We start from the raw sequence: 72089 nt of genomic DNA on the forward strand, positions 1-72089 counted from the left end.
GCACCTGGGGGAAGGGGTGGTTATGGGCGCAGCTTCAGCAGGCTTAAATGTTCCTGCCTGCCAGCTCTGAAGAGAGCAGCGGGTCTCCCAGCACAGTGCTCGAGATCTGCTAAGTGACAGACTGCCTCATCAAGTGGGTACCTGATCCCCATGACTCCTCACTGAGAGATACCTCCCAGCAAGGGTTGACAGACACCTCATACAGGACAGCCCTGGCTGGCATCTGGTGGGTGTCCCACTCTGATGAAGCTTCCAGAGGAAGGAACAGGCAGCAATCTTTGCTGTTCTCAGCCTCTGCTGGTGAAAACTAGGCAAACAGGGTCTGGAGTGGACCTCTAGCAAACTCCAGCAGACCTGCAGCAGAGGGGCCTAATTGTTAAAGGGAAAACTAGCAAACAGAAAGGAATGGAATCAACATCAACAAAAATGGCATCCATACAAAATCCCCTTCCAAAGGTTACCTACGTCAAAGATCAAAGGTAGATAAATCCATGAAGATGAGGAAAAACCAGTGCAAAAAGGCTGAAGATTACCAAAGCCAGAATGCTTCCTCTCCAAAGGATCACACCTCCTCACCAGCAAGGGAATAAAACTGGACAAAGAATGAGTTTGGCAAATTGACAGAAGAAGGCTTCAGAAGGTGGGTAATAACAAACTCTTCTGAGCTAAAGAAGTATGTCCTAATCCAATACAAGGATGCTAAGAACTTTGAAAAAAGGTTAAAGGAATTGCTAACTAGAATAATCAGTTTAGAGAAGAACATAAATGAGCTGAAAAACACAGCACGAGAACTTCATGAAGCACACACAAGTATCAATAGCCAAATCAATCAAGTGGAAGAAAGGATATCAGGGATTGAAAATCAGCTTAATGAAATAAACCATGAAGTAAGATTAGAGAAAAAAGAATCAAAAGGAATGAACAAAGCCTTCAAGAAATATGGGACTAGGTGAAAAGACCAAACCTACATTTGATTGGTGTACCTGAAAGTGACAGGGAGAATGGAACCAAGCTGGAAAACACTCTTCAGGATATTATCCAGGAGAACTTCACCAACCTAACAAGACAGGCCAACATTCAAATTCAAGAAATACAGAGAACACCACAAAGGCACTCCTCAAGAAGAGCAACCCCAAGATACATAATTGTAAGAGTCACCAAGCTTGAAATGAAGAAAAAATGTTAAGGGTAGCCAGAGAGAAAGGTCAGGTTACTCACAAGGCGAAGCCCCTCAGGCTAACAGCAGATCTCTCAGCAGAAACCCTACAAGCCAGAAGAGAGTGGGGGCCAATATTCAACATTCATAAAGAAAAGAATTTTCAACCCAGAATTTCATATCCAGCCAAACTAAGCTTTGTAAGTGAAGAAGAAATAAAATCCTTTAAGACAAGCAAATGCTGAGAGTTGTTGTCACCACTAGGCCTGCCTTACAAGAGCTCCTGAAGGAAGTACTAAATATGGAAAGGAAAAACTGGTTCCAGCTGCTGCAAAAACATACTAAATTGTAAAGACCATCGACACTTTGAAGAAACTGTATCAACTAACAGTCAAAATAACCAGCTAGCATCATAATGACAGGACAAAATTCACAGTAACAAAATTAACCTTAAATGTAAATGGGCAAAATGATCCAATTAAAAGACACAGACTAGCAAATTGGATAAAGAGTCAAGACCCATTGGTGTGCTGTATTCAGGAGACCCATCTCCCATGAAAAGACACACATAGGCTCAAAATAAAGGGGTGGAAGAATATTTACCAAGCAAATGGAAAGCAAAAAAATAAATAAAAAAAACCAGAGGCTGTAATCCTAGTCTCTGATAAAACAGACTTTAACACAACAAAGATCAAAAAAGACAAAGAAAGGCATTACAAAATGGTAAAGATAAATGCAACAAGAAGAGCTATTTTTGATATATGTGCACCTAATGCAGGAGCTCCCAGATTCATATAGCGAGCTCTTAGAGAACTACAAAGGGACTTAGACTCCCACACGATGATAGTGGGAGATTTTAACACCCCATTGTCAATATTAGACAGATCAATGAGACAGAAAATTAACAAGGATATTCAGGACTTGAACTCAGCTCTGGACCAAGCAGACCTAATAAACATCTATAGAACTCTCCAATCCAAATCAACAGAATATATGTTCTTTCAGCACCACATCCCACTTATTCTAAAATTGACCACATAAATGGAAGTAAAACACTCCTCAGCAAATGCAAAAAAAAGTTGATGATAACAGTCTCTCAGACTACAATGCAATCAAATTAGAACTCGAGATGAAGAAACTCACTCAAAACTGCACAACTACATGGAAACTGAACAACCTGCTCCTGAATGACTACTGGGTAAATAACTAAATGAAAGGCAGAAATAAATAAGTTATTTGAAACATTGAGAACAAAGACAACGTACCAAATCTCTGGGACACAGCTCATGCAGTGTTTAGAGGGACATTTATACCACTAAATGCCCACAGTAGAAAGTGGGAAAGATCTAAACTCAACTCCCTCACATCACAATTAAGAGAACTAGAGAAGCAAAAACAAATTCAAAAGCTAGTGGAAAACAAGAAATAACTAAGATCAGAGCACAGCTGAAGGAGATAGAGACATGAAAAACCCTTCAAAAAGTCAGTGAATCCAGGAGCTGGTTTTTGAAAAGATTAACAAAATAGATAGACTGCTAGCCAGACTAATAAAGACAAAAAGAGAGAAGAAACAAATAGAAACAATAAAAAATTACAAATGGGATATTACCACTGATCCCACAGAAATACAAACTACCATCAGAGAATATTATAAACACCCCTACACAATTAAACTAGAAAAGCTAGAAGAAATGGATAAATTCCTTGGCACATACACTCTCCCAAGACTAAACCAGGAAGAAGTTGAATCTTTGAATTGATCAATAACAAGTCCTGAAATTGAGGCAATAGTTAACAGCCTACCGACCAAAAAAAGCACAGGACCAGATGGATTCACAGCTGAATTCTACCAGAGGTACAAAGAGCAGCTGGTACCATTCCTTCTGAAACTATTCCAACAATAGAAAAAGAGGGAATCCTCCCTAATTCATTTTACGAAGCCAGCATCATCCTGATACCAAAACCTGGCAGAGACATAACAAAAAAAGAAAAATTCAGGCCAATATCCCTGATGAACATCGATGTGAAAATCCTCAATAAAATACTGGCAAACCAAATCCAGCAGCAGATCCAAAAGTTTATCCACCACGATCAAGTCGGCTTCATCCCTGGGATGAAAGTTTGGTTCAACATGTGCAAATCAGTAAACGTAATCTATCAGATAAATGGAAACAATTACAAAAACCACATGATTATCTAAATAGATGCAGAAAAGGCCCTTGATAAAATTCAACACCGCTTCATGCTAAAAACTCTCGATATACTAAGTATTGGTGGAACATATCTCAAAATAATAAGAGCTATTTATGACAAACCCACAGCCAATATTATACTTTATGGGAAAAAGCTGAAAGCATTCCCTTTGAAAACTGGCACAAGACAAGGATGCTCTCTCTCACCATTCCTATTAAACATACTATTGGAAGTTCTGGTCAGGGCAATCAGACAAGACAAAAAAGTAAAGGGTATTCAAATAGGAAGAGAGGAAGTAATTTATAGATTCAATGCTGTCCCCATCAAACTACCATTGACTTTCTTCACAGAATTAGAAAAATACTATAAATTTCTTATGGAACCAAAAAAGAGCCCATAGAGCCAAGACAATCCTAAGCAAAAAGAAAGCTGGAGGCATCATGCTACCTTACTTCAAAATATAATACAAGGCTACAGTAACCAAAATAGCATGGTACTGGTACCAAAACAGATACATAGACCAATGGAATAGAAAAGAGGCCTCAGAAATAATGCCACACGTCTACAGCTGTCTGATTTTTGACAAACCTGACAAAAACAAGCAATGGCAAAAGGATTCCCTATTTAATAAATGGTGTTGTGAAAACTGGCTAGTCATATGCACAAAATGGAACTGGACCTCTTCCTTACACCTGATAAAAAAATTAACTCAAGATGGATTAAAGACTTAAACATAAGACCTAAAACTATAAAAACTCTAGAAGAAAACCTAGGCAATACCATTCAGGACACAGGCATGGGCAAAGACTTCATGACTAAAACATCAAAAGCAATGGCAATAAAAGCCAACATTGACAAATGGGATCTAATTAAACTAAAGAGCTTCTGCACAGCAAAAGCAACTATCATCAGAGTGAACAGACAACCTACCGAGTGGGAGAAAATTTTTGCAATCTATCCATCTGACAATGGGCTAATATCCAGGATCTACAAGGAACTTAAACAAATTTACAAGAATAAAACTGACAACCCCATTAAAAAGTGGGCAAAGGATATGAACAGACACTTCTCAAAAGAAGACGTTTACGTGGCCAACAAACACATGAAAAAGAAGCTCATTATCAATGGTCATTAGAGAAATGCAAATCAAAACCACAGTGAGATACCATCTCACGATAGTTAGAATGGCAATCATTGAAAAGTCCAGAAACAACAGATACTGGAGAAGATGTAGAAAAATAAGAACACTTTTACACTGTTGGTGGGAGTGTGATTTAGTTAAACCATTGTGGAAGACAGTGTGGTGATTCCTCAAGGACCTAGAATCAGAAATACTGTCTGACTCAGCAATCCCATTTCTGGGTATATAACCAAAGGATTATAAATCACTCTACTATAAAGACATGCACATGTATGTTTATCGCAGCACTATTCACAATAGCAAAGACTTGGAACCAACCCAAATTTCCACCAGTGATAGACTGAATAAAGAAAATGTGGCATATATACACCATGGAACACTATGCAGCCATAAAAAGGATGAGTTTATGTCCTTTGCAGGGACATGGATGAAGCTGGAAACCATCATTCTCAGCAAACTAACACAGAAACAGAAAACCAACACCATACATTCTCACTCATAAGTGGGAGTTGAACAATGAGAACACATGGACACAGGGAGGGGAGCATCACACAATGGGGCCTGTTGGTGGTGTAGTGGGATAGGAGAGGGATTATTAGGAGAAATGCCTAATGTAGATGATGGGTTGATTGGTGCAGCAAACCACCATGGCACGTGTATACTTATGTAACAAACTGGCACATCCTGCACATGTATTTCAGAACTGAACATATAATAATAAAAAAATGCAATCCACATTCCAATCAATAAAGTGAATATTTAGATAGCCACCAACTGATGCTATGTAAAAATTACCAGAAAGACGATGCATAGAAAAGTGACTTTTAAAAATAAGCAAATTTATGGAGAAATAAATTTAAGCTAGTTAGATTAAATAAATTTTGAAAGATGTAATTTCACAGTCATGATACTGGCAAAAATGTAGTTTTAATATATGCACTACTGCCTACATGAAACCTTATAGAATGATGGTAGATGTGTCAAGTAGTACAAATGCTTGGGAAAAATTGGAAAATATTTAGTAAATGTAAGGCATACCCCAAGTTAGCTTTTTTTTTTTTTTTTTTTTTTTTTTTTGAGAGGGAGTCTTGCTCTTTTTGCCCAGGCTGGAGTGCAATGGCGTGATCTCAGCTTACTGCAACATCCATCTCCGGATTCATTCAAGTCTCCTACCTCAGCCTCCCTAGTAGCTAGGATTACAAGTGCCCACCACCACAGCCAGCTAATTTTTGTATGTTTAGTAGAGATGGGGTTTCACCATGTCGGCCAGGCTGGTCTCGAACTCCTGACCTCAGGTGATCCACCCGTCTCAGCCTCCCAAAGTGTTGAGATTACAGGTGTGAGCCACCACACCCGGCCAATTAGCTCTTGAATATACATACATTTGGCCATACACTATAGAATGACTTAATAAAAACACAAGAGTGGCAAAAACTTATTGTCTACAAGTAGGAATATGGATATATAAAGTGTGACTTCTCATACATTAAAATACTGTACATCATACTTAAGAATAAACTAAGCAAATCTACTTAATTCAATGTAAAACTGTCTTAAAACACGATATTGAATGTTAACAAAAATACATTGAATGGTGCAGGGCCTATAATACATTTATATAAATTTAAAAATGAACACATAAAAACTATTTTTAGCTGTGGAACTATGATAACTCTCTAAACCTTGGGCAGTAACTTCTAGTGAGAAGTAGAACAATTAGATAATGGTGTCTGGTAGAGATATAATGGAGCTGAAATGCTATCTGCAATATTTAATTCATTTAAAAAGATCTTAAGGATGCATAATATATTATGATTTTAATATAGGGTTTATGTGTGCATGTGTGTTCAGTATATTATTTTATGCTATTTTAGAAGTTGTAATAAAAATAAAAATAATGCTTAAATTTTCATCCACATTTCTGGGAAGATAGAGTCTCAAAGTGCTTTATGGAGATGTCTGTATAAAATACCCATTAAACTTAAATGGTGAATTTCAAATTAATTATTAAAAGCAAAAGTAGCTGACAAATGAGATGAATTTTAAATATTTTATAGTACCATGCAATTTTGTTACCTTGTGGTTCCAAGCTCTTTGATGAGTTGTGAAAGCTGTTCCTTGTACTAATATCAAATATTTAGTTATTTTTAAAAGATGATTTTCCAGACCTATAAAATGTTTTTATCATCTTAAATATCATAGGCTTCAATATCCTTGTGAAAAGTAGTGCAAACCTAAATTATAAATCTTTACAAGAAACTACCTTATTTGGCTTTTATTTTATTCTTTTTTGATATGCCTGCACTTCAATAATCCTCATTTCATTGTTTTGTAAAAATTTATTTATTTTATGGTATATACTAAAGTATACAACATGATGTTTTAATATACATAGTGAATTAGTTCCTATAGTCAAGCAAATTGACGTATCCATCATCTTACATAATTACCCATTTTTTTAAATCATAAGAGCACCTACAATCTACTTTCTTAACAAATTTCCAATTACAGTATAATATTACCAACTATAGTTCTTGTGCTGTACATTAGAGCTCTAAGAATTATTCTCCCTACATAACTTGCAACTTTGTACTCTTTGACTTGCATCTCCCCATTTCTTTTCTCCCCCCACCCCATCTATAGTAACCACTATTCTATCCTCTTGTTTCCATGTATTTGACTTATTATTTAAATTTCACATATGTATGAGAACATGCAGTAATTTTTTTCTGTCTGGCTTATTTCACTGAACATAAGTTCACCCTTGTTGTTGCAAATGGTAGAGTCTCCTCTTTTTTTTTCTTTTAAGCTGAATAATATTTCCTTGTAGGTATATATACCACATTTCTTCAACCATTCATCCATTGATGAATATTTATGTTGTTTCCCCATCTTTGCAATTGTGAGTAATACAATAATGACCATGAGAGGGCAGATATCCCTATGAGGTGCTGATTTTTATTTCTTTTGAGCAAAATTTTTATTTCCAGAGGGGTTGCTGGGTCACCTGGTAGCTCCATTTTTAATTTTTTGGTGGAACCTCCATACTGTTTTCATAATAGTTGTACCAATTTACATACCTACTAAAAATGTTCGAGGGTTTTCTTTTCTGCTGACTCTCAACAATTGATATTTCTTGTTTTTGAAGTAATAGCCATCCTAACGGATGTGTGATGATACATCATTGCAGTTTTGACTTGTATTTCTCCAATGATTCAGAGAATCTTTTCATATACCTATTGGTAATTGTATGTCTTCTTTCAGGAAATGTCTATTCAAGTCCTTTGCCCATTTTTAAATTGAGTTTTTTGTTTAATTAATCAATTAACTGCTATTGAATTGTACAACTTCTTTATATATTTTGAATATTAATCACTTATCAGACATATGGTTAGCAAATATTTTCTCCCAATACATAAACTTCATTTTCACTCTGTTTGTTTACTTTCTTGTGGGGAGCTTTGCAGTTTGATGTAATTCCATTTGTTTATTTTTTCTTCCGTTATCTGAGCTTTTGGTATCACATCCAAAAAAATCATTGACAAAGCCAATGTCAAGAAAATTTTCTCTGATGTTTACTTCTAGAAATTGTGTGGTTTCAGGCCTTATATATAGGTTTTCAATTTATTTTGAGTTGACATTTGTGGCATTAGATAAAGATCCAACTTTATTCTTTTGCATGTGGATATCCAGTATATTAATATCACTTACTGAAAAAGATTATCCTTTCCCCATGTGTCTTCTTGGTATCCTTGTCAAAAATTAGTTGACTGTACATGCATGGATTTATTTTGGGGCTCTCTATTCTGTTCCATTGGTCTATGTGTTTGTTTTTATGCCAATATTATACTGTTTTGATTATTATGGCTTTATAATACCATTTAAAATTCGGAAGTCTGATGCCTCCAACTATTTCTCTTTTTCAAGTTTGCTCTCTGGCTATTTGAAATCTCTTGAGGTTTTATACAAATTTTAGAATTTTGTCTATTTCACTGAACAAGGTCATTTGAATTTTGATTGGGATTCCATTGAATCTGTATATTGCTTTGGGTAATATAGATATTTTAACAATTATTTCAATCCATAAACATAGGAATCTTCTCATTTATTTGTGTCCATTTCAATTTCTGTCACTGGTATTTTATACTTTTCAATATACAGACATTTTACCTTTTGGATAAATTCATTTTTAAGAATTTTAGTCTTTTGATGACATTATAAGTGGCATTGTTGGTTGATTTCTTTTCAGTATATTACAGTGATGTATTTTTTCCATTATTGGTATAACAATAAATGCAACTGATTTTTGTATGTTGATTTTGCATACTGCAACTTTACTGAAATCATTTAATAATTATAAATGTTTTTGTGGATTCTTTAGGGTTTCTATATGTGAAATCATGTCACTGGCAAATAGAAATAATTTTATTTCTTCTTGTCTGATCTTTCTCTTTCTTTCTTTCTTTCTTTCTTTCTTTCTTTCTTTCTTTCTTTCTTTCTTTCTTTTTTTCTTCTCTCTATCTCTCTCTCTCTCTTTCTTTTTTTCTTCTGATTGCGCTTGCTATTACTTCCAGTACTATGCTGAATAGAACTGATGAGAATGTGCATCTTTGCCTCGTACTACTAAATATCAGAGAAAAGGTGTTCAGTTTTACCTTTGTGGGAATAAAAAGCTGTGAGATTTTTATAAATGTCATTTATCAAGGTTGAGAAAATTTACTTCTACACATACACTATTGAGAGTTTTTAACAAAAAAGCATGTTGACATTTGTCAAATGATTTTTTTGTACCTCTTAAGATGATCATGTGATTTGTATCTTTTATTCTGTTAATGTGGAGTATCACATTGATTCATTTACATGTTAATACAACCTTGTGTTACAGGAATAAATTTCAATTGGTCATAATATGTAATCACTTTAATGTTTTGTTGAATCATTTTGTTAGAATTTAATTGAAGGTTTTTATAAATCTTTTTTTCAGAGATATTGGGCTGTAATTTTTTTCCTTTGTGGTGTGTTTGTTTGGCTTTGATATCAAGTTGATGCTTGCTTCATAACATGAGTTTAGAAGTGATTCTTTCTCTTCTATTTATTTGGAAGAGTTTAAGCAGGACTAGTATTCATCTTGTAAATGTTTGGTAGAACTCACCTGTGAAGTCATCTGATACTAGATTTTTAAAATGTTGTTGGGAGGTTTATAATAACTGTTTCACAATCTTTGTTTGTTGTCTTTTCAGGCTTTCTACTTTTCCCTGCTTTAATCTTGTTAAGTTGTATGTTTCCAGAAATTTATCCATTTCCTCTAGTTTATTCAATTTGTTGGGATATAATTGTTTATATTAGTCCCTTATGTTCTTTTTTATTTCTGAGGCTTCCATTATAATGTGCCTTCTTTCATTTATGACTTTATTTATTTAATATTTTTTTCTCTCACTCTAGATAAGGGTTTGTCACATTTGTTTAGTCTTAAAAATAATTGAATTTTGTTGTTTTTTTCGCAGTTTTTCTATTATCTGGTTGATTTATTTCTACCCTAATCTTTGTTATTATCTTCATTCTCATAACTTTGAGTTTAATTTGTTTTGGTTTTTTAGCTTCTTGGGGTGTAATATTATGTTGTTTATTTCATATCTCTCTTCTTTTTTAATGCAGACATTTAGCACCATAAAATTCCCTCTTATAACTGCTTTTGCCGTATCCCATAGGATTTGAAATGCTGTGTTTCTATTTTCAGTTGTCTTCAGATATTTTGAGCTTCTTTTTTGATTTTTGACCCATTGACAATTCAGAAACATATTGTTTAATTTCTACATAGTTGTTCATTTCATAGTATTCCTTCTATCATTGATTTCTAATTTCATACCACTGTGGTTCAGAAAAGATACTTGGTATGACTTTAATCTTCTTAAATTGTAAGACATGTTTGGTGTCCTAATAAATGGTTTATCCTGAGGAAGTGAGTGTCTTGTAGGCAAGATATTGTTGGATCATGGCTTTTATTTATTCAGCCATTCTATCACATTTGAGTAGATAATTTAATTAATTTACATTCAAGGTAATTATCGATGAGAAATGATTAATACTGCCATTTTGTTTATTGTTTTCTGTTTGTTTTGTAGACACTTTCTTCTTTTCTCTTCTTTTTCTGTACTGGTATGCTTTGATTACTTTCTCTATTATTGTATTAGTCCATTTTCAGGCTACTGTTAAAGACATAAATGAGACTGGTCAATGTACAAAAGAAAGAGGTTTACTGGATTTACAGTTCCACATGGCTGGGGAGGCCTCACAATCATGGTGGAAGGCAAGGAGAAGCAAGTCACATCTTACATAGATGGCAGCAGGCAAAGAGAGAGACCATGCGGAGAGAAACTCCTGTTTTTAAAACCATCAGATCTCGTGAGTCCCGTTCACTATAATGAGAACAACATGGGAAAAAGCTGCCCCCATTATTCAATCATTTTTCACTGGGTCCCTCCCACAACACATGGGAATTAGGGGAGCTACAAGATAGATTTGGGTGGGAACACAGAGCCAAATCATATTAGTTATGATGATGATTACATAACATATGATGTAAATATAACAGTGTATTTCAACTGAATAGCAACTTTGATTTTATACTAAAATTCCACACTTCAAATGTTCCTTCCTTTCTTCCTTTACGTTATTACATTAAACTTAAAATCTTTTTTTGATGTAACAACTTAAAATCTTTTTATATTATGTACCCATTAAGGAAATGTATCTTTTGTTACTTGTAATGCGTTTGTCTTTTAGTCTTTATTCTATGGTTTAAAATGATCTGCACATCACTATTACAATATTATTCTAAACTTAAGAATATATTTTCCTCTACCAGTGAATTTCATACTGTCATATTTTTAAAGTTAGTAATTCACATTATTTCATTTCAACTTGAAGAACTACCTTTAATATTTCCTGTAAGGCAAGTCTAGTACGATTAACTCCTTTATCTTTTTGTTGTTGTTGTTGTTGTTTTCTAGGACAGTCTTTATTTCTCTTTTGTTTTGAAAGGACTACTTTGTCAGGTAAAGTATTCTTAATTCTTATTTGATATATACTTTTTTTTTTCTTTCATGACTTTGTATATACATTAGTCCCTCCTTATCTGTGGTTTCACTTTTTGTGGTTTCAGTTATCTGTAGTCAACTGTAGTCAGAAAATATTAAATGGAAAATTCCAGAAATAAACAATTCATAAATTTTAAATTGCACACCATTCTGAGTAATGTGATAAAATCTTGCCCTGTTGCACTCTGTCCCACCTTGAATGTGAATCATCCCTTTGTTCAGTGGATCCATCCTCTATACACTACCCATCTTTCAGTCACTTAGTAGCCATCTCAGTCAGCAAGACAGACTGTCACAATATTGCAGTGCTTGTATTTGAGTAACACTAATTTTACTTAATAATGGCCTAAAAGTGCAATAGTGGTAATGCTAGAAGTTGGATATGCCAAAGAGTAGCCATAAAATGCTGTTAAGTGAAAAGATGAAAGTTCTCCACTTCATAAAAAAAAAAAAAGTTATATTGGAAGTTGCAAAAATCTATGATAAAAAAATGAATGTTCTGTCTGTCAAATTTTGAAGAAGGAAAAAGTATTGTGCTAGTTTTGTTTTCCCACCTGAAACTGCAAAGTTGCAGCCACAGCAAACAAGTGCTTACTTAGTTAAGATGAAAAGGGCCTTAAATGTGTTAGCAGAATAAAAGGATATTTTGAGAGAGAGGGACCACATTTATGTAACTTTTCTTACAGTATTTTTTTCTATTTTATTATTATTGTTAATCTCTTGCTGTGCCTAATTTACAAGTTAAACTTTATTATAGGTATGGATGTATAGACAAAAGATAGTATATATACAGTTTCATACTATCTGGAGCTTTAGGTATTCACTGAATGGTCTTAGAACATATTCCCTGTAGATAAGGGGGGAGTACTGTATCATTCCCTTTGCTCTGAGCCTTCAAGTTTCTCCTTTGAAATCCACTGACTGCTTTATGGAGATTCCCAAGTATGTAAAATATTGATTTTCTCTTGTCTCATTTTCTTGATATTGGACAGTTTGATTACAATGTGCCTCAGAACAGAAATCTTGGATTGAAGTTGTTTAGAAATATTTGTATTTCATAGAATATTCATATGTCTCCTAAGATTTGGGAAGTTTTCAGCCATTATTTTTTGATAGATACTTTCTACTTCTTTCTCATGTCATTCTCCTTTTGGAACTTCCATAATGCATAATGGGCTCACTTACTGGTGTCCCATAAATCCTATAGGCTTTCTTCATTTGTTTTCTCTTTTCTCCTCTGAGTGGGTAATTTCAAAACTTGTTAAGTTTACAATTCTTTTCCTTCTGCTTGATCAAGTCTACTGTTGAAGATCTCTATTCCATTTTTTTTTCATTTTACTAATTATATTCTTCAGCTCTAGGATTCCCATTGGGTTCTTATTTATAACTTCCATCTCTTTGTTAAACTTCCCATTTTATTTAGGTAGTGTGTTTCTGATTTCATTTAGTTTATTTGTGTGCTCTTGTATCTGAGCGACTTTTTCAAAATAATTATTTTGGATTTCTTTTTAGGCAATTTGTAGATACACATTTTGAGGAGGTAAGTACTAGATAATTATTGTGTTACTTCAGTAATGTCGTAATTTCTTGATTTTTTGTTTCTTGTTGCTTTGTATCTGTCCATTTGATGAAGTAGTCACCCTTTTTAGACTACTGCAGCACCTGAGTCCTGGGATGTGGGCATACTCATTGACACGTGGACATGTACAGGTCATTCATGAATTCATGGTCTGAGACTCTGAGGCATACCCTGGTGTCTCAATCCCACTGGTTAGAGTCCAAAAAGGTATAGCTGTGGTCAGGCTTCAGGGAGCAGGATACAGCAGTGGCATGGCCCTAGGGGTTAAGGGATGGTTTGGTGGTTCAGGCTTCAGAGGAAGACAGCAGGGGCAACTTAGTTCCTAGGGATGTATGAGTGCACCTGTGACTGAGGCCCTGAAGGGCAGGAGGCAGCACTTCGATCCCTGTGGTGCTGCAGCACTCTGGTCATTCAGACTCTGGTGGGTACGATGCCTCAGCAGTGAGGCCCCAAGGTTGGTGGGCTATCATAGCATCTTGGGCCTTAGGGTTGATACGGCTCCACAGCAGCGCAGCCCTGGGATTGTGACTCAGTGGTAATTGGAGCCCCAGTAAGCAGGGCCCCGCACAATGGTGATTTCATTCCCTGGGATATCAGACACCACAGTAGCTTAGGCCACAGTGGGAGAATAAAGTGGCAGTATGGCCCTAGGAATGTTGAGGCACAGCTGTGGCTCAGTTTCCAGGATGTGAGGTACAGCATGATTAAGCCCCCAGTAATAGCAGGGCACAGCTGTGACTTTGCCTCTGAGGGGTGTGGCTCCAAGGTTAATGTGACTTTGTAGCAGCTCAGTTTCAGGGGTAAGGGTGAAACTGCAACACAGGCCCTGGAGGGTGGGGCACAGCTCAGCAGCAATTCTGGTCCCTGGGTAAGTGGGGCACTATAGACCTGAGTAGCAGGGTGCAGTGCAGCAATTATATCAGTTCCTGGGAATGCTGACGCTGCAGCAGCTTGGACCTCTCTGGATGAGGCAGGATAACACAGTGAGGACTCCTGTCCTGGGACTACAGGCTCCATCGAAACTCAGGCTCCAGAAAGGGAAGGACATGTATTGAACCAAGACCATAGGGGTGGGGTACGGCAGCCACTCATGCCAGGGATGAGGTACGGCAGCTACTCATGCACCGCAGGCAGGTAGGGAGGAGTGCAGTGGCAACGAGGCCCCAGGGATGGAAAGGTGCAAAAACTACCCTGGTCCAGGGAGTCGGGCACAGCACAGTACATCAGCAGTGCTAGTCTTTCCAGCATGCTCTGGAAAGCTCCCTCAGTTGGGCTCAGTGCTCTTGAAGGCTGCAGGAGTTCCCAGTGACAAAATGCTACAGGTATCCTCAGTGGGAGTTTGGATCATAATCTTGAAAGACATAATACCGAATGCCGTATTCTCCGATGTTGAAATCTGAAAAAACCATAGTCCCTAAAGAGCAAAGTATTTAAATTCTGAATCTCTAAAGTCTAATAGCTTGAAGATCATAATCACAAGATAGTTGCATCATGTTAGGCTGGACTAGTAGTACCTTGTAATTGTCTTTATGCAGAGGAAAGTAAATTTCAATTGAATCCCCAAAATATAACAAGATTTGGAATTAGGTGCTAGCAAGTCTTCTAAAAGTAAATTTCAAAGTGTTACTAATAAAGATCGTTTTTCCATTTATTCTGATGCATTTGGTAGAACATTCAGATAAATGGTTTAGCCATGTGATATGAAAACTTCAGATTAAAAATGCGTCATTTGCCTGCATTGACATTCCTCTCAGCTGATGACATTCCAGGAGCTCTTAATGAATTAAAGGTGCATTTGCCTGAAGAAGCGACTGAAGTTACTGTTTTGTAAATAATTGTGTACATGGTAGGATAAGAAGACACTTAAGCAATGGTGTTTGCTGTTAGATCACCGTATTGTTTCCACCAAATCTGTGGTCTACATATGCATGGAGTGTGGATTTTTGCATACCCCAAACAACAAGGAACCATGGCATATAAGATGGAAAAATTTGACAGGAAGGCTCATGTCAGTGTATATTAAATCATAGAAGAACTGCAAAAAGAGCAGTGTCACACGGAAAATGAATGTAAACATATGCTCTGAGGAGAGACATGCCTTAAGCAAATAAAGCAGCTATTCATCATGGTGAATGCAAGACTTCAAAATATAGTTAATGATCATGAAAGTTGTCCATTTCTTATGGATTATCTCTGTAATACACGTTTTTACATGACAAATTTTCTTTTTAGATATTTTCTGTTTTTTTAAAAATATTTTATATTGTCAGCATTATTTCTTGCCATTTACTATGCTCTGTGGTGTATATTTTTGTCATTTCTTATAGTAAAGGTATGAATCATGTAAAGACCTTTACAGAGTTCTAATACCTTTTATGTATTTTTTTAAAAGGAGATTTTATAAAATCGCATTATCACAATGTTTACTTTGTGACCATGTATTTTGCATGTACATAAAGACATTGAAACTTCCTCGATTAGCTCAAGGCTTTTTTGTTGTATATCTGCTTTTGTGAAATATAAAATTTTAATTTATATCACGAGATGTACTCGTGATGAGATCTGATGGTTTAAAACTGTGGCATTTCCCCCATTGCTCTCTCTCTCTCCTGCCACCAGGTAAGATGTGCGTTACTTCTCCTTTGCCTTCCGCCATGATTATAAGTTTCCTGAGGCCTTCTCAGCCTGCAGAACTGTGAGTCAATTAAACCTCTTTTCTTTTTAAATTACTCAGTCTAGGGTTGTTCTTTATAGCAGTGTGAAAATGGACTAACAGAATTGTGTAAAGTAGCATATGTTCTCCTGTGTTTTAAGTTTCTTGTAAAAATAAAAATATCTTTAAATTTTTTCTTAATTGCATTTTCCAGAATTATGTTTTCAATAATTTGATCATTTGAAATCGTGATTTTCAGGGTTTTAGACTTCAGGGAGTTGAGTCTTTTAGGATTTCAACATTTGGGATTATGGTGCTTGGCATTGTGTGCTTTGGAAATTATGATTAGTTCCCCCACAGTGGTGTTGGGGGCTACTAAGACCTTCTTGCTTACCGTTTTCTTGGATGGGTGAATCATTCTTGGATCCTTCTTGATCCTGACTGGAGAGTGGAGTGTTTGCTGCAGACAAAAGGTTTCTTATTGAGACCATCCTGGTTAACACAGTGAAACCCCGTCTCTACTAAAAATACAAAAAATTAGCCGGGCGCAGTGGCGGGCGCCTGTAGTCCCAGCTACTTCGGGGGGCTGAGGCAGGAGAATGGCGTGAACCCAGGAGGCGGAGCTTGCAGTGAGCCGAGATTGCGCCACTGCACTCCAGCCTGGGCGACAGAGCGAGACTCCGTCTCAAAAAAAAAAAAAAAAAAAAAGGTTTCTTACTCTTCTATTTGGTCGACCTTTGTTTCTGTGCTCCATCGCATTTCTGCTATTTCTTTGCTGTACTCTGGAGCTCTCTCTTAAATTCCACAGTTATATTCATCAACATGTAGTTATTTCTTTATTGTTTTTGTTGTTCTTGTGGGGGAGATAAGCATGGGAACCTGCTGGCCTGCTAGTCTGACATCTTGCTGATTTCACTGGTTATTTCTTAATGAGTGTTTCTCAGGTCATTCTAAGTGATAGAGCAACACTCTCAGTGTAGCTCATACAGTACAAAAGAAACATTTGAAAAAAAATGTGCTGTTAAGTAACCATATTCCAGATTAAAGTGTAATATTCTCATCTGTGATTATAAGACTTTTTTTAAATTTGTAGAATTAAGTTCCTTTGCTATGTTAATAATCAGTTGTATAAAGAAGAAAATTTACATCATGGAAAATATAGTGATTACATTCATTATGTGGAAAATATTAGCAAAACACAGAGCAAAAAATAGTATCAAATTATTATTCAAATCACAATTTTTCAGATAACACATTATCGGGTAAATATTTCAAAAACTGTATTTATTGCCTGATAATCAGGTGCAAAAATGTAAAAATTACTTTCTGACATTGTAATTTATTATTTATATAAAGAATATTATTGTGTTCCAGTCAAATTTTATAAAATTGGTTAGACTTTTTAGGTTGTTGTACAACACATTATTTTCTTCCCATAAGATACTAAAAACCTTTCAATTGCATATTTTTGTATAGAATATCTGATTTTCAAGATAGAATATGAAATGCCTATTTACACATGTAAAGTCATTTTTCAGGGCACTTCATCATGTTCATTTCATCTGGATTCAATTCACGTGTTGATGACTGATTTTGTGAGCAATCCTTATTAGTGGTAATGTTTTTTAGCAGGTCATAGAAACTGCTGGCTGCTGCTCCCTGAAATTCACATCTTTTCCTTTATACAGCTAGATTACACTTGTCTGCCTTTCTTGTTATTTGTCACTTGATTCTAATCAATAGATTATAGATGGAAAATTGGCACTATGTTCATAAAAACTTTCTATAACCTCTCCTCCATGAGCTTTCCTCCCCCTCCTCTTGACAGCTAGAATGAGAAATACGTCCAGAGTAAACCCCAGTGTAAAATTAAGAGCTTTGTATTGAAGAACTACATGTGTTTTGTAATTTTATCTTGAACAACTTTGGTGAAAAGGGTTTGTCTCCATCTATCATAAAAAATGTTCTTCGGAAACCTTGGAATACAGCAAATACAATTAGTAAAGAGTCTAAGGTTTGGCTGGGCCCGGTGGCTTACGTCTGTAATCCCAGCACTTTGGGAGACCAAAGTGGGTGGATCAATGAGATTAGGAGTTCGAGGCCAGCATGGCCAACAAGGTGAAACCCAATCTCTACTAAAATACAAAAATTAGCCAGATGTGGTGGCAGACACCTGTAATCCCAGCTACTCAGGAGGCTGAGGCAGGAGAATCACTTGAACCCGGGAGGGGGACCTGTTGCAGTGAACCGAGATCATCCCACTGCACTCCAGCCTGGACAATAGAATGAGTCTGTGTCTCAAAAAAAAAAAAAAATTCTAAGGTCTAATACAGGACCTGATTGTGAGGGGCATGCTGATCTGTTTAAGCCATATCATCATTAGGCCTGTGACATATATATGTGTGTGTGTGTGTGTGTGTGTGTGTATGGACTTCATTGCTTTAACATGGGGCTTTTTTTCCATTATTCAGTTAAAGTGGATCTTCAGGTGATATTTTACTTTATATGAACATACAACTCAAAGAAAAGTAGCTTCAGCACCATTCACTGTTATGTATAGCTTCTTTGAGGAAATCATTTTGTGCATAATAATTTTTAAATATTAAAATATTAGTTTATCTACCATTGCTATGGTTTTGTCATGGCAGTGTGCAATAGAGGTGGAAGAGGCAAAAATGATGACTTATAATACCATCTGGATCAGAAATACAACATTAATTTAGTATAATTAAGCATTCCCATTCAAGTATTAAATATCATAACACAACCAAATGAAATCCAACAGTACTACTGAATAAATCTAATTGCTATATCTAAATAGAATATGTGAGTTTTTTTATTATATTTTTTCACTGATTAAATAAAAAACAACAGACTATAGATTTGTTGTTACAAATACCATACTGGTTGGCAGATATGAAAACTCTTTCTGTACAAGGTCCATAAAAAGCACAATCAAAGCACTATTTGGATAAAGACTTAAGAGTGACAGGGTTGCTAATCATATCTATTTTACATGTATCCAATTACTGCAATAATAAATGTAAGATTCTATGTGCAGAATCCAAATAGCAGTTCATGGTATGGTAATAGTAATTTTAATTTTTGATGTTTAATCCGATGTTTACAGGAATATAGTCACTTAATATTTTTATTGTTTATACAGATATGTAATTTCTTCTCATTTTTACTCATTCCATGATCTGCAGTTAAGCATATTTAATCGTCACTGCTGTAATTCTTTTCTATTGTATGGATTACATTATATGCTTTGGGCATAAAGCAAGAGAAAATAATGGAGCTTTCAAATAGTTATGCCTCTTGTCTCCAATGAATGTAAGATAATTGCATTAAGAAACAGAAGCAAAATGTTGTGCTTTTGCCAAAAGGAAATGGTTATCATTGTCCAACAAAGAATAAAATAAACTATGTAGATAAAGACTCTGCCTTGATCCAACGTAAATCATGCAAAACTAACACATTTATCCTAACTGTCTTTGAAAATGGATAATGGATTCCTTGTTTGAATTAACATGAGCTGGAAACAGGTTAAACTGTATTGTTGTACTGCATAATTATAGAAAAATAAGAATATCTTGTCAAGAACACAACTTATTCTTAACTTCTCTGAGACAGCAAAAATCTCTCGGCCAGGAAATAGATATCTGAGGAAAATAACCAGACAGATAAAACATGCATAAATTAGGTAGTGACATATAAACACACACACAACCATACTTTAATTCATATATATATTAATACATATAAAATGGCTTAGAAAAGTTTATTTATTAACACAAATATTTAGTATATACATATTTTATATAGGGCATTGAGCTAATTTATTTGCATGTATTATTTATGAATTAAAGGTTTTATTTAGTTTCATCAACAAATATGTTACATTTATTTTATATTTATATGTTAATATTTGCTTTCTGCGTTTATTTACTTAGTCTCAGGAATAAGGACTAACATATTTTACCAATGTGGAGCACGTTATTTAGGTAGTTTTAGTAACCAACTCAAGCTGGCCAGCTCATGCATGACAAAGAAAGAAATTAACTCAAGTTTCCGTGAGCATTCAACATATGCTTACAAACATTTTTGTGTAATGTAGAAGTCAGAATATAGTCTGAGAACACATGCAAGCTTACAAAGTGTTTTTTATATGAAGGAAAGCCCATCTTCTTGAAATTTCATACGTTAGTTCAGTAAAGTATTGCTGTAAAATTAAAATCTTCAAAATTTTCAACTTTGATTAAATGTCTTTTAACACTAATCTAACCTTTAATGAGAGCTAAGCTTTAACTAGAGTTATATGCTTCCTTTACTAGGTTTAAAGAAGCCACAAATGAATTTTACAAATATATTTATATTACAAATATTTTTATCCCTGCATATGATTGGAAGGTGTTTTGAAATATATGTATATGTATATGTATATGTATATGTATATGTATATGTATATGTATATGTATATTCTCTGTCTGCATTGTAGTTTCATTCCACCATACTCCATTCAAGAAAGTAGTTATTTCTGTAAGATGTTGGTTCAGGCAAGGTAACATGTCTGAAAGCAAAATTTCATACAAAATATTCTGTTTCCTCAACACCTAAGACTCTGAAGAAAGTCATTGTATTGCAGAAGGCATGGCAAGTAGTGATAATTTTCTTGGAACAAGCAGAACAGTTTGAAGACAGATAATGTGTGTATTTTTCAGGGTTCTCTAGAGGGACAAAACTAATAGGATAGATGTATATATAAGGGTAGTTTATTAAGAAGTATTGACTAACATAATCACAAGGTGAGGCCTCACAATAGACTGTCTGTAAGCTGAGGAGCAAGGAAGCCAGTCCCAATACCAAAACCTCTAAAGTAGGGAAGCTGACAGTGCAGCCTTCACTGTAGTTGAAGGCCCGAGAGCCCTTGGCAAACCACTGGTGTAGGTCCAAGAGTCCAAAAGCTGAAGAACTTGGAGTCTGATGTTCGAGGGCAGGAAGCATCTAGCATGGAAGAAAGATGAAGGCCAGAAGACTCAGCAAGACGGTTTATCCCACCTTCTTTTGCTTGCTTTATTCTAGCTGCGCTGGCAGCTGATTAGATGGTGCCCACTCAGATTGAGGGTGGGTCTGCCTCTCCCAGTCCACCCATTCAAATGTGAATCTCCTTTGGCAACACCCTCACAGACACACCCAGGAGCAATACTTTGCATCCTTCAATCCAATCAAGTTGACACTCAGTATTAACTATCACAGTGTGTTTTTCTCCAATAATAGGGATTGTGCCACGTTGAGAGAGAGGCAAAAGAGCTGTGAGAGCTTTGTATTCATACTTTGCTCTGCCTTAACAATGTGATAAAACCCCAAAGAGTAATAGCTACTTAATGCATATAGACAAATGATATTCTAAACAGCTTTTAAAAAATTTTCTCATGAAAGCATAGCTCTAGAACTGCAATAACCCCTAGATTTCTAGGGGATGCAGAGAGGCTCCAGATTAAATTTTTTACTAGCCCCATTAAATGAGAACTAAAAGCATAATTAAATTGTTTTTCTAAAGGGTTATATTTCTTGCATATGTGAGTACTTAACTCTGTGTACCTATATCTATATCCCTACATTTATACATATACACACACCTGTTCCTATAACTAAATTTTCTAAGAAAGTCTAAATTTTGAATCTATACATATTTTATGCATATAATTTCCTAATATCAGTTAATTAGTAAATAGTTATGGTTATCTTTACATGTATATGTCAAATTTTAAAAATATGTTTTATATATGATATATATTTATATGTATATATTTCCATATATTTATATGTTTTATATATGATAATATTTATATGTGTATATATGGAGATATTTGTATGAGGCCTAAATTCTAAAAATATTTTTACATAGTGTCATGTATTCACCTACATTCTCACTTGTTTTTACTTCAATTGTTCACAATATTATGAACAATAATTTTTTAGTGATAGTATGTTTTATGTTTTTATTATTTTTTAAGACATTTTAGGTTCAGGGATACACGTGTAGGTTTTTCATATAGGTAAATTAGTGTCCTGAAGGTGTGTTGTACAGATTATTTCATGACTCAGGTACTGAACCTACTACCCAATTGTTATTTTTTTCCCCTCCTCTCTCTCTTCCCACCCTTTACCTTTAGGTGGGCCACTACATCCTGCTGCAGCTGGCAAGTATACATCCTACCACACTGCAGCTACATTTGCTACTGGCACATGCAAATGAGGATGGATCCCACTGCTACCACCCTATGAAGTGCTGGCACCACCCCTTGGAATATTGTGATGAGCGGTGGTCCAGGAACACCTCAGCCCTACTGGTGCAGTAGGTCCCTAACCTCAAGAAGCCAATGAACAAAGCAGGAACTTAGTATCAGTCCCCCAGAGTTAGATAGAGCATGTAGTCCAGGAGTCCTGAGCTTGGCTCCCTAAAATCTTCCAGAAATGAAGCCAGTTGACTAAACTCACCTTATACTGCAATCAAACCCTCAAGATCATCAAATAGGATGAAAAAAACAAACAAAAAAAACATCCAAAGACAGCAACTTCAAAGATTGATGCAATATCAGCCCACAAAGATGAGAAAGAACCAGCACAAGATCTCTAACAATTCAAAAAGCCATAATGTGTTCTTTCCTCCAAATGACCACAGTAGTTCTCCAACAAGGTTCTTAACCCAGCTGAGATATCTGAAATGATAGGAATAGAACTCAGAATATGGACAGGAACAAAGATTATGGAGATTCAAGAGAACATTGAAACCTAATCTAAAGAAGATAAGAATCACAATAAAATGATACAGGAGTCAACAGACAAAATAGCCAGTATAGAAAAGAATGTAACTGACATGATAGAGGTGAAAAACTTACTACAAGAATTTTATAATGAAATTGCAAGTATTAACATAGGAATAGATCAAGCTGAGGAAAGAACCTCAGATCTTGAAGAATGGCTTTCTGAAATAAGACAATCAGACAGGAATTAATAAAACAGTATTAAAAAGAATGAACAAAACTTCTGTGAAATATGGGATTATGTAAATAGAGAAAATCTATGAATCATTGGCATCTCTGAAAGAGATGGGTAGAATAGAAACAACTTGAAAAATACATTTAAAGATATCATCTATGAGAGTTTCCCCAACTTAGCTAGAGGCCAACATTCAAATTCAAGAAATGCAAAGAACCCCTGCAAAATACTTCACAATAAGGTCATCCCCAAGACACATAATCATTAGATTCTTCAAAGTCCAAGTGAATGAAACATGTTAAGGGCAGTTAGAGAGAAAGGACAGATCACCTACAAAGGGAAGCCCATTAGACTAAAAGTGGACCTCTCAGCAGAAACAACATGACAGAAGAGATTCAACATTACTAAAGAAAAGAAATACCAACCAAGAATTTCATATCCAGCCAAATTAAACTTCATAAGCAAAGGAGACATAAGATTCTTTTCAGACAGGCCGGGCGCGGTGGCTCACGCCTGTAATCCCAGCATTTTGGGAGGCCGAGGCGGGCGGATCACAAGGTCAGGAGATCGAGACCATCCTGGCTAACACGGTGAAACCCTGTCTCTACTAAAAAAATACAAAAAATTAGCCGGGCGAGGTGGCGGGCGCCTGTAGTCCCAGCTACGTGGGAGGCTGAGGCAGGAGAATGGCGTCAACCCCGGGGGGCGGAGCCTGCAGTGAGCCGAGATCGCGCCACTGCACTCCAGCCTGGGTGAAAGAGCGAGACTCTGTCTCAAAAAAAGAAAAAAAAAAAAAAGATTCTTTTCAGACAAGTAAATGTTAAGGACATTTGTTACCACAGCAATCACACAAACAAGCTTATATAATAAGCAGTTAACATGATGACAGGATCAAATCCATACATATCAATATTAACTTTGAATTTAAATGGGTTAAATGTCCCAATTAAAAAGCACAAAGTGCAAGCTTGATAAAGAAGCAAGACCCAATGGTATGCAGTCTTCAAAAGACCCATTTGACGTGCAGTGACGTCTATAGGCTCAAAATAAAGGGATGGAGAAAAATCTACTAAGCAAATGGCAAAGGAAATCAGCAGGGGTTGTAATTCTAATTTCAGACAAAACTTTAAACCAACAAAGATTAAAAAAGACAAAGAAGGGAATTGCGTAATGATAAACAGTTCAATATAAACAATAATTTATTGACTATTGGTTTTCCTGTCATTGGTACTGACTATATTACAATATTGTTATAAAATGATTCTTTACAAAATCAGAAAAATGAGCAAGTTCATACTGATTTAATATTTTTACTTGGTATCTGCACACTTGTTTTATTCAAGAGTCATTTGATCATCTTCTACATGCCTCAGAAAATTCTACGTTAGATATATGTTACAAAACAAAGCCCCTGTTCTCTAAGAGCTTATGAGTGGGGATGGGATAGAGAAAGCAAGGAATGCAGATCATTAACAAATAGACAAAATAACATTTCATGTGGTTACAAGTTCCTTGAAAGAGAATAAAGCATGATAAAGGAGAAAAAATGGCAATGAGGGGCTCTGTTTTCCATGTGATGTTTGGGACAAAATAGTTCTGTTGTAAGGTGATATGTGAGTACAACCTATCATGATACAGTAAAACAAATCCTAGAAAAATCAATATGTAAAAAAGTGAAGAGTGGTTAGAAAAAATTGGAGAAATTAATTTTCTATCACTAAAATTTTTCTCAATAATTGAAGGCTGCATGGCTCATATGATTTAATATATCAATTTTTTGTTTCACTTTAAAACATGATCTGATAATGATCAGATCAAATGAGCCATACATCCTTCTTTATTCTTTTACCACAGGAAAGATCTTTGTCAAATAAATCAAATAAACCAAATTTTAGAGAAAAAGCAAAAAGCAGTAATTTTCCCCAAAGAAATATCACATTTGAAGGAAAACAATATAACAATATTTCCAGAATATCCCCCACTTTAATATATTGTTCTTTCTATTTGAAGGTATACAAATATGGAAAATCTTTAAATCTTATTTTAATAGTTATTTTTGGTATTTGACGCAGTAATTCGTAACTGTAGCCTATAATTTATTATTTCATTAACTACAGAGCCAGAAGATACAGTTGTGATTTGAAGCCCCTATTATTGTTTATCTTTTTTTCTAGTAGATGAACTAAATATAGCAAGAAGTCCAAAGCTTTATAGTATGAAATTAAAGGTTGTTCCGTAAAGTTACAGTGACCTTTCTTACAGAAAGCAGGATGAAAAAGAAACGCTTCTATTTAAAAAAATATACAAAGTTGACTAAATAAACATTTCTCTGAAATAAAAGGAAAGGATTATATGATAAATTTAATATTAAACATGTATAACAGCTTTTCTTTCTATATAAAAACAAAATAAAAAATAAATTCCTAATCTTAAAATATTTTCACTTTTTACTGGTTATTTGCTGGTGAATAAAGTTACTTTTCGGAAAATGATTTTTCCACTCCACCATTAGCTTTGCACTGCAAGTTTACCAATGTAGCATATTTGCCAGGAAACTCCAGAGTTATCTCAGGCGCTGAAGATTCCTTACCTTCTCTACACGAAGATATCTATGTGAAGATTCTGTATGTGGCTTATAATGAACAGACATTTTTTTTTTTAAATGATGCCCCAGAAAATCTCTCATACACTTAACAAAACTCTACCCAAAGTTGTACAAGTTAGTTCCAATGGTTTAAGAGAAACTTACTGAGTTGTAATACTATCTGAAAATGTGCAAAGATTTGAATAGGCATAATTAGCAATGCTGCTGGCATCTAAGGAACTTAAACCATCTGTCTGTTACGGAGTGCTTTGATATGCTGTCATTGTATTAGATGGGAGTATGAGGAAAGACTGGCTCAATCAAATCTGACATTTTACACTATGCTTGTTTTATGGAAGTTGTTAGAAACAATAATGCTCATATTTATTCGTGAATGTGACATGTATTTTGTGAGCGCTTACTTGGCAGATGGTAATGTACTTAGCAAAATAATCCCAAAGAAATATAAGATAAGGTTACTGATAGGCAGGTGCTTATAGCTCAATTATATATTCTGAATATTTTGAGTATACTGATGTGCATTTTTGCAAATGAGATATAATATACTTTCAAACATTTGTTGCCATTTAGCACAATTTTATCCCATATAATGACAAAATTAAAAATCATTTGAAGTTTACTAAGTACCATCTAAAAGTTAGACCCTGGTCTGGATGCTTAACCAAAAAAAAAAAGACAGATACCTAAATTTATAGAGCTTACACGCTAGTGGAAGAGACAGAACAAGTAATGAATAAATCTTATAATGCATTAGAAGTTATGGTTATTGGAAGGAGACAGAGGTCAGAAAAAGAAAGAACAAGATTTCTGTGGGAGGCGATAAGCAATTCAATATTGAGCGATAACAGTTATGTCTCATTGAGAACTTGGTTGTGCAAATACTTGAAAAAAGTGAAATAGCCACGTGGATGTCTAGGGAAACAGTGTTCTAGAAAAAGGAAAACACCAGTGCAACAGTTCTGAGGCTCAAGAATATCTCTGATGTTTCAGGAATTCAAAATAGGACAGTAGGTGTGGATGGGAGTTAAATGTGTGGTGGGGGGATAGTGAGTGAAATTGAAGAGTTAATAAGGGATTCAGATCATGCCAGCATTACCAAAGGACTTTGTTTCTGACACTGACTTAATTGTGGATCCCAGGGTTTTGTGGAGTAACACGATCTCACTTGCATTTAAAATGATCACTGTGATTGTTGAAGTAAATTCCCACAGCACTGGCTATGGGCACTATACAGGTTATAAACATTCTTTCACATTAGATTTTAGAATTTGTCTTCCAAAATAATTATGAGGACCTAATTTATAGGATATTGAAGGCTAAATTTCATACTTTACCACCCCAGAGTGTCTACTGGTGCTGGACATGTAGGTAGAAATTCAGAAAACTATAGTTAAGTACAAAATAATCCCTTCACCCAACAAATTTTTTTTTAATTACCCATAAGAAGTTGGTACTAAATATATAGCAGTGAACAAAAAAACACAAATGCTGTTGACTTCAACATACTTTGCATTTCCAGGTAATTCATACATCAAGTGAATACATATAGTCTGCTCAATATCTGGATAATAAATAAAATTGTTTTTACTAAATTATTCTTCCCATAATATTCTTATTCTAGTGTTTAGGAAACCAGCACCCAAACATAAGAGTTCTGAGGGAATAACAGGTAGATGAGACTGTTCACATTACAAAATTCAACAACAGTAATAGTTGCTCATTGAAGCCTTTTTTCAACTACACAGCTGACTCAGCAGTCACTTGGTTATGCACTGTGTAGTAAAACCTCCCATCCTTACTAATTTGCCCTTGTGGAGGCTTTTGGTTAGCTCCCTGTGCTTGTATTTTTAAGAATGGGGAACAGTCTTGTCTTTGAATCCTTTATTGCTCTGCTCCCGCGAACTGAAAAAAAAAGTAATTATTTAAGATGTGATTACATATCTGAAATTTTTTCCCATATAATTTTGAGAATAATTAAAAATGTAGATAATAAAGCAGTTGCAAGTATTAGAAACTAATTTTTGAACTTCAAATCTCCCCATCTGTAAAAGTGACATAATAATAAGCTACTTTGCAAATTACTGTAAAAATTTTTAAAGATAAAGGTGTGGTAGTTCCCTGATTAAACTCAGTTTGTACCTTATTATTAATTAATTATAGGTATTGTTTTACCCCCAGTTGTAATTTAAATTACGAAAAGGTTAAGGGGCCTACATTTCATTAAGTAAGCTACCTCCGTGAACTGAATTTTCCAATTTATTGGCTTTTATAATGTGCAGAATGAATTGTAAATTAATGATTCCCAACTCAATTCTTAAATCCTACTTCAACAATCCAGTGTATGTCTCAAAAACTTTCCCAATAGCAAAATACAAATTTAATTAGTTCACATGATTATAAAGCATATTTTATATAAATATATAAATAACTTTACTCAAAATATTTTTAATGAATAAGCATAAGATGGATGAAATCCAATGGACAATATAATACATATATGATACTTATGCAACAAAGATATTTTATTTTCTAGAACTTTTATTTTCTAGATGATGCCAGAGCTAGTATCAACCACTTAAGGATCCATCAGTATAAAGCACATGTGAAGGCAAAAAGGCATATTTCAGTGAAAACTTAAAGTGGTTTCAGAAAAGGATAAAACTGAATTAATAATTAACTAATTCTTTTTAAAAGGGCCTGATTTGGCAGGTTTGAAAAGCAGATGGCTCATCGAGACTGACAGAAGCCTATTAAGATGTGAAAAAAGTGATTTTTCTCTATTGGTTTTGTGGTGCCAGCACAGTTTAATCCATAAGAGAAGGGTAGTTTGTTGTAAATGATGGTGTATTATTACTGATGAGAAAATTAACTGTTTTACTTTTTACTAAAATATTTTAAAATTATTTATAATATTTAATTTAGAAAGAAATATAATTGCTGCAAAGTGCAAAGTCCTTACCAAAGAGTGAATTCAGGATTTTTCTTGGTCTATGGCCAACCTGGACTCCGTCCTTTCATTAAGTGATGTACAGTTGTTCTGTGGTACTCACAGCTATATGTGGTTCTAGGACCCCCACATATACCAAAATCAGTGCATAATCAAGATCTTCAGACACCCCTGTGGAACCTATGTATACTAAAAGTCAACCATTCTCATATACGTTGGTTTCAAATCCCATGAATACTACATTTTGATCCACTTTTTGTTGAAAAAAAACCTATGTATAAGGGGACGCAGGCAATTCCAACTTATGTTGTTCAAGAATCAACTGAATTTCTTGCCTTGCACCCACCAGAAATTGTGAGAAGCTCAATATTTCATGAGGCTTTTTGAAGTTTGAAGAAATTGAATCCAATATTTAGAGACGTTAATTGGCCCAAACTACCAAATAATTGACATAGGGTCCATGCAATGTTTTCTTTACCAAAATTCACTAGAGTGCCAAATTCTAGTGTTTTGGATTTTACTGAGTCTAAATCACATCCATCAGTTGTTTTGACTTTGAGGAAAAAAAAATAGTTGGCCTTATCGTTTCTGCTACAGAACTTCACAAGGAAGCACTAATAAAAGCAAGCTCATATATTCAGGAACAGGGCAAGTACAGTAGAAAGGAAGATTGGCTCACGATCTATCTCCTGACATTTTGTCCCTGATATAGTGCAACAGGCATAATCAAAAAAGATCTTAGTTAATAGATACAAGTACTAAAACAACTGAAAATAATAATTTTGAAAGCTGTTGCAGAACAATGTATCAACAGAAGGACAGCTCTCTGGCTTTTTGGCTAAGGATCTGCTAAGAGAATTCTTTGAAAGGAAAAGCATTGACTCCTTGGTAATAGCCACGTTGTTATGGAGCTAAACATAGGGAAGCAGCGGTACTGCAATATGGCAACGGGAGCTGTGGGAATTGCTATGTTTCTAGCACAGTAAGATTTTTTTGGACTACGTGTATACTTAAAAAATGTTTCTCAAGGTGGTTTGACTGAGTGTCTGGAATACAGGGGTGGCTTTTCATGAGTTATGGACATAAAAATAAGATGCATTCGATGATCGGGCATGGGAAGCCAGATACCATGTAGATTTGAGATGACTGCCCTTAACAGTTAACAAAGCCTAGGCTCACAGTTTTGATTCCAAAACTCACCTGCTTTAGAGACTAAGACTCCCCACCAGTGAAATTTCTGAAGGGCAGCACCTTGAATTGTTGTGTTATATGAATTGCTTTGGACTTATGTCCATGGCACCAGATGAGTTTAAAAGAGCACAGTCCAATAACAAAATTAAAAAAACAAACTTTTGTGACTTTGCTTTCGCGGTTCCTGTAGATAAAATAATGATGAATGGCTAGGAGCAAGCAATATGTTTGTTTGTTTGTTTGTTCTTTGTCAGTTTGAAACTCCTGCTTAGATCTCTGAACAAATGCTTATACAGACTCCATAGGTTAGGAGGACAAAATGTCATTTTATAAAATATTCCTTTTCTGTCCTTTTAGATTTCCAGAACAGTGAATTAAAAGAAAAATTGGACTGGGCAGTCAAAGCAATTTTCACATAAAATGAGTGGGCTTTGCCTGGGCTATGAAGGGCTGACTCTTGAATTAGACAAATGTGTAAAGACAGACTGTTGAATGAAAGCTTACTATGTATACAATATTACATGAAGGTGTTAGAATGATGTTATAGAAATACCTTGTCTGTGACATAATATGTTCTCAGAAAAACACTTACCAAATCACCTTCTGAACAACCATGGCTCTGTTTTATCTTGCCTAATATGCATTGAATTAACTTCTGTGAGAAACAAGAGACACAAAACACTGAAGAAATTGAACAATTGGTAGGATAAAAATAAAGTAGTAAAGTAATTATATAGGGAGTATGGTTATAATAAGCATATGGTAGTTCAATGCATGAACATTTATGAACAGATGGTTTTCAGGATAATCAATGTAGAAAATCTAGATGATGATATAAAGCATTGCATAAGGCCCTCTGTATTGGTTTAACAGCCTGGTCTGAAAGGGTCGCTTTGAAAAAAATCACCTGTGTAATTTTATTGGTAAGCAGTTAAGCATAGAGAAGCATGGCTGAAATCAATGAAGAACCCTTATAATTTAATCAATTCTTTTTGTTGTTGTTGTTTTTAATCCTTTAATGCCCACCTTGTGTTCATAATTTCCTCAGTGTTTGCAGATTGCCAGAGCAAAACTTTCCAGGAAGGGAAAAAAAAAAGTATCTAGTGTATCTTTAAAAAAATACTCTGGGCACCTTTCTGTGGTCGTTTGCTGGCCTTCCTTCACCGTTCAGTGCATTTTCATTAACACTCACCACACACTCACAGGCAGTCATCTGTGTCCCTGTCTTTAAGAAGTTTTATCCTACAAGCCTTTCCTCATGACACTGCTGCCTATTACATAAATCACAGAGACACTCAACTCCTTGGAATCAAATCAGAAACCCACAAAGCTGACTGCTGTCAGGACTCATAAGGAGCGCAATTAATACATTTATTATTTAGGAGTAGAGCTGTTTCATTCCAAAAACTCATGCAAAATTGGAGTGGTATTTAGAGTGAATATCAAAGTAACTAAGCTAAAAGTGTCTTTTCATCTTCGGGTTCACCCGTTTGACAGTCATCACGTTTTCTGTTTCATCTCTGCTTCTGTTGGCTCCGCTACTGTCAGACACATAATTCACACATTCAATCAACAAAGATCCATTTAGTGCCAATTATTTGTGTCATGAACAAGACAAATCCTTGCCATCATGGAGTTTACGTTCTAGATTTTTAAATTGACTTTGTAGTTGACATCACAAATGTAGTGGCATTTATAAAATTGAAAAGGAAATAGATATTAATAATTATTGTGTTAAAGAGAAATGAAATCTTAAAAACAGTCAAACTGACAGTATCAGCAGATGTAAAATACAATATGATCCAGTATAAGCTGAAGCAACATTTAATAAATATTTGTTTTTGTAGAATTACATTTATTATCTTCAAAAAAAGTAAGTGAAGAAGAAACAGCAACTAACCATGAAAAACTATGGTATAAAATTCATTTAAGTTATGTATATTGTGAATGCACATATTATTTAGTTTAAGTTAAAGCAATATTTATGGTGCATGAGAGACAGACTGTAAATAATGCTGAAAGAACTTGGCTTTAAGGTTTAAATTTTAAATCTTTTTAAAAAATGCTAAATTGACCATCTGGTCTTTTAAAGATAAATGTATTAACTGTATGAATTTATTTCACACAATTCTATAATCTAATTTTATAAGAAAGCATCACACAAATTTGGAACAAGGCAGGCTTATTAAAGCTTCTTTATATTCAACAGTAAAGGATTTTGCCTTAAAAATAAATGTAAGAAAAAAATCAGAGTATTTACTATATCTATTATTATTCATAATGTGGTCTGTATTGAATTATGGAATTTATATTCTTAAAAAGAATAAACTAGAATGAAATATATTTTGGTAAGTGTATGCTTATAGTCAACCAAGTGTCCCATAAATATGACAATTTATTTTGAACAACTGAATTACCATTGTTTAAATAATTAGGTATATGTATAATGTTAGCTATTGTTTTAGCATCAGATGTGAAACTTTTATGTTCCATGGTTCATTAAATTCATACAACTCTGCATAGTATTATTAGCACCATTTCATGAGTCAGAAAACTGAAATTAATGGCATTTAGATAACTGGTTTATAGGTTACATGGCTAGCAAAAGGCACACTCAACACCTAACACTAGGCTTTAGAACTTCAGGACATTACTCTTCACACTGCATATTCTATAATAGAATATAAATTCTTGGCTTGTTTTCATTTTTTATTGGGTTCATGAGGCAATAGCTTTAAACATCACAAAAATAAAGCTGTAGAAAATTTATTCAACCAAGAGCTCCACAAGAATTAAAAGAGACATGCATCTAATAGGGTAGAGGTTGATATAATTAGTTAATGGGTACAACTATGCTCAATTCTGGTGAGATAACAACGGATTATTTTATCAAGTTTTAGGGAGTAAGTTTTGAAAAGGACTTTGGTAAAATGGAATAATTTAGACAAAAATGTTCAACAATTCTAGATCAGGTCAGTTTAACAAAATGTTACAAAACTGAGGAAACAAATGGAAACTTGAACACTGAGGTGTAATCTGATTATATATATGCATTTATATATTTATTTTATATAATTATATTTCATATATACTTCACATATGACATATATATTTCAAAAATAAATTGAAAGCTCTTACAACTGACATCTTGAGAAATACGACATAGCACCATAGAAGACCTCTTTCTGAAATAAATCTAATCCCTTCTCCCAATTGTTAATGTGCATCACTGCATAATATACAATTGTATAAATATATCACAATTTATTTGGCTGTTATGAACAAAGCTGCTATAGCCATCATCCTTATGCATACTCAGTTGTAAAAATACGTTCCATTTTAAGGTATACTTTTAGGAGTGGGCCAGAGGTTATAAGCATATTCATGTTTTCTTAGTATTTCCAATTTACCTAAGACACTTGTATCAGTATGTACTCCCACCAGCAAAATAAGAGCACTGTCAGTTATTCTACATTCTTGTTCGACTTTTTACTCTTGGCCAATATGGTGGATATATAGTAGTATCTAATAGTAGGTTTTAATTTATATTTCCAGATATCTAGTTAAGATAATTTTTATGTTTGAGGAGGCAGTTGGATTACCCTTCCTGTGAAGTGTATGTTCAAATCTCTTGACATTTTAGTATAGTGTTGTCTTTATTTTTTTTTAATTTTAAGAGATCCTTGTACTTCCTGAGTGAACTTTTTGCTTTGTAGGCCTTCTCCATTTTATGTTTATTTGTGTTTTTTGTTTCAAACTTTCCGCATTTATTTTTATAATTCGCTTTGTGTTTGGTTTAGTTTTAAAATCAGCTATCATATCTTTAGCTTCTAGAATATCTGTCTGGTCCTTTTATAAAAATTTGACTTTGACATCATTTTTAGTTTTCAGTTTTCTGCTAATATTTTCATACCATACATTTATTCCTTTGTATATAGTAAGTGTGTTCTACTTTATAATCTGTGCCAGATTATTTTAATATCTTAATTCTATTGCCTCCACTGGATTGTACTAATAGCATCTTCCTTCCTTAGGAACCTTGTTTCCCTTGGCTGGGTCGAAGACGTATAGGAAATGATGTTGTTGTTGTGAGAAATCACTGTGGCCCACAGTAATGTTTTCAGCCTCCTGAAATATTGTTTTCTTTTGCACCTGGGACTCTACTTTGCAATCACATTATAAGTTCAACACTTGACTTCCTCAGATCACACAGGAAACAAGCTAGACTGTGTGGATTTCTTTACTTTTGCATCTGGTTCTGCTTTTGGGATCTCCACTTAAATTTGGGTTAAACCAAAGTCCTCAGATTTGATTGCTTCTGAGTTTTGAGTTTTGCCTCTGATGAATCTATCAAAGGCACAGATCAGTGTGTCTCAGCTGGTTCTTCAGGAAGGACAAGTGCTCTCACAGCAAAAGTAGCTTTTAGGGCATAAACCTCTAAGTTCTTATTATTTTCTGTATCTTGGCCCAATAATGCTTCACTTATTTTTATTAACATGTAGAATTTTTTAATTTGAAATTTTTTTTCTCGATTTTTAGTAGCTTTTTAATTGTTCTCAGCAACAGGTTTTGTGCTAAGTATTTAAATCACCATTACTGGAAGCAGCAGCCAATACACATCAAAAGTTTCGCAGTTTTGTTTTTTTTTTTTTTTCACGCCTTGTCAGCTTTGTGCCTCATATAGTCCAGGCATCTTCTTTAATTAGTTTGGAAAACTTCGACTTATGCTTTAAAACACAGCTCCAGAATTTTCATTTAAGATGTTCATGGATTGCTCTTTCTCCGCGATTTTAGTGACACGCCTGTTAAATCGTGGCTAACTGCCTATTGTTTATGATCCTTCCCTTCATATAAACACTTATTTCCTACGTGTATCATTGTCATCACAATTATGCTATGTTGTACTTTTTGTTAATTTTTGTTGCATGTGTATCTGTCTACATGTTTGTTTGTCTTGCGGAATGTGAGGTTCTTAAGGTCTGGGACTGTGAAAACTAAGTCCAACTTATTCTTTAGAGTTTAAATTAAGTATCGATTCCACAGGGAGTCCGTCACTTTTTCTCAAGCCTCAGTTAGTTATGTCTCATTGTTCTTGGTTAGAATTTTCCTTGTTATGGAAACTTTCAGTCTGTATTGTGACTTCAGAGCCTTTACAATTCTTTGTTTTTTTATATATATTTTTTTGAGACGGAGTCTCGCGCTGTTGCCCGAGCTGGAGTGCAATGGCGCTGTCTCGGCTCACTGCAACCTCCACCTCCTGTGTTCAACAAGCGATTCTCCTGCCTCAGCCTCCCGAGTAGCTGGGATTACAGGCGCCCACTGACGCACCTGGCTAATTTTTTGTATTTTTAGTAGAGACGGAGTTTCACTAACCCGCCTCCCCGCAACCCCTCGCAGAGATCTTTGTGTCGCTTTATATTTGATATCATTCAAAAATCTGTTCAAAGCTGACTTCCTCAGCGAGGCTTTTTTTGACCACTCAGTTAAAAGACCCCTCCTCAATCACTACTATCCTTTTTATCAGCTTTATTTCAAAATATGCATCACTATTCTAAAAACTGCATTTTTTTTCACACTTGGCTTCTCTATTATACATTCCTCCCATGAAAATGATTCTTTATCAGGGCTGGCAATTATCTCTCCTCATCTTCCATTTTTGTTCCCAATATCTAGAATTTTGCTTAACTAGAATTGTGCTCAACCCAGACCAGGCATTCACTAAATGAGTGAATTGTTTGACTCCCTCACTAGACTCTCAACTTCCTGAAGATACGAAGTGCCGGCTAGGTTCTATTTTATCCTCAATGGCTATTACATTATAGTCACTCAACATGTTATTGATAAGAAATATACTAGAAACAAAGGTTTAAAACTATTAAAAAATTATATAGGTTCAATATTATGAAACGTCCTAACATCGGTACAGTTCAGAAGTTTAAAAAATGTATTTTTTATTAATTAAAAAAGTAGACTTTAAATGAAAACATCATATGTTACAGTGATGGAAAATTATAAAAGTAAATTTTTTCTCACAGTGAGGATTACCTAGGGATTTTTGCTAGAAGCAAAATGGTCAAAGGTCAAACATCTAAAGGCTTAGAAGTGGAAGTAAGAGTATGAGTGATGCTTCAGTGTCTTCCTTTTGTATTTGGCAAACAGCTTCATTCACATCTTTCTTGTTTTTCAATTATTTTGACAAATGCTTCAGAGGGCTACTGGTGATGAAAACCTTGACAGACTCAAGAATAAATTTTATAATGGAAAATAATTCAAATTGATAAAGACATTTTGAGAAAAAATAAATTCAAACAAGGAATATACAGGTAAATGTGATATGTAATAAGGAATTATTTTTTATAGTCCTTTACAATGGCTTTTTTTTTTTTCTTTTCCCTAAGACGTAGTCTTGCTCTGTCACCCAGGCTGGAGTGCAGTGGTGTGATCTCAGATCACTGCAACCGCCACCTCCCGGGTTCAAGCAATTCTCCTGCCTCAGCCTCCCGAGTAGCTGGGATTACAGGTGTGCGCTAACGTGCACGGCAAATTTTTGTATTTTTAGTAGAGACGGGGTTTCACCATGTTGGCAAGGCTGGTCTTGAATTCCTGACCTCGTGATCTGCCCGCCTTGGCCTCCCAAACTGCTGGGATTACAGGTGTGAGCTACCGTGTCCGGCCTACAGTGGCTTTTTTATAGTCATTTTACAGTTTTCAGATAGTCTGAAACATTACGAAAAAGAAGCAAACAAAAGCAAACAAATCACAATAAAAATCCCAGGGGCAGAGAGGGGAAATTTATTAGCTAAAAATAGCGTATGTTCACAAGGTACACATATCCCGAGTACAATCAGAAGCTTCCAGTAATAGTCAGAACAATAGTACATATCTGATGCAAACTGGTATTATGATGCCAATCGAATCATGAGTGGATATTTAACCATAACTCCTTGTCTTTTGAATCAAGCAAGTCATTGGGTGCTGCAGATATCTTACAGAACTCCTATGACTGCCTTATATTTTTCCACCTGGGATGTGGCATTCATTCCATTCTTTCCTCTACAAAGCCACCTGATCAAAGTACTGATTCCTGATAGTAGCCACTTCCCTGTCATACATTTTAGCACCCCACATTTTGATGACTCTAATCATCCTCCATCTTTCCAGAATTGTGACCATATTAAAATGTTGAGACAGCTTTGCTTGTGTTGGAACCTTATGGAAACAGGAAAATAAAGTAGATGACTTTGCAGAGTGTTTTGTTATTTTTAAAGATGCACGTGTCACAATGTATTCATATTTGAAAGAGTAACAGCACATTCTGACTTTTAGAGGAAGCTGTAGGACGTGGATATTGAAGAAAACACCGAGATTTGGCTCCAATGTAGACCTTACCATTCCTCTAGTGTTGTGGTAATGTTTCCCTCCAGGAGAACCAGGAATAACCTTAGTCATTAGCCACAAAGATAGCTCGAGATGCATACACCCTTTAGAACTCAAAATTATCACTGACCTCTGATTTCTGAAATCTCATCACTTTACTTACTTGCCTTGACCTGTCTCTGAAATCAGGATACCTGGAATCCCGTCTTAACAACAGAAATCACCTGATAGTCTGCTCATTGTAACTCCCATGAAGTCTCTTAAGTTTTATTCCATATACCCAAATCTTCTTTGCATCCTCAGCTCAATTCCCTAAGATTTCAAAACGAGGATAGAGTTCTCACTAATGACACACCTGGTAATCTATTTTGTAATTCGAAGTACTTGGAACTAGAGTGTGATAATAAAAAGAGTTTCTTTATGATGCAAGTGATCAAATTGCCCCTGAAAAACTAATCAGACCTCTTGCATCTTAACCTCATACCTCTAAAGAACCTAAGTAACCTCTTTACTCAGGTTAGGAAGGGATAAACTGAGAAAAGAATTACTCTTCAGTACTATTGGTATTGACTGGGTGAAAGAAATTCCTGTTGTTGTAAAGAAAATATTTTGAAGCAATATTGTCTGCTAGAAATAATCTTTTTATAAAATGATGCTGTAATCATTTCTTGAGGGCTTACAAATGCATTATACTTAGCCTTGCATTCATCATCTTATTTAACTTCCAAAACATTTCTCTTGTTTAGAAATTATCATTGTTCCTATTTTACTGATGAGGATTTTCAGGCTTAAAAAGGTTAAATAACTTGTTCTAAATAACAGTTAGTAAGATCTTAAGCCAAGGTATTGACATCATAGACTGAATACTTAAACATAATTCTAAAGTACCTCCCCAAGCCCTTAAAGGCATTGTAGAACTGATTTTAAATATTCTTTTGACCAAATGAGAAGAAAAACAGACATTTCTACTGCTATATCTTGCTAACAGAGGAATTTTAGCTCATATTCTGTTTTCCTAAATCTCAGTTTTCTCATCTGCACAATATAGACTATGATCTCACAATATACTTGTGGTTTTTTGGTTAAAATGGAATTAATTAGCATAAGCAATGAGTTAAAAAAAGTATGGTTCATGCAAACACCTCATTTAAGGATGTAGCATTAACATTACTAGAAACAAAGCAAATATATGTAATACTTCAATATGTTAACAGATGATATAAATGCTTTGCCATATTTTCTGTCTCATTTACCATTTTCAAATTTGATATATTCAAATGTGCTTTCTCTACCGCTGGGCAGCTACTGTGTGTTTTTGTCAGAATTATTTATAATAAATTATTATCATGAATTACTTACAATGTAGTGATGATCATAGAGAGCTTTGAAAATGTTAATAATGTTGTCTTAACCAGTTAGGGTTTTCAGGGGTTAACAAGAAGTACTAACTGGCAAATTAATCTGAGAACCACTCACAGAAATAACAAATTAGTCAGATACCGGGTTGCTCATCAACTCAAGGGACAGACTGAAGGACTAGGCTTAGAAAATGGGTATAGACCACGAAATTTTTTTTTTAAATTCCAACACGTGGGCAAAATAAATTCCAGGGTTTTCTCTTTGGGAAGTCCAGGGCATTGTATAGCAGGATCTCTGGGGATTATCTGATTCTATAGGGTGCGCTGTTTATTGGCTTGCTATTGACAAGGCTATTTGCAGCCCTGCAGAGATAGAAGTTATAAAAACTGATTGCAATGCAAATAATTCCTGTTAATGATAATGCTATTAAATTATCTCCACTAGAAAACATAAATTTCTGCAAGTCAAAGTTTTATGTGAACCAATTTTAACATCTTACTGGTTATCTCATTAATTAAAGAGTTGCATAAAAATTCTTGACAGTTGAGTATTTTATATTTTTATGATAATCATGTATTTATAATTTTGGAAAACCAAGTACATTTTAGCATAACCATAGAATGAAATCATAATCTTCACCAATTTTATCACAGGAGTAGCCTTAATACCATAGTGGTGCTAATACTTTTGGGGAAAATGATAGAAAAAGGTAGACTATTAGCATGTGATTGTTGTCTATTGCCAATTTGCACTATACACTATTTAAAAAGAGAAAAACTTGAATTAGAATTAGCAAACAGAGAAGAAAATAAAATAGTGCTTAGAGGAATATTCTCACTCCGTGGCCTCTCAATGTAAATTGACTGAGAGTGTCCCATCATTTGGTTCCCTGTGCATTTAGGCAAGTCATAAATTTTTGCCACTTAAATTTGATTCTCCAGAACTGTCTCAAAGGTCTTCCCTTAAGCATTATTTCCCAGGAAAAGGAATTTTGTACATTAAAATAAGCTGATCTTAAGGGTGTTACTGTCCCATTGCAGCTTTTTTTTTTTTTTTTTTGATTACTTTAAAGCAGCATGAGTAAAACGTGAGACTCTTCGGTTAAACAAAAAATTAGAGAATCATTAGTATTCAAGAGTTCCAACAGTCAAGATCAGTGGCTTTGATTATTAGCACATGGCAATTAGCAATGGAAAATAAGTTAGAGTTCTACTAATTTTTGTACAAATTGAAACCCACTTCAAATTAATTAAAAACTGATATAATAAACAAATCCTTAAAGCAATCCAGTGCCCCCACATTTCCTTCAGTAGTAATGTGCCTGTGAAAACAGGATCACCCCAAGGGAAGGCATCATCTACTGTACTTCTCAGCTGTAGCATTCAGGTATCAGAGAAAGAATGAATCTTCAGCAGTCAGAGCCCATTGCCATATTGTCTGGCTAATGGGAGACATTCTATGCTACTCCTTACTAAAAGAATTTAATAATTACTATAAACCACTATTTTTAGGTATTTTTGATGGTCCCTTTTTCTGAATAAATATTGTAATTTTTTTCCCTTGTATCTCTTCTTCAATTTTATCTGTGTACATTAGAGGCAGGCAAACTATCTTTTGTTTTACAGGTAACCAGATGATAAGGAAAGACAGTTGTCCATATGGAAAGAAACTTCATTGTGATTTTATCTTGATACAAACTGGAGAAGACATTGTGTATGTTGTGACTATCTTCTTTTCCTGGGAAGATGGCATGTAGAGATTTTGAATACCAAAGAGGAACTGGCAGATGTTGATAAACATCAGGCCAATATTCATCTCCTTTTTCCTTAATATTAGAACCCAATGGGAGATTGGCAACAGACAGGACTAAAACAAGAGCAAATGTTTTCCTGACTCCTTGTGGTTAGATCATGGCCCTATCATATAGCATTAATCAATAAAATATATCATTCTCTGATATCTCTCTCTTTCTTCCAGAAATCTGGGCTTAGTTAAAATTCTAGCAGCCATTTTTGCAGCCATAAGTAAAAGGCCATAAAAATCCCCAAGACATTTTACTTGATTTCCTTAAGTGTCTGAAGCAACATCAGAAATTATTCTCTCCAGTCCTCTTGTTAAATTAGAAAATATAGTTAAACCACTGTAGTCAGTTTATCTTGCATGCAGCAAAATGTAAATCCTAACCGAAATACCTATTTTCAAACCACTGGTCTCCTGAAGGGGAAGTGAATGATATTTTATTCTTTGAATAAGTTAAGGAAGAGAAATCTGAGCATTTAACTGTACCAAACAATATTCATCAAGCTGTCTTCTATTTCATCTGTCTCCAGATGTCCCAACACACAGTTCCTCCTGCACATTCCAAGTTTCTGTCTTCCCAGGATTCCATAAGGTATCATGGCTTATCATGTATTTAAGACCTTGTGAAGTAAAGTCTTGTTTTTTCTGTCTCAAAGTTCAGTAACCACTGTCTAGTTCAATTATCACTGCCTAGTTCATTTACCGTCTTCCTCAAAGGTATTGATTCCTCTTATTCGATTATTGTTTTCTCTCTCATATTCTCTGTCCTTGTGGATTTGTATGTTATTTATCCCCATCCAACCTTTACAGCCTTTATATAATCAGATACAATAGTTTCTTGGAAAATCTTTAAAATTCCTGCCTAATCATCAGAGGACCAAAAAGTCAATGATTTTTTAGCAAATCTTTAAAGATGTTCAGGTATCTACTCATTTCAGAAAATCCCCATTACAACATGAGTTCTTACTTCTCACTTTTTTTCTAAATGACTATGTAAGCTTCTTTTGCTCCAAAAGTCTAGCAAAGAGTTCTTTCACTTAAATTTTTCTCTGACAATTAAATCTTAAGTCAATTGATGTAGCTTTTTGCACATTTGCCATAAAATACACGAATAGAAAATAAAACTTTTCTATTTATAGATTTGTAAGTAAAGCTTTATTTCTTGAGATCTTTAAAAATTTCAAATACAGTAATTATACTAAAATGATACCAACACAAACACCTATAATGTCACATCCTAACCTTTCACTTTGGCTATACCTGTAGTGACAGTACCGCGGGAAATTATGCTTACTTTACACTAGTAGCATCTCAACTCTTATTTCTCATCTTAGGACTTCTCCAAAACATAAGTTTGTGAAGGTTAACCTAAGCACTGCCCAGAAGTACAAGGAGTTAATATACTCTGAGGACAACTCCCAGTAAATAGAAAATAGGAACCACTGATAAATGTGTCAGCTTCCAGATCTTCATGGAGATAATGTTGGGAGGTTACTCAGAAGATTCCAATGAAGCATGCCCCCATTATTTTCCCATTACAATAACATCGATAATGGACCTCTATGATTGATTTGCTTATTCTCTGTTGCACTCTTCCTAGTTTCTCACATTTTCTACCTAAGATAATCTTCCCAAATAAGTTATCCCTACTCAAATCCTTGTCCCTGTCTTCGGTGTCAAGAGAAACCAAGCCAAAAGAGATATCAATAACCTTATATCTAGGTCAAAACATGCTCTTGGAGACACTGCTGTCCAGATTCTCATAAACAAAGAGACTCTACTTAGCAGAAGGCTATAATAAACTGCAAATGGAGGTTATAAAAGCACAAAGGAGAAAACTTTATATTTTATGCAGGTTTAATAACATTTATTGATTATATAAAATGTTAATATATGTATAAGACACTGTATAATATCGGTATAAGACACTGTAACGATGTAAGAAGTGAGTTGTATAGTCCTTTTGGGAACACTGGACAGAATGTCTGGGAACTATCTCATTCATTGTTCAATCAAAATATTTGATGTATATTAACCTAAGAATAGAATTTTAGAGTCTGGCCAGAGTAATAGAAAAATGATCAAAATTCATATACTCTTATATTTATATTTTTGTTGTAAAATTAAAGTGCAATTGCTGGTGCAATATGGTAAAAATAATAATGATCATTAACTCTAAGAGTATAATAATATTTTCATATTATACTGGATACTGAAAAGAATCCAGAAAACACACAGTTAATTGATACTTAAATTCCCAAAGAGCTAAAGAATCAGGTAGTGACATGTACTGAATCAACAGCATCATAACATAACATTTTATCTGTGTGATTAATGGATATTTCCATGAATATATGCTAGCAGGTCAGCTGATACAGAATGATATTAGGCAGGAAAATTACTCACAGTTGTGTTTAATAAAATGAGAAAGAATTGTCAAATGACACTAATAATAATAATAATCCTATAGCAGGCTAAATAATTCCATAATAATTACAAGTATTAATCTCACCATAATAATTACAGGTATTAATCTCACTTTCTTCACTGATTATAAATCTCCTATCTTTTCAATGTAAATGGGGGTGGCAGATTGTCTGCAATGAATTGTGAAAACCCAGCAATGACTTTGGCAGTGAAGGTCTCTCATCAATTTTGATAAATTAAAACGATTTTGGATTTTGGTTAGCTCTTGGTCTTGAGTAGATTCATCAACTTTATTTTTGCACATGTCTATATAAAAAAAAGAACCATTGTAAATTCTTGCTGTCATTTCATGGAGCCAAAAAAATTATAGTGATAACAAAGGGCAATTGACAGCCTTAGGGCAGGCAACTATCTTCAAGTACTGGAATTAGAAATAAAATTCCAATATTTTATATAACCTTGCTTTTTTGATAGAAATGATAATATTGCTTACACTGTAGATTCCTGCTATTATGTAGCTATTTTTAGCATGTCTATTGTATAATATTCCTTTTTATTCTGGGTAACTAATTCACTTAGAGATCAAAGATTCACTTAGAGATCAAGTGGGTTGTAAAACCACTTTTACTAGTGGGTTAGGTTTATAATTAAAAATAGCTGAAAAGGGGACGAAAAATATTTCACATTAAAATAAACAAGTTTGACCAAAATGTTTACTCACTATAATGGTGATTCTTAAGGTACAGAAAAAAATTTTGAAATATAGGTATCAATCAGTATAAGTCTAGTTGGCTATTTTTCATATTTGTCTAGTGTAAAATGTGTCTTGACATTCTGGTCCAATCCATTATATCAGGTCACTTGTGAATTTTCATTATTATATTGATAACGCAGTATATCTTAAGATCATGACACTTTAGAAATAAAGTATGAGGTACATTTTCAAAAGCATTACACATACGTAAAGCCAAGATACCAAAAAAGGTGGATGCCTGTGGTAGAGTATATGCTCAATGAATGGATAGATGCCCAGAGCTTTGAGTGAGGACTATAACTGTTATTCAAGACGAGGTCAACCAGTGGCTTCTGACATAAATAATCTGTTCTGAAATTATCACTGAATTAATCAGTACAATGTAAATCCAAGAAGGCCAGACTAATTTTAGCCATCTTAGCTCAATGAACAAATGGGATAAATTGTAGTTTGGTCAGTTTTTGACCTGATTTCTAATCATTTTACTTTAGTGAGAACCTTCCTGAAATAAGGGTTCTTAAGGACATAGCCCTTTGGGCACAAAAGTTCAATAAATGGTTGTTTTAATTTATAGATTATTATATAGCACATGCAAGTTATACCAAATTTACTGACACATATATATAAACATATGATAATATTTAGATTATTTTATGCTTTAATTATAATATTTCAAAAGTTGTAGAATATTTAATATACACTTTTTTTTAGCTATGTTAGAGATAAACTAAACCTCACAGAATCTGTTTCTTAGATGATAATTTTTATTGTCTAGATTTCAGGGCTTATTTCCTGCATGTCAACCTTATTACTTAGTGGTGAAAAAATTTGTTAACATACTAAGAATTATGAAAAGAATGAAAATATGATTATTTTAATGAAGAAAAGGGATTTTTCTAGATTGTGTCTTTAAGTGACTAGTACTCACTAAATTTATAACAACAAAAAAGTCAAATATTTTTATAACTAGAGACATTGGGCAAAATAACTTTTCCAGCACTCTTCTTTGATTCATATCATATTTATTTTCTTTTTTCTACTCCTTTACCATTCATAGGGAAAAGATATTCAGCCTTAAGAGAGCTTATAAAACCAAGAGTGGATTAATGAATTGTCAAATGGAAAATAATCAGTACTTGTGCTAAGTCCTATGTTTTCAGCTTCTAACTTTGACACATTCTCTTGTCAAAATCAACTTACCTTGTCCTAGGCTTCCATACAGATCAACCTTGTTTTCTACTTTGTGAAAATAAATAGAATTAAGTTAATTAATCAGATAATTATTGCCAGTTAATTCATTAAATAGTTAATGAATTATTCAATAAGAAATAAATCAAACAAACTCCACCACTACCAAGTTAAATACAGATTGCTTGAACATTGGTGTTCAAACAGGTAGATACATATACAGCAAAATTTTTCAAAAGAAAGTGCTGTGGTTTGAATGTTTATTTCCTCCAAAGATCCTGTTGAAATTTAAGTGCCATTTTAACAGTACTAAGTGGTGAGACCTTCAGGATGTGGTTAGGCCATGAGGGCCCTATTCTCAGGGGTGGGATTGGTGCCGTTACAAAAGAGTGAATTCAGTCCCCTCTTGCCCACTCTCTCCCCACTTCCTCTTCCCCAGTGTAATGAAACAGAAAGAAGTTTCTTACCAGACGTTGGGTTATTGTAAACCATAAAAATAACCAAATTTATTTGTCAATTGTGTTTCTAACTGTATCCAAACTGGACCTTTTGTTATTTACAGACAATGCTATTTTGTTTTAATTCTCTTCAAAACACGGTTTATATTCAGGCTGTGAAAGCTTAACAAGTGCTCTCAAATGCAGGTTTCTCACAACAGCAACAACACAACAAAATGTACAGAACTCATGAAAAGCTAAAATATTTGTAAATATCAAGCAAAACAAAAGTTAATAAAATTGGCTAAACTAATAAAAAAACAAAAACAAGTTTTTTCCTCTTGCTTAGAACACTGCTAATATTTATCTTATTTTTCATTCAAGAAAACTTGTCTTTACCTACAGCCTTTAATTACTAAGTACACTCCCATAAATAGAATCTAAATCGTATTTGTTTCTCTCTGCCCAGTTCCTGTAGAATTTAAAAACTAGTTATAAGTATTCTTAAATTACAATATAGTTGCTTGCATCAGTGCAATAGAAGTTTACTTTCTCTTGTAACAGAACACAATTGGAAAAACTGGTTATTTTACCAAGGCTTTAACTGGAATGCTGTACTCTCCTTTAAGAGATCGAACTTGACTTATAAAGCAATAAAGCCCTTGGAAAACTGGCCTCATATTTTGTGTACACAGTCCCTGTACAGGGTTTCTGATCTGTGGTGAGTAAAGAATGTCACTTTCCAACAGGCCAGGAACCCCACGTTGTCTTAAAACCTCAAGAAGAGAGGAATTCACCAAACTCATAGGTATTTTGTGGTACAGACTCATGGATGGACTTGGCTTTAACAAGTCTTATCTCAAATTCCTTCTATATAAGGAAGTTCCATCAAAGCTGATTTAAAAGGCCTATGTAGCAAATTATTATTCTTGCTTCACTGTATACAAATGATTAAGCAAAGAATAACAAAGCAAACCAATCCTACCATGTTTGTCTGTTAATAAAAACAGGAAACTGAAGAGTGAAAATTATGTTGCAAAAACTATAGCACAATTGTTTTAAAATTTAGTCTGGCCTAACGTTTTTCAATTTTTATTATCTTCTACAGTTTAAATTATATCTGTTACAGAACTCAATTCCTGAATACATCACACTCAACTCAAAGCCCAAAGAGTGGAGAAAGCAACCCCTAACAGCCCAGAAAAATGTCCTATTGATGTAAAAAAATAAAATAAAGGTCAGGTGTGGTGGTTCACGCCTGTATTCCCAGCACTTTAGGAGGCTGAGGTGGGTGGATCACGAGGTCAGGAGTTCGAGACCAGCCAACATAGTGAAAACCCATCTCTGCTAAAAAAAAAATACAAAAATTAGCCAGGCGTGGTGGCAGGCACCTGTAATCCCAGCTGCTTGGGAGGCTGAGGCAGGAGAATTGCTTGAGTCCAGGAGGCAGAGGTTGCAGTAAGCCAAGATTGTGCCATTGCACTCCAGCCTGGGCGACAGAGCAAGACTCTATCGCAAAAGTAAACAAATAAATAAATTAATTAATTAAATATAAATACATAAAATAAGAAATCTTCAGCTGAAAATCCTAAAAGATAAGTAACTAAGTAAAAATTACTCATCTTACTCAGTCTCAACCCCACCTCACCAAATACTTTTTGTTGTTTCTACCTCTCCTTTTAAGCCAAATATTAAAACCCTTTTTAAAGGAAATTATTTACTATGCTACTCATGTGGGAATTGCTTTACTCACTCTACTATTTGCAGTAGGACTATATATTGTAGCACCTTCAGGGTGGAATATCAGTCAGAGAATCTCAATTATTATAGCATTTTGCTTAATTATTATCCTCATAGCAGGAATTACAGTTACTAACAAAAAATAACACATGGGTCTTTCTGAACATGTGTCTCTGCTTGTCATTGGAAAAAAAAAAATGTTGCTTCTGTCTCAACAAATCGGGCCTAATATGAAACGCTGCTAAACAGCCTAGGACTAATGTTTTTACCCTGCTTAATTAAACTTAAAAAAAAAAAATTTAACTGACAGAATCATGGCCATTTTTCAGACAACTACCCCAAAACATCTACAGACCTTGTTGCTCCTGCAGACAACACCAAGACCAAGAAACTCTCCACCCTCACCCTCAGCAGGAAGTAGCCAGAAAGAAGACGTCACCCCTTGTCCTTTGATAACTATGGGGTCTGGAATGACAGAGCAGGAGCACCATCATCTCACACAAACACCACCACTTTAAGTTCCAGCTCCCTTTCTAGCCTCATGCATTTCAAGGAAATCACTTCTAACTACAAGCAGTCAGAAAGAGCAGGCAGTAAAACACAGATAAGGCAGCTCCGGCACAGAGGGAGGTGAGGGGAATGTCTATTGGGTAACTGCCAAACTTCACCCTCATACAATGGGCCCTGGTAAAACAGCGGGCCTTAATAAGCACATTCCTTTCCCTTCAGGTGTACTAAGATAGGGAAGCTAAAAGCAAACCCCGAGAATATGCCTGCAGCTGCAGGAAGATGAATGGGAACAGACACACAACTCTCCCTCCCAGATAAGCACAACGAAGACACACAGAAGCAGTCCAAGCCTCTAACAAACTCTCCCACCCTGAATCCTTAAAAACTCTTAGTCTGTAAGAGAGTGTGCCCCTGACCTAACTGAGCCAGAAGGAGCCTCTCAGGTTTGTTTTCTCCGAAATAAATCTGTCTTGACTGGCAAGCCGCCTTTCTATGTTTCTTTCCTCTTTCCTTAATTCTTACACCAGATGCTGGCATATTGATATTGTACTCCCCATCCTCCAGAATCATGAGCAAATACATTTCTATTTACCATGAATTCCACAGTCTGTGGTATCCTGTTATAGTAGCACAAACCAAACTAAGGTAGTAAGAGTGTACTAATACTTTTCCATATTTACTGAATCCTAACACTCCTTTGTTACTTCCCCTTTTGCAAAATGACCTCTCCCACTTCACAAAACAAAGGCATTCCCCTTACCTGACATGTCATTATAGCATATTACCTCATGTATAAAAAATTCCAGGGAACCAAACAAAAGGGTAACAGGAAATATTATTTTCAATGAAGACTATTTTTATGGTGAATCAAAGCACAGCAAACCACACTGAGGCAACCAGTCTTTCTCTACATAAGCATGGTGTTAGAAACGGGGTATTTTGACCTGATAGAATATTGTTAAATTGACTATTTACAGAATATAAGCAAGGAGAGACTTTACATCTTCAATTTTCCAAATACTTTCAAGTAATATATGGCCCTTAGTGAATGTTGTGAGAACAAAGCAAATAAAGCATTGATAAAAACAAGTGATATTGGCTGGGTGCCGTGGCTCGTGCCTGTAATCCCAGCACTTTGGGAGGCTGAGGCGGGTGGATCACCTGAGGTCAGGAGTTTGAGATCAGCCTGGCGAATATGGTGAAACCCCATCTTTATTAAAAATACAAAAATTACCCAGGCATGGTGGTGGGCACCTGTGATCCCAGCTACTTGGGAGGCTGAGACAGGAGAATCTCTTGAAACTGGGAGGCAGAGGTTGCTGTGAGCGAGGATCACGCCACTGCACTCCAGCCTGGGCAACAAAGAGTGAAACTTCCTCTCAAAAAACAAAACAAAACAAAACAAAAAAGTAATATTTTTTTCCACAAATTTAAACATAAAGAAATTTTTCTTACCTATATTCTTCTCATAGACTGCTGAAATGAAACGTATCTCAAGCAGCAAAAGCAATTCAGGTTAGTGACACTGACACAATCATATGTAACTGAAAGTTTTCAAAAGTATCATATTTTTAAAAGTTATGTGGATATAGACATGTCTCTAATTAACTATCTTATACACTTTCTTTTAGGTGTAGTATATTTCTTATTTACAAAGGTACTTACAAACTATATGACCAAATCAAATTATAACATATTTTTTATAATTACAACCTATTCCATTCTTGTTTTATCTCTGTTTACTATAGTCTATCTTCTAATTTAAAAATCTCTAAATTCACATACTCGTTGCTAAAGCTATTCATTGTAAGTAATATAGACCTTTGTCTTTCATAACTAGATAGAAAAATAGATCATAAGGTATAATAAAATTAATGGAGTTATATCTAATTATTCACATATGAAGCTTAGCTTTTTTTTCAAGTGGAATACCAGGCACACTCATGCCAACACATTTCCTGAAGGGATAGCATCTTTTCTATGCCAATTATCTTTTCATAAGTATCTTATAATTTTAGCTTTGAATTTTTTGAAAATTAAGTGGTAAGACATAGCATATAGATTTATCCTTTTATAAAACTTATTTCTATATTAGACTTATGTTGTGTTAATTGTGATTTGAATGTTATTAATAATACTAATTAAAATATATATTCTGAAATGTATTTTTGATTGTGTTTATATTTATTTACATGTATAGAAACAGCTTTATCTACTACAAAAATGAAGACCATTTCTGTTTGATGGAAAGCAAATCAGATTTAACCAATTAGTACAAGACTGGGCATTGATTACGCGGATGAGTTAATATGGTAGACATATTCATTACTAGACTGGATAAGATAAATATACACACATGCAATGTTGTGGCAAAAATATATGTAAAACCCAAGGAAGACAGACATATTTTCTCCAAAAAAAAAAAGTTGAAATAGATAGGTTGAAACAAACAAATTTACAACTCTTTATGATAAAAGTGGGCGAGGAAATTGTCACGGACTGAAACAAAAATGATGATAACAGGGATAACTACTAGTCTTGCTAGAACATTTTGTAACATGAAATTAACAAACGCCATAGTTTTACTCAGTATGTCCCAGTTCTTTTTTAGGCAATTGATATTTTTTTCTGAGACAGGGTCTTACTCCCAGCACCCAGGCTGGCATGCAGTGGTAGAGTCGATCACACCTCACTGAAGCCTGGACTTCCTAGCCTCCAGCGATCTTCCCACCTCGGCCTCCAGAGAAGCTGGAACTGCAAGCGTGCGCCACTATGCCCGGCTCAATTATTATTATTATTATTATTATTTTATTTTATTTTTGTAGAGACGGGGTTTCTCCATGTTGCCCAGGCTGGTCCTGGACTCAAGCCATCCTCTCACCTTGGCCTCCTAAAGCACTGGGATTACAGGCACAAAACATTGCTCCCTGCCAGTCAATTGATTTTGGAGCTTTCTATCTCTAATAAAAAAGAAAATGCTAATAGATTTTTCAATGATTATATCATTTTGATGATATATCACTATTTTATGTCTAAATTATAATCTAGGAGGAATTTAATCCAACATATTTTCTTTAACATTCCCCACTTACTTATAAAAATGAAACTCACTATTATAATTGATTATGAACCTTATCTAATTTTAACAGTAATGTAATAATCAACTAATTACAAAAATGACCTTCTTAATCTCATTGAAAGATTGTGTTCCAATAAATTGTATTTATTGTTTAATAATTATTGACACATAGTATAGTTTTATTTTTATTCAGGTATTAATAATATCAATATAATGTATATAATAATTCAATAAAGGTGAATTTTTTTACTATTTAGATCTATTATAAGATTATTATAAATTTCTCTCTCTGTATATATATTTATATGCCTATCTATCTATCCATCTATTTATCTATCTACATACCTATTTTCATTCCAAAAGTATAGTGTCATCAATAAAGTTTTTTGTAGCACAAAAATATAATAAACTAGAACAAATTCTGTGGCATAAGTGAAATGGAAATACATTTTAAAAAGAAAACAAATGATATAAAATTGACTACTGTTAAGGAGTCTGCTTGCGTATATTTTAAATCAGTAATGTAGTCCATAAATAGCTAAGGTAAAATAATAATTTAACAGTTTTCTTTCTAAATGTTAACATCGACAATATCAGGAAAACTAATCCTTTGAAACAAGTATAGGGAATCTTCCTTATGCCAAGCACTGGACTGTGAGCAAGTCATAGCAAAAATCAAAACAAAATGTAAACTTTCAATAAACTTTTACTCTAGTGGTAGATAGGATAACCATTTACAAGGTGTGGATTAAGTATTATAACACAGTTATATAAATAAAAGTTTTATGGCAGCGTGGAAGAGGAAAGAAATAATACTGTCACAGGTTATTGTAACAATATTATTGCTATGGTCAATTATTTAATTATGATTGTACATGTTGTTTTATTTGTACAATAGATCATGTAATTATGGATGTGATAAGGTGGTGTTGGGCAACATTAAGATTAACATGGTATTTTCTAACTGGGTGACAAATATCAGTCTTAGAGTTTGGTGACACTTTTATATATTATTCTACTTGCTGTTGAAAAGTTTACTTTAATAAAAGATATTTATCTAAGGAATATGGTACATGAAGTATTTAATAGAGTAATAGAAATATAAAAATTGCAGGAAATGTGTTATGTTCTATAGAATTATACTACTCTATGTAGGCTAGTGTTGCGAAATTCTGCATTGCTGTCTTCAAAGGAAAGTGCTCATTTGCTCTCCCTCTCTGTCTCTTTCCCCCTTCCATTGTGCTGGAAAGTGTACATATACATGGTGAGACAGTTTTAACCATGGAAATAAAGCCTATACTCTGCAGGATAATGAGGTAAGTTAGAAGTAGTCTGAATGCAAAATGACCTAAAGGAGTATGACTGTATGGCTGTCCTGTAATATTCAGGTATCTCTATACTACCACAAAGGAAATGGATCTGTATTGTTTAAGCTACTGCATTTTGAATCTCTTCCTTATAGTAACACGGGCTGTGATAGATTCTTCTCAGCCTACTGATATATGGAGATTAGAAAAAATATTTCAATTTAGAATGGGAAAAAATCAAGTTAATCAATGTGGAAGAATGTCATAACAAGAAAGCCTCATGCGTGTCACATTGCAAAATTCAGCTTTGTGCATCAAAAGAACCACACATTGTTTCTATTTTTGAATGTATTTTTTTCAAGATAGTATAGAAAAGGTAGATGGCATATTTATAAACTTTCGAGAATGTAGTTACAAAGCATTTCTTCAAAAGAGATGACTTTTGTCATCACTATTTTACTGAGAAATTCTATATCATCAAAGCCCTATCATTTTGGTGACATATGACACTAATAAAGCATCATGATGACCATGATGATGTATGTGTGAGTCACAATATATCATCACAATGGTATCTCTGAAATGATTTATCAGAATTGTACATCACTATGGTGACACTGCATTGACGTTGAAGTACCAGCAAGAATACATCTCCGAGACTTAAAATCCTTATTGTAATAATAAATGTTTTATTTTTATAAATTTATTCTTATGAGAAATGAACTGTTATAGTGTGTCAGTTTGAGTGAAAAAGAATACAAGAAATTCAAAATATTAAATCTATATATTTGACTTCCATGGAACAGGAACTATTTATAAACAGAAACATTTAAGTCCCCAAGTTACATGAACTTATTCCTCTATGTCTGAGGATACTTCACTGCCATTATTCAATAAATATAAATACAATTTTATCTCAGACTTCCAACTGGTTTTTTGTTTCTGTTTTTCCCACATTAGTAAGCTGATAGTTGTTGAGAATGATGATGTGAACACAGGTTTTAGGTTCAAATTTGTTCCTGATAACCATTGAAAACATTGTGTCTGAACATTAAAACATATATCCAAATGAGATTATCAGCCCCAAGTGACAAGTGAATGTTTGTGTTCTCCTGATTCTCTGAGAGCTTAAAAATAAAGCAAGCACTAAACAGAAAATTCATCTTACTAATTTACGGAAGATTTGGCACCTCACAGACAGTCGAATTAAATTTGTCAAATTACTGAAATCCATGCTCTTCTTATAGTGGTAGGTGAGATTTTGCTGGTCCCTGGAAGGCTATGCAGTGTGATTGTCAAGACTTTAATCTGTGGTGGACCCAGGAAAGAGATATACTAGCTGGTGCACCATTTCTAGCTTTTGAATTGTATGGAGAAACTAGTAACTGCAAGAACTGAGGAATTAAGTGTTTGTTGACAAGTACCATTGATAGGCCAATAATGGAACATGTCAGGCTCATATTGATTGCTCAGAAATGAAAGGAATGAGTGTGAGTCTCCTTGGCAGTTTTTACAGATACAGATTTTTCCTAGACCCAGAGGACAGACAGATTTGAAGACCAGGCACATAACTTAGATCTCATCCTGTTAAAACTGACAATCTTGAGTCCAGATTGGCAAATGCCACACAGTTAAAATGTCAAACAGGTGGTGACACCAGTAGCAATTCATTATACCGCGGATACAAGACATATAAGATTGGGTTTGAGAAGATTGAGAGGGTAAAAGTAAGTTGCGTGAACAGTTGGCTCAGATTCCTTCAATACCTTGTAACTTTCACACCTATGCCTCTATAAACAGTTGCTTATGAACAGCTGACAGAGATAGAAAAGGCCAGGCTTGTTTCAAGGATGGGTTGGATAAGTTTGTGAGTGTAAGGTGAAAATATATTGTTATCATTACAGCCGCACTTAACCGGGAGGCCTAAATGGCAGTGGTGATGAGCAATCTTCCCGTTGGGCAGAGCTTTGGGCACAGTTCTTGGACATCTACTCTATTTGGAAAGACACATCACCCAGTGTACAGATATATTTGCACTTGTGGGCAGTGGTAAATGCCTTTGCTTATTATACAGAATGCTGAGAAGGACAAATTTAAGAAGACTCAAAGGAAAGACCTGTTACTAGACTTACAACATTAAGCACAAAGTGTGAGAATATTTTAATTATACATTAATACCCACAAGAAAGCATTTAGTAAACAAAAGCTTAAAAAAATGGAAAGATAACTCACCTAAAAGATGTTATCCAACCAGTTTTTGATCCTATTGCTTGAATATTAACTTATTCAAAGAGTGCTTGCCCCCAACAGGAAGGCTCCTTCTCAGCCAGTCTCATCCAATCACTGCCACTGCAGTGTCCAACCTGCCTTCACAATGAACTCTTAGGTCCAACTATGATGCATTACCTTGAGGACAGAAAAAAATAAGATAAATACACTAGATGGCAAGTTGATTACATCAGACCTCATCTTTCATGGAAAAGGCAGTGCTTCATCCTGACTGCAGCTGGCATACTTTTTCAAGTAAGAGTTTCTCCTTTCCAGTCATAGTGTCTCATCCAACAACATTTTCTGAGAATTTTCAAAGTGTCTGATTTACTGGCGTAGAATCTCATCTAGCAGCTTTCCAGACCAAGGCCATGGGCAGGTAATTATGAGATCCACAGATTGTACCACATGTAGTACATCCAGAAACTTCTTCCTGATAGAACACCTAATAAGCACTATAATAACCTCCTAAAGGCACAGCTAAGGTGCCAAATTGAAAATGAGGTTCTGAGGGAACAGGTTGCTATTCATCAGAAAGTAGAATGCACCAAGCATCATTATCCCATGCTGTTGCCCTAACAGGTAGATACATGGGTACAAAACCAAGGACTAGCGGTAGTTTCAAGGTAGAAGGTAGAAATGACCCTGCTAACAAGCACTTCCAAAGACCTAATGGTGGATATATACTTTTGTCCATTACACTTTAGACTTTGTGGGAATAGAGGTACTGGGTCTCAGAAGAGGGCTTATTTTATACAGAGACACTAAAGAATACCATTAAACATAACACTATAGCTGCATCCTGGCCACGTAGGCCTACTCATGTGAGTACATGGGTAGGGGCAGAAAAGATACACAATACTTCCAGAGTTTTTACAAATAATGAGACCTGATCATAATAACGAGGTAGAATAACTACTACACAATGGGGCAGGGAGAAATAACTTTGGTACTCGAATGACCTATTGAGTCATTCCTTGGTACTTTCTTGATCAGAAGTCAAATAAAGTGAGGGTAAACGCTAGTGAGATTTCTGAGGCCGAGTAATCCAGGCAAGAGGTGAATGTGTTCTTTTCCTATAGGAGAGAGCAAACATTCTAATGAATAGCAACCGATTCCCTCAGAACCTCATTTTCAAGTTGGCACCTTAGCTGTGCCCTTAGGAGGTTATTATAGTGCTTACCAGGTGTTCTATCAGAAAGAAGCTTCTGGATGGTAGTACATGTGGTACAATCTGTGGATCTCATAGTTACATTCCCACAGCCTTGGTCTGGAAAGCTGCTATGGGAGATTCTATGCCAGTACATCAGATGGCTAGACAAGGAAAGGAGAAAGAAAGAAAGATAATTAGATGATATAATTTTTTGTGGTAAGTGAATAATAGATGGTATTAATACTATCCATTATTAAATATGAAAAGACATTTTTAATACTCTGTGATAACTCCTTTAAAAATTTACCATTATAAATGAGTATTATCTACTACATCAAGAGTTAGGGAGTATTCTTATGTTCCATCTTTATTTCCAATAATGAGTTGATGTGATTCAACATATATCTGTGCATTCTTCATAGATATGACCATCAGACTCAAGCCCAGTATGTTCAAAAGACTTTTAAAAAATTGACGTTTGTCCCGATAAAACTCTTCAAAATCTGAAGCATGTTTTAATGAATGAAGTAAAGTTAATACAGTAATAGAAAAACACAAGTTTTTAGAAGTACCAGGATGTATTTTTTATTGGACAACTTGAAGTACCTGCAAATGTTCCATTTGGAAATATCCAGCAGATTTTTTAGAAATATGGGTTCATTTGTCAAGAGAGAGTATGAGATAGCTATGAATATGGTCAAAATTTATTTTGGTAAGCCTTTTGTCTATTAGAAAGATTAACTTATCTATGTAGATAGCATATACAAATACATATTTGGGATTGAAAACTATTTCAAAGTAGCAAGAGTTGAAGTTACCATGAAACCTAAGAAAATAGGTCAGGCACAGTGACTCACACCTGCAATCTCAGCCCTTTGGGAGGCTGAGGCAGGTGGGTATCTTGAGCCCATGAGTTCCATACAAGACTGGGAAAACCTGTCTCTACAAAAAATGCAAAAATTAGCCAGGCATTGTGGTGCACAGCTGTAGTCCCAGCTACTTTGTAGGTTGAGGTGGGAGGATTACTTGAGCCCAAGAGAAGGTTGAGACTGCAGTGAGCTGTAATCATTGTGCCACTGTACTGCCTCCTGGGTGACAGAGTGAGATTCCATCTAAAAAAATAATAATAAGAAGAAAATACCTGATTGAGAACTTTATCTTCAGAATGATTTCAGTGAGCGTACTGCGATGCCCTGGAATTTTATATGGTTTTCAGATAAATATTTGAAAAGCTTGTTTATATTTCAGCAAGTTTAACTGAGGCAGCTAAAAGCAGAGACACTGAAAAGGAAGATGTCTAAAAGTATATTTTTTAACAGTTTTCTCTCCATATCCAGGCAACCACTGGGTGATTAGTAATGCCTCTTATTAGGCACTTGTCAGAGCGGTACAACGCGACAAAGGATCTTAAGTTGAATATATCATACATGTGTGCATTATATTAAGTAGCTATGTAAATATTTATTCATTAAAAAATCAGTCATTGAACATCTAATTGATTGACTGGAATCCTGCCCTCAGGGAAATTTTAGACTGCAATACTACTTAAGGAAATAAATATTAGGTGAAAAGATAGGTCAGGAGAAGAAAGTATTGGAATTGCTTTTGGTGTACTAAGATCAAATTTTTAACAATAATGAAAAATCCCAAACAGTAAATTAAATAAATTAAGGTTAAAAAAGTAGAGAAGATATGTGATAGCATGTGAAAATTAAGATGAACTCATTGATGAACTATTTTTCAGTTTTTCCTAAAATTATAAGTGATAGAAAGTGATTTAGTTTATCTGTAAAAGCACAATTGACACTTAATTTTTCATATCACTGCACATTTTATCTGACTTTCCGTTTTGGGACCTTAGCCACTTGTGGAAGAAAAAGCCATAGAAAATAATGATTAAAGACATAAGTAGTAATGCTTTTGAAAACATGTTAATTTCATAATTTTCTTTTTAGAATTTATTTGAACTTATCTTTATGTAAATTTCTTATCCTAGAATAACTTACACATAACATTTTATTGCTAGAAATTAACTTTAAAAACAACTTTCCTAACCTATTATTTTAATGGCTTCAATTATTGCAGTGTTAGCAGCAATCTTGGAAGAATGTTATTTAATATTTAAGAGACTAATTTTTTAGTGTTTTTCTTATTAGGATACGTAAAAGATAGTATTATATTAGAAATATTCTCTGGAAGTGGTACAGAATTTACGGAAAGAGAACAGATGAGAATCTCAAGGTCAAAATTTAGGTGTTAATAAGAACAAAGCTTTTCAAAGCTTTCTTAGCTCCTCAGTTGAATCCACAGATGTTCCAGACTTGTTAAAAGGCATTGCAAAGGGCGAAACAAGGTTATTGCTTCATTATTTATAGATATTGAGGATCATTTTATGTTAATGCTGTTTTAGTTATATATTATATAAGTCAAAACAACGGTGACTTGTATTCACATTTGTTTTCATGTGTTAGAAAAAATATATTCTCTCTATATATATTAATATATATTCACATATATGTAGTTGTATGTATATATGGTTATACTTTTTGTAAGCAGAGTTTTGAATTATATGAATTATTCATTTATAACCAAATAATGGAGAATTAAATTTTATGTACAAGAATATGAAGTCACATCCACAATGGCTGATGGGAAAATATAAAAACAGTATTTCAAGCTGCGCATAACATCACATGTGAATATCGAACAAATAAATTGACATTGCTGTACAAATTACAGTGAATCTAAGTTGCTTTACGGAGTATTGATGATACTGTCACCTCGGTAACAACTTTGTAAGTTATACATAAGGAATCCACATTAGATTTTCCAGTTTTTATTTCTCAATACTCCTGGTTGCACCAAAAATAGTTATTTAAAATGCTCTACTATAGAATATTGCTTACTCATATCTGTGTGCCTGTGTGAATTTGTGTATCTCAAAATCATCTTACAATTCCTGCAGTGCTAATTCAAGAAAAAATATTTACACTATTTACAAATGGTTTAAAAAAATACTCTGCCTTTATATATTTTCTTCTTGAAATAGACAATGACCTTTTTGCTAGGTACTAATTGAAACCTACTAACCTATACTTTTGTGATTAAAGTCTTACATTCCTGTTTCCTTTAGGGAAAACAACAACAACAATATGTGGGGTTACTGATTTAAACATATTTTTTAGTGATAACTTTGTCTATTGATTTTTCAACTGTTGTCATAAAAATAAATGCCACATATCTACAACTATCTGATCTTTGACAAACCTGACAAAAACAAGCAATGGGGAAAGGATTCCCTATTTAATAAATGGTGCTGGGAAAACTGGCTAGCCATATGTAGAAAGCTGAAACTGGATCCCTTCCTTACACCTTATATAAAAATTAATTCAAGATGGATTAAAGACTTACATGTTAGACCTAAAACAATAAAAACCCTAGAAGAAAACCTAGGCAATACCATTCAGGACATAGGCATGGGCAAGGACTTCATGTCTAAAACATCAAAAGCAATGGCAACAAAAGCCAAAATTGACAAACAGGATCTAATTAAACTAAAGAGCTTCTGCACAGCAAAAGAAACTACCATCAGAGTGAACAGGAAACCTACAAAATGGGAGAAAATTTTCACAACCTACTCATCTGACAAAGGGCTAATATCCAGAATCTACAGTGAACTCAAACAAATTTACAAGAAAAAAACAAACAACCCCATCAGAAAGTGGGCAAAGGACATGAATAGACACTTCTCAAAAGAAGACATTTATGCAGCCAAAAAACACATGCAAAAATGCTCATCGTCACTGGCCATCAGAGAAATGCAAATCAAAACTACAATGAGATACCATCTCACACCAGTTAGAATGGCCATCATTAAAAAGTCAGGAAACAACAGGTGCTGGAGAGGATGTGGAGAAATAGGAACACTTTTATACTGTTGGTGGGACTGTAAACTAGTTCAACCATTGTGGAAGTCAGTGTGGTGATTCCTCAGGGATCTAGAACTAGAAATACCATTTGACCCAGCCATGCCATTACTGGGTATATACCCAAAGGACTATAAATCATGCTGCTATAAAGACACATGCACACGTATGCTTATTGTGGCACTATTCACAATAGCAAACACTTGGAACCAACCCAAATGTCCAACAATGATAGACTGGATTAAGAAAATGTGGCACATATACACCATGGAATACTATGCAGCCATAAAAAATGATGAGTTCATGTCCTTTGTAGGGACATAGATGAAACTGGAAACCATCATTCTCAGTAAACTATCGCAAGAACAAAAAACCAAACACCGCATGTTCTCACTCATAGGTGGGAATTGAACAATGAGAACACATGGACACAGGAAGGGGAACATCACACTCCGGGGACTGTTGTGGGGTGGGGGTAGAGGGGACGGACAGCATTAGGAGATATACCTAATGCTAAATAACGAGTTAATGGGTGCGGCACAACAACATGGCAAATGTATACATATGTAACAAACCTGCACATTGTGCACATGTACCCTAAAACTTAAAGTATAATAATAACAAAAAAAAATAAAGAAAGAATGCTAGAAATAATTCAAATGTGTAGATAACTGAAGAACTCTGTGAAATAAAAGGTTTTAAAAAAATAAATGTTATTTTTCATATACAGTCAATATAATTAATTTTGTATCTAAATCCATGTCATAAAACTTTGAAGAGTCAAAGTTATTTTTTTATTTAAAAAATTGAGTACAGAGGGAATGCCAATCTCCTGGTAACTAATTGTCACTGAAAGAGAATGAAAAATTGGAAGACACAGAGAGGAAGAGAATTTAAAAAATAAAATTACAGTTAATGTAGAAGAAATGGCATTATATTTGAAATAAATGTCCAATTGTATGTTAATGATTCTATTTGTGTCCTAAGGAAAAAGAAATGTGATAAAATTCATTTTATAGTTCTTACAAGGGAAAGTAATAAATAGAACCTACATTGCACATGATGTAGAAAAACAAACTTTTTTCCATATAATATTGTATTAAGTGACTAACAGTTTAGTTTTATTTTATAGTAAAATTAATGATCATTTCGGGACTTTGAAGGTTTAAATGAAATATTTATTATTAGCAAACTGAAATCTCAGAACACTCGAGGTTCCACCATGGAGTAAAATTGTGAGGTGTGCTCAATATGGGGTAATTTTTTGTTTCTAAATTCAGGGCCATCATCCCCCAAATGTGTTCTGTTGAAAGAAAGGAATAAATAGCAATAGTTTGAAGAAGAATATTTGAAAAATGGTCAAATTATTACTTTTTCAAAAATTAGAGATTCATTTTCATGTTAATAAAATGTATTCTATCATTTGTATATGAGGAAATGAATATTAAAGTGATAAAGGCCTCCAAGTCACAAAATGACCATCCATTGCTAAATATAACAATTATTCTTCTTAAAATGTTCTATTAAATAATATTACTCAATAACAACTATCCCATACTTGTTATACATATAACCAAACCAACAGAGAAAATTATATTTTAATTCATAATTTGTTCAGAAAATATAGTTGTTGTAAAAGCTAATCTTTTAAAATCTAGCTACTTTTGAAATTAATTGCAAATAATGGCCATGTAGTCTAAAATCTCTTCCTAAATTCACTCCTTTTTTTTCAGAAAGGTTATCTGTACTGTAGTTAAAACATTTAAATCATAATTTGATTTAAAATAAATTATAATAACAGTTTTCAGAAAATACATTTCAATACTTTTAACACATTGGTTTTGTTTTAATCCTCAGCTTTTATTTTTTGTCCTTGAATTCTCTGTCACAAAGTTGAGAGGATGTAGATACTGATTAATATAATCTGGATTCTAATTCCTCGCAGATAGTACTGCTTCTGACTCATTGTATTAACTCTTCTTGGAAACATGCAGTGACTATTTTCTTCCGAAAATAAAGTCAAGGTCAGTGAAACCCTGACATCTGTAAGGATTTTATTTCTGAAATATTATACACTTTTATAGCATAAAACTTGTATTTCATATGGAACAGGTGCAATGCAAATTATCCATAGCCAGCAATGAAAATTTTAATTTTAGGTGAAGAATACATAGAGTGGAATGGCCCTAACTCCTTTGTCCTCAGAAACACTTTATGGTAAATGATGGCATCAAATGGAGTCCCAAGGTTTATTCTTTCACTTTAAATGCTTATTTCCTGATACTAGATTTCAGAAGAGTTATAAAAGTAGAATATGTTACCTTTATAATATAAGCACAGGTAGACAGGGTAAAGATTGTGTTTTTATGATCTAAGATCTTAATTTAACATGTATAGCTTTACAATCATTATGCAAAATAAATATAATAGTTCAGTTTGCAAGATAAATTTACTCTGAGTGATGGTAACACTAAAGCTAGGTTGCACATTAAAAGGTTCTCTAAGAAAAATATTTTATTAACTGCTTATTTCATTTCTTACAGCAAGGCCTCTAATTAATGAAAAATTATCAAGTCATTGTTAATGTAATTGATTTACACTTGATATTTGAGGACTAATATTAGTTATTAGTCAAAATAACTAGATACTTTGATACTGAAAGATTTAGACGATCATTGATCTATTTGATAACATTTTCTGAGGCATGCCTTTTTTTACACAACTTGTTGATCCTCTGCATTTCTGTCCTCTACCTACAGAACAAAGCCTGGGTAATTTTTTTGTACCCCCAGGGAAAATTTTGCATTTAGTTGAAGTATTATTTTAACTATTGAGTTAAAGTTTTTCTAAGAACTTACAGCATTTGCTATAGTTTTACCTAACTGGCCACAAATTTAAAATACTTTGTTGAAGGAAAATTTATTTTGGTTCTAAAAAATTTTAATTGGGACTGTGTCAGAAAATTCACGATATGTAGTCAACAAGCTAAGGATGACAGAGATATGAAAGTGAATCTGCTTTACAGATGCTCATAAAATGCATATACACACAATTTACTGAATCTTTTCGTCTCAGTGCTGTACCTTTAAACATTTCCATTTTAGTGTTTAATTTCAAGAGTTGATTAATCAGTATTGTTAGTTTTTAGACTCAGACTTTTATATTTCTTTTCAAATTTCAAAACAGAAGGAGAAAAAGTGTTGTCACATATAAATCCAGGATATACTTTATCTGGTCACAATTTCATTCAGTATTCATGAGCTTCCAATACCTGTTTATTGTCATGTTCAAAATTACAACTAGACTCAAAATTCACCACAGTTAACAAATATTACAAGAAGCAAGATAATAGATGTATTTGTCAAGTTGAGGTTAATAAGCACCTGGAAGTCCACAGAAGTTGCCCCAGAGTTCAGAAATGCTTGAATATTTATTTCTTTTTATGTTTCTATAATTTTAATAAGAATATGTGCATCTCATACATGTCATTATATGTATCTTCGACTAGTTGATTATCATAAAATATTACAGTGAGGTATTTACTGTGCATGTGTGTGTTTCTCATAATCTTTTAAGTGTTTTCTTTTTTTGTTTCTACTCACTTCCCACAGAATACTGTTTAAATTGAGTTAATGAGAAATGTGAGAAATGTTATTAACTTTATACTGTACAAAGGCATTTCTACCCAGCAAAGACCAAATATTGCCCTGGCACCTTGAAGGAATTGAGATTTTCATTGAGATTTTAGTGTAAACAGAGAATGTTAAGCAATAATTGAGCAAACACAGAGAAGTATAAACACGTTCAAGCTACAGAAGTCAGAACTATATCCATGGTTTGAATACTATTTTATTTCAGCAAAACAACACATTAATAAAATAGTTTAAAAATATATTTTATTGGTTTTATTGTGTTGTTCATTTTTAATTGAAAAATTTGCACCTTTTGAGTAAATGGTATATGCATTAAAAGTTTATTTCTATTTTTATATACATGTTTAAGTAATATTACAATGCTTCCTACCTGAACACCCAAAAAATGTGTCTTGCTTTAAAAGCAAATAATATGTAAATTTGAGAAAAATATTTTTATATCAAAAAGAAAGGGGAAATTTGCAATATTTTAATGTAACAAGTATTTGCAATGACATGTATTTTTATATTTAATATCAGGCATTATATTTGTTTTCTGTTACAAATATGACAATGCTTTTTAATCATTTTAGGCTTAATTTTTTACATATTAAAATATAAATTATTTTATAACTTGTATGATTTTTTCTTTAAAAATTCACATCTAATTCTTTTTTAAGCATACTCAATGTTTCTCCTCTATTCAGATTTCAGAAGGAGAGTATGTAAATAATATAGCTTAAAATAAAGAAATAAAAACATTTAATACATAATGACCTTTGATTTAACCTTATGTTAAACTGATTAAACCTGGTATTAAAATTGAAATCCTTACAAATCCTGAACAATAGTATTGAGCTTAGAGTTTAATTTTTTCATTTTTTTTATGCATTATGTTTCATTTCACTTGTCTATTAAAATCCAGAGCTGGTAAAGATAGAAAGATATTGAGATTCATTTAAATTTTTTTCTGACCTCAGGCAAATAGATTTTATTTTAATGAAATTAATTCAATGAAAATAAAGTAGGTATGACTGTTTTATAGCAAGAGCTATACAATAAATGTGGTTTCCTAAGCCTGATAAATGACTTATAGATGTAATAGGGCTGCTAAATATCATGCTACTACTCTATTAAGCATTATTGGAAAGTTTAAAGTGAAAGGAGTTCATCTATTTAAAATTAATGTATATAATCTTGTGCTTTTCTCCATTTCAGAATAAATTCATTAATCAAACATAGTGAAGAAGAGCAAAAAATAATAACTAAAACAAATCGAACGAACTAGAGAGAATAATAAGGAAGGGGGCTAAATCATATTTCTAACATAAATAATTATAAATGATTTGAAGGTACATTGAGGTTTTTTTCCTAATATATAATAAAGCAGAAATAAGTTACATTTTTCAATTCAAAATAGAGAAAGGAACCTCACATTTACCTAATACTTGTGTGCCTGGCTGGTCCATACATGAATACCTATCAAGGAAGGTTCTTGTTGGATTAAATGATCAAAAACCTGCAAAGTCCTGGAACAGCTGTGCCTAGCACACAGTTACTTTAAGTTTTAGTACTTCCTCTTCTCATTTTCTTCCTCCAGCCCAATATTGCCCTTGCACATAGCAAATGTTCTTATTTAGTATCATATACCCAAATAATATGGATATTTTATGCAGAGCTATATTTTACAAATGTATAGCTTTGGAAACTTATGAATACTGGGTCACCTGAAAACCTGTACAAAATCATCCTGAAAGCAGGATGGGGGAAAAGGAAAGCAATGATTTATCCCCAGAGACATTAAGATCATAGAACTAATTACGTGACCACATTTCTCCCAACAGTTCTTTTTAAATGATTGGGAATTTTTTTTCATAGTTGAGAATTCTTTCATGACATGAAAATTACACTTATTTGAGTGTGTAGTATACATGATGATTTGATTAATGGTCTTAGAAAAATCCAATAGGTTTTGATAAAAAGACAGTACAATATGAAGAAAGTTAAACATCACAGTAAGTCAGTAAGGCATCAGACAATTTCAGGTATAGGGAAGAAATACTTGATTGTCAAGAATTTGTAGTAGAAGATAAAGTTAAAAATGTAAGTAATACACATGTTGTTCAGAATCATGTCTTGCTGAACTGATTTAACTTCTTATTTTCTGGTCTTCTTTTGTTTCTCCATTAAGCACTTTTCCTAATTTCCTGTTTAATTCATAGACTGCCTCTTAATGTAAGTTTCAAATGTTGTGGGAAGGACACTATAATTCGGAGTAGGAAGGTCCTGAATATGTAAATACATAGTTACAAAGTAATGTGATAACCAGAGAGAGGTGAGGACAGACTGTCGTGAGTGTCCAGGCCAGGTAAGTGGTTACTTTAGAAGGCAAACACCGTAAAAAGAAAAATAAAATTTAACAATGAAACATGAACACTTTCTTGGCTTCTAATAGTCAAATCAATAGGAAGATGTTGTGGGATATATAAAAGAGAAATAAAGAAAACCATAGCCTGTGAAGAAGGAAAATATATGCATTTTGCTTTAATGTGTTGCATCAAATATTGAGAAGAATGATAACTTTTTTCACTCTCATTTTCTAATGCATACACAATTACTTGCTTTTCCCCATATTATTGATATGTGACTACCTCAGACTTAGTAACTTAAACAGCAACTATTTTATTATGGTCGGGGTCGCAATAATGAGGCTCAGCTGGGCTCTTTTCACTTGGGGCATTGAAACCTGAGGGGTTTTTCCTTGTCGCCCTCTCAGGGCATGCGACAAGGGTGTGACTCACTTCTTTGATGCCTGGCTGCTCAAACTCCTAGGGGGAGCATGCAGGTGCGCAGGTTTTGGAGAGTGTTTTTGGGCTCTGAATTCACAGCAGCATCTAGGGTTAAGTGTTTACAGCTCCCAAAGCCCCAGTGGGTGTGTGTTACAGTGTGCTTTTTCAGCTTAGCCATCTGCAGGTGGCTTGTGTTAATCAGCTCAATTAGACCCTCTGCCTTATTGTAAGAACAGAGGGCTTTCTGTATCCGGGGTTCTTGCCCTAGTGTACCAGAAAAATCAGATCACACGTGGGCTTGGAGAACGAGTGCAAGGTTTTATTGAGTGGTGGTGGTATCTCTCAGCAGATGGATGGCGAGCTAGAAGAGGGATGGAGTGGGAAGGTGGTCTTCCCCTGGAGTTGGGCCACTCAGCGACTGGACTCTCCTCTGAACACCCTTGGCCAAATTTTCCTTGGTGTCCACGTCTTTCCACCGTCGATGGCCTACCAGGGTCTGTTGGTGTCTTCTTCTGCCAGTGTGTTCCTGACGACATCCATCTGCTTGTGTCTCTGTCTGCTTAACTCGGGCTTTTATGGGCACAGAATGGCGGCATGGCAAGCCAGAGTGGTTTTGGAAAATGCAACATTTGGGTGCGAAAACAGCAGTGCCTGTCCTCATGTAGGTTCCTGGGCACAGGCCTGAGTGTGGAGCCCTTGCCAGGGACCCTGTCCTTCTCTACCCAACATTTCCCTTCCCCCTCCCTTATCAGCATCATGCAGTTTTTGTCAGGTGATAGCTGATCTTGCTTACTTTATGCTGTAATCACCTGAGATGAGTAATATTGCTTTGTAATCAAGAGTGCTGAGCTTTCATCTTTCACTATTTTTCAAAATTCTCCAAATGTCTGTTTGTAAATATATCTCATTGTCTAGACAAAGTTTCTAGAAGTGGATATTAGGTCTTATTCATTTTTAAACAATTCTCAGAGGTCTAGCATAACACAAGGAACTGCTCAATAAAATGCCTACAAGAGCCAGGCTGAAAACAAAGGTAATGGCCCACAATGAGCTTCATAAATAGTGAATAACATAGATCTTGGCACTGGGGAATGTGTGTGAGAGAATTTTGTTCACTTTTCTGCACAGCAATAAGAGTGTCTTGAGGATAAATACACTCAGAATAAAGCCTCTACTCTGTCACTATCTGGGGACAACAACTAACCAAGCAACCACATAAACAAGCGTTTCAAAACATTTTCTGGAATACTTGGTCCTGTTCAAGAAAACCAAACCCAACCAAAAGTGAAATGATTTAAGAGAAATGAAAATATGATAGTGAAAACTATCATTTGACCACAAAAGGAAGCCTTCTATTTGTGCTGTGGAATGCAGCATAGCATAAACAGGGTTGTTTAAGAGATTAAACTTGTTCTCAGACCTGGTGAGATCCTGTGTCCTAAGCTGCCTAGTGATTTTACTGCACCTGCAGCCAATGAAATCCAAGAATATGAAGAGTAGAACTCTGCAAAAGGGAGTGTGGTATATGAACAGAAAGGCCAGAAAATGAGCATGTCTATATACATATTTTATTAGTAACTTTAAAATTGCTTTTGTTAATTGCTAATAAACTGAGTGACAATTTCCAGGGTAAAATTTGAATGTTTCCACAGAATCTAACAGGAGAAAGGGAGTAGTAGGGACAAGATAGGGAATTGGAGCAAACTTTTGCCCCAGAAGCCCAGAGATATTTGTGGGTAGCTAGTTGTTACCACTGGGGTGAGGGGAGTGAAGCTTTTCCAGTTTTGTTAGATCTATCCTTATGATTAGTTCCAAGTCCTTTAGTTCACTAAAATATTGTAATTTTGAAGTGCTCTCTCTTAAACTATTATTTTAATGTGTATATGTAAATATTTTTGCCTAGCATAGGGTAAGTGTTCAATAATTATGTGTTGTTTATATGAATCATATTAGTAAAAATATATTGTGATTTCACATATTCCAAATTAAATACAAAGTAAAATGCTAACTTAAAAATATTTCATAATCTCATTCTTCTAAAGTAATAATTTTAGAGTGCTGTAGATCCTTTGTACTATATTGAAATTAGAACAAACCAAATGATACAATAGACAGGAAAAACAAAGGGTCACAGAGCACCCTCTGATATGTGTATAGGGCTTTCACTGAGCTCAGAGAAAAGCAGTCTCTAGTGATGCTGCAAATTTCTTTTTAAAAGGTGGCTTGCACTGTCAGGTGTAGTAGTTGAGAAATCTATGTAATCTTGTTTGATATTGAATCCAAGGGCAAAGTACTAACTTTGTTGCCCGGAGCAGGCCTCTTATATGAATAGGAGGCTTCTATTTTGAGGTCTGTCCCTCGGGGAATTTGTGAGAGAATGCTCCAAGACGATTCCTTAATAATCTAGCTAAATCGGCCGGGCGCAGTGGCTCACGCCTGTAATCCTACCACTTTGGGAGGCCGAGGCGGGTGGATCACGAGGTCAGGAGATCGAGACCACCCTGGCTAACACGGTGAAATCCCGTCTCTACTAAAAATAAAAATAAAAAAAATTAGCAGGGCGTGGTGGCGGGCGCCTGTGGGTCCCAGCTGCTTGGGAGGCTGAGGCAGGAGAATGGCGTGAACCCGGGAGGCGGAGCTTGCAGTGAGCCGTGATTGCGCCACTGCACTCCAGCCTGGGCGACAGAGCGAGACTCCGTCTCAAAAAAAAAAAAAAAAAAAAGATAAAAAAATAAAAATAAATAATAATAATCTAGCTAAATGAAGAAATTAAGAATGATATGTCATTTGGGTGATTCTTGATATAAGATATTCAAATTAGTTAGAAGAAACTCTGTAAATTAGCATTTACAAAATTTAAATGTAGTTGGAGAACTAAAAGCCTTTCTGGAAGTCTAGAATAGAACTCAATAACAAGACCTTAAGGGATTGACATGTGAAGTCCTCGTAAATTTTATAAAAGCTTCTGAGGAAAATGAGTGGTATGAATTTGTCAAAGATTATTTGAGCATAAATGAGATCTGGATCAAAATCTAACAATGAAAACCAAATAAGTTAAGGAAAAGAAATCAATGATATTTTTAATGATATGAATCAGGCTCTTCAATATAAGCTTTTATAAAATGGAATTTTTTAAACTACAAAATGTGTCAAATTTGAAATAAAATAGTCAACTTTTCTTTATCAAATATCAAATTATTAGAAGGGATCCTGGCCGGGCATGGTGGTTCAAACTTGTAATCCCAGCACTGTGGGAGGCCGAGGCGGGTGGATCACTTGAGGTCATGAGTTTGAGACCAGCCTGACCAACATGGAGAAACCCCTATTCTACTAAAAATACAATCTAAGCCGGGCATGGTGGCACATACCTGTAATCCCAGCTACTTGGGAGACTGAGGCAGGAGAATCGCTTGAACCCAGGAGACAGAAGTTGCAGTGAGCTGAGGTTGTGCCATTGTACTACAGCCTAGGCAACAAGAGTGAAACTCTGTCTCAAAAAAAAAAAAAAAAAAAAAAAGATGGGCCCCTCCAGATATTAAAAAAAAAAATAGATTTGTTTGCATATATTTCAACAATGCCTCTCATTGCTACCATGAAACAATTGTTTTCTTTTTATCATCCCTTGTCTTGTCTATGAGGGGTTATCTATATCTAAACATCTGCAAAATTTTAAAAAGTACAATACATCCAGGGCATTACATAATGATAAAAAGCAAATGGTTGATGTAGACAAACATGAAAAAGCAAGTTTAAGAAAAAAAATACTGTATGTTTTACAGTGTCAAACATACAGTCTGTTCAATAAATAATACAACATGTGAAATCTACAATGTCAACTAGAGATGGAGGCTGGGGATATTACAGACTGACATTACTGTAATTAAGGAATGAAAAAAGCAACATTTCGGGACATAACAAAGTACACCATCTGGGCCTGCCAACTATAAATATTAAATATGGAAAAAGAAAGGACAAACAAAGCTAATATAAGCATCATGCCATTTTGCAAATTCATAAAGAATCAAAGGAAATCAAAGAATCATTATAGCCCTCTAAATGCTTCTAAGGGTAATTTATTGATAAACGGAGTTGGCAGCACTTCATAATTTACAAAGGAAGATAGAAGACAGATGTCAGAAGCAGATGCACACTTCCCAGAAAGGAGAAGAAGGAATGCTAAAGCAAATCAGGATCATTTGCAAAATAGAGATAAAATAAACAGGAAAAAAACAACTGAAAAAGGACTAGTTTCACAGAGTTGACCTAATCATTCTATTAAATTGATATAATCTCTAGGTCATAACTCTTTAAGTTTGGAAGTGGCATAAATTGAATAGAGAAGTTATTGATATTCTACTATTTGCACAGCACTATGCCAGACCAAGAAGACATACTGAGATAAAGAAGACAACTAGCTGAAGAGATCTCAAAAGAATATATTCCGTAAAGTGTAAAGGTGTTCACACAGTCAGAGCATTTTGAGTTTTCACAAGATAGTAGAAAATGAGTGATTCTTCTGCATCAGTTATTCATCAATTCAACCAGACATTCACCATCCATCTACCTAAAAATATTTGAGAGCCAATTCTAATTATAGCCTCAAATAAAATGTAGTTGAGGCTATTTTAGAGGTCAAATAGAGAGATATGATAAAAGGATAATTAATTCAAATTAGAGCTCTATCTGATTTGAAAAAACATTGGGTTTGAGTCATCATTTAGAAGCATGAATTCAAATTCTACTTGTCTGAATTCATGAGTACTTCAAAGTAAGACTGAGATGAGAACAATTATACTTCCTATTTTCCTTGACTGTAACTTTAATATTTTAATATATATTAAAATTTAATGTTAACTTTATTTTAATATTAATATGTAATTAAATATTTAATATATGTGCATATACATGTACACATATCTATATATTCATGAATGTATATTACATACAGGTGTATCTGTATATTATGCATATACACAAATATGTATATTAAAATCTATTTTAAATTATTAAAATTGCTATCATAATTAAATATTTAATCTAATCAAATAAATATCAAATATTCATGTTAATATTTAATTTAATGTAATTTGAAGACTATTTAATACTTAATTTCAATTAAATGAAATAATACTTTATGATAATAATGATATCTGTTACTATAAATTATTAATGTAATTATATATGATATAATTAATCAATATAGTGGAATTATATTAATTACTATGAATTATTAAAAACAAATTATCTATAAATTATTAATTATGTTAATAATTTAATATAGATTTTAATAATTTGTGAGTATACATAATATACAGATACACCTGTACATATATAATTTCATGAATATAGAGATATGTGTACATGTATATGCACATATATTTATATGTGTAATATATGTTTTATGTTTGTGTGTTTAAGGTAATTTTAACCGAAAAATCTTTTTTTCTGTTTTTTTGAGATGGAGCCTCACTGTCGCCCAGGCTGGAGTGAAGTGGCGCAATCTCAGCTCACTGCAACCTCTGCCTCCTGGGTTCACACCATTCTCCTGCCTCAGCCTCCCGAGTAGCTGGGACTACAGGCGCCTGCCACCACACACGGCTAATTTTTTGCATTTTCAGTAGAGACGATGGGGTTTCACTGTGTTAGCCAGGATGGCCTCAATCTCCCGACCTCGTGATCCACCCACTTCGGCCTCCCAAAGTGCTAGGATTACAGGCATGAGCCACTGCACCCGGCACTGAAAAATCTTTAAGTTTAGATCCAGTGATAAAATTGACCAGACACACATATGTGTGAAGATGACTTTCAGCTGAAAAAGCATCCGAGACTCTGTACTAGAATCTATCACAACTTAATCTGATAGGTAATATTATACATATTTGTATATTTATAGAATTATTTTGCTTCTGTACCTCTTGTCTTCAATCATTTACTCCAAGATAGTAGACAGTAAGATTGAGAATTATTTTAACAACTAGTAATATCGATCAAAAATGTCCTCCCTGCTTCTTACTGGCCTCAGTGATCTTTATCTTTTATGACCAGCTGTTCAGATCCAATCTATTCCACTTAGTCCTTTCTGGAAAGACAGGTTCTAAGAGATCCTCTTACTTCTTTGAACTTGCAGAATATTTAGTGTCAATTTTGTCCTTGGCAAACTAACATTCTGAAAAAGCAAAGTGGCTTAAAGGAAAATAACTGCATTGAAAAACGGCAGTTGACTTATTCAAGAAATGTGTGTTTAGTTTACTTCCGTTTTTCTTTTCTTTTTTTTTTTTTTTTTTTAGACAGAGGATTATTGGAAGCATACTCCAAACTATACTTAACAGAAGCCAAAACAACTAGGTATTATTACTTCTTTTCATGTCTGCTCACAGTTTTACTTGCAGGTATGCACATGTAAATGTGTGCATGCACATACACATACCAAGGTATCCTCATATATAAACACATGGACTTACACACCCAAGTCAATTTTTTTACATCATAATAGTTCATGGATGTAGTTTTTGCCACAGAAATGGCATAGCTGGAAACTCGTGTTTTCCTCTAACTATAAATACAACATTAGCCACTATGTTAAAATATTTTTTTCTGTCATCAGCTGAAAATTCTGATTAAAAAAGGAAGATAGTGACATGCACAAGTTGGTGATGTCTACAAGGGATACATCTGTCTGTGCTTGGTGTAGTCATGGAGCTGATTAATAGTTGGAGCCTGGCAATTAGAACTTTTTTGAGTCTGCTAGACGGAGCTGGAAATATACTTCGCTAAGA

Source organism: Symphalangus syndactylus, chromosome 16, assembly GCF_028878055.3.
Source record: "Symphalangus syndactylus isolate Jambi chromosome 16, NHGRI_mSymSyn1-v2.1_pri, whole genome shotgun sequence".
NCBI lineage: Eukaryota > Metazoa > Chordata > Mammalia > Primates > Hylobatidae > Symphalangus > Symphalangus syndactylus.